Source organism: Agelaius tricolor, unplaced genomic scaffold, assembly GCF_023055355.1.
Source record: "Agelaius tricolor isolate 1412-34295 unplaced genomic scaffold, bAgeTri1.0.p SCAF_2, whole genome shotgun sequence".
NCBI classification, from domain to species: Eukaryota; Metazoa; Chordata; class Aves; order Passeriformes; family Icteridae; genus Agelaius; species Agelaius tricolor.
Window position 1 is genome coordinate 37572539 of NW_027269262.1, and position 72089 is coordinate 37644627.

The following is a 72089-nucleotide window of genomic DNA, read 5'->3' on the forward strand; positions in this document are numbered from 1 at the left end:
TTCTGAAACTGCCATCCCAGGCCTTGGCAGGAGCTCAGAGTGAACTAGGACAAGGGACATGGATGAGAAAAATAGCATCAAACTTTCTTTGCAGTATGTCAGCAGATACTGCAGCAGGTCAGTCACACAAATGGCCTGTTAATAAGCTGCTGATCAATATGAGCTAATGGCAATTTTGGGAGAGTGTTTTCTCTAAAACCCAGGGGGAAAACAGTCTGTACCTGCGAATGAAAAATGTTTAAAGTAACAGCAGTAAAAATACATGTAGGGTTTTGTAGCAAGAATGAGTTGCCCTTAATACTTTTACCTCATTTTCATACACATAAAGCATTTTTGTAAACATTTTTTACCATATCAGAAGCTGATATCCTAGATGAAACCAAGGCAAGCAGTGAGGTTGCTGACATTTGCAGAAGACAGATTCTGATGTCTGTTCCACACTGTGCATGTCCCAGAGAAGGTACAGAACAGCACTGTTGTTGTGCAGTTCCCTTCAGGTTTCTGCAGGATATCTCTCTTGCAGCCTTGGAAAATACTTATTTTACAATATTGCTGTGGCCTTTGCTATTGCAGATGATGATCTACTGATTAATTTTAAATTAGTAGAATTTAAAAGCAAGACATTCTTTCCCTATTAAACATGGTAGTTAATAATATGGTACGTGATGATAAATTTTGTAAGGGTAATTTTGGGTGAAAGATAATTCGCCTGCATTCAGAGGTGAAAGCTGTTTAACAGCTTTCCCTCTGATGATAAAAAATATTTATATTGATATATAAAATATGTATTAAGTGTGTTTCTCTGCCCTTGTTTATTAGTTTCTTCAGGAAAAAGATGATCCTGTTTTGCATCTCTGGAAATTCCCTAACGGTTGTTTATACACAATCTGCAAATATTTCACTTACAACACACTTCCCTTTCATTTATTTTCATTTACCATTTGTTTGGTATTGGTAATGGTGACTGTGGGTGTGGGATGTGTTAGCTTCAGATTACTTTCATAAGAGTAGTCTGTCTCTCCCATAACTTCTCAGGTCCAGAAGCAGTTTGCAATATAAGGATACAGGAGAAGCTGAAAGGGTGGGTGTGCATGCACTGGCTTTCCATAACAAACCTTCTGTTGTGCAAACACAGCAAAAGGTCTCTGGGTTTAAAATTCTTAGCAACCTGTGCAGCTGAATAAACACTGAAAAAGGATGTTCAGGAGAGACTGAGTAATTGCTGAGGCTGTTGCCTGCAAAGCAGAGGAGAAGTAGGGTATGGAGATGAGTATGATAACCTGATGTGTGGTGTGGGCAAGTTCACACATTTCCAGATTTTGTTTTGGGGCTACGTATCCTGGTGAGTGCACAGATGTGTTGGGAAGCTTTGCATTTGTTTCTCTGACACAGTTCTGTGGCACTGACCTTGTGCTGTCCTGTGGGTGCTTTACCCATAAATATGAGTTTAGCAAATGGAGATTTGGCACTGAGGTCAAAGGCAGTATGAACAAGAGAGCCAAAGTCAGCAATGAAACCACGACAGGTTGCAGCAGGCAATTTGAATCACAGACATTCAGGTAGTCGGCCTATGAATTTAGGAAACTGTAGGCTGTCCTCCCTGCACTGCACAAAAGTGACAGGTCCCACACAGGGTCAGCATGGGCTTTTGGGCAAAGATGAAACAAAGCTGTTAAACACAGTTTCTGTGGGTGCTGATCACTTCTTAAACTGAAGTCAATTATTTTTTTAAAGAGAGCTTTTTTCTATACAGTATGAAGAATTTGTGGGCTGAGGGAGCATGATATTTGGCCTGAGCTGGAACATGCTGCTACCAAAGTCTTAGCTATCGCAGATTCGTCCCCAGTGCCATGCTGTAAAGATATATCCTTAGTTTTTCATGCTGCCACAATAATCCTGGAAGGGTATGCCTTCAGCACATGCCTTCAGTCTTGTGTTCTTTCTAACCACCATTTGAGTGTACAGAAGTGGGGCTGACTAGTTTCAGTACCTGTTTGCTGCAACTTTCTGCATGAACATGTTTCAGTGAAACACCACTTTACATTTGCTGAACACTCTGCTCCTGTGCTCTAGTAGCAAAGCTAAGCAATTCTTACAAGTGTTTAATCATAGAGGAGTAGGATATTCCCAGGTACTACTTTTGAAAATAGACATTACACATCAGCCATAATTGTAAATAAAATATTGAAATGTATGGTATAAAACTACTTAGATGTCTGTTCAGTAATTGGTAGTGTACAGTTTTCATTTATTATTACTGCCAGGTGGAAGATGAAGTAAAAAAGTTAATCTGAGTGAGCCCCTTAGTAATGAACCCCATTACAATATTTTTTTTTAATGCTGTCACCTAGTAAGCTTCAATCTCTGTGTAGTTATACAATGCCTATTGAGATACTTAGAGGGTGAGAGGAGATTGAATTTAATCTTCTTCTGGTGGCCTGCAAGGATCCTGGACCCAGGGACAGTAAGAACAGCAGCAGGAAACCAAACACTTCACTTACCTGCACACTCCCCTTTCCCTCTGCCTTGCAGAGGCACACAGCATCACAGATAAGGGCAAGCGACTGCTGGCTGTGTGGCTTCATTGTGGAAACCAATAGCAGTAAAAGTTGTGGGTGAAGAAAAGAATTGTGTTGGTGAAAATACTCCAGCTTTAGTAAATTATTTACTAATTGAAAAGATGGATGACTGTATTTCAGGCAATTAGCAGGGGACTGTACAAGAGCTAAAATCTACTGTGATTTCCTTTAACAGTCTTAACATTTTCTCCCTACTGGTTAAGAATTGCATTAAGAACTATTGCATAGCTTGTATATTCAGTATATGGTCATTTAAACTAGTATACACTTTCATTTGAATTTTGTGATGATACACTAAAATATTTTGCAGCTACACTAGAAAAAAAGTGAGTGTCTTGAGCTAATAGGCTACTTCTGCTTTACTGGCACAACAGAGAAGGATTAAAAGTTGTTAACTCTCAATAGTTACTATGGTTTCATGTGTATGTTCTTTAGGGTTATTGTGCAATGTAACACAATTTTATTATTATGCTTCCAGTACCCAACACGTACTGCACCGCCAATGTAGCTATCATAAATTCTTCTGTGTTATTCAGGATCAGTGCCTGCAGGCTGACCTGTCAGGATGAATTCCAGGCAAGTCAGCAATTAAATATCTGGGAACATCCATCCAATCAGCAATAGCTCAGTTGATTCAGTAGGATTTTTGCCATGACCTACTGATTCTGTGGTATTACCCATAGGCTGTGAAGGACATTTTTTTCAGTTCTCAGAAACCACAAGGCATATCCAATCCAACAGCTCGTTCCTCTGCCTGCTGCAGCCACTTCATTGCTATGTTAATCTAACAAAAATTTGTGTTGAATCTGTGTCCTGCTCACACACAAAGACTTTGAGTTATTTGGCTTCAGCCAGAGTTAATATTATCCTCTTAGGGGCTATGTGGATTTGGTATGAGTCATCGTTGGTTGACATATGGCACTGGAAAAAAAATTGCTAGACATCTAGCCAAATTTGCTGGTTATCAGGGAAAGTTGGTAAACTTGTGAGCATTGTTTGGAAGTTATTCTTCCCATTTTATATTATGTCACTGAAGCTATGTAAAAAGTGATGCATGATGTACACAAGAGCACTATGAAAACTTATACTTGTTCTTTGTAAAGATCAGCTGAACAACTCAGGTTATGAATATAGGAAAAAAATGATATTGTTCAGGAAAAAAACCAAAGAAACTGCATTTCCAGCTACTTTTCATCTATTTTTCATTCAGGGTAAAATATCTGTCATTGCAACACTGCAACAATGTAGTGGGAAGCATTAGATAACCACAAAACAGTTTTGAAGCAAAGTCATAATTCACAGGACTGATTTTTATGTGGTGATCAATCCCTCTCAAAATGGAGCATCAGCAGATCTGAGGCAGCAGACATCACTGTGTAGGGTTGTTATGATCCCTTCTGCTGTCATTAAACTCAAGCCCTCTTCTGAATGTTATAAATTCTAAAGAAACAACCAAAGGGAAGAGACTTTTCCATTTCCAGTGAAGTGAGCTTAGGTTTTCTGTACTTCTATCTGAAGTAAAAAGCCTTGTTATACTTTTTTTAGGAATTGCCATACAATTTTCCAGTGTCCTCCAAGACATGCATGTTTCATGGCAAACACATGTGACTACGAACTCTTAGTGGAACCACAACAGTGAAGATTAAACAATTAAATAATACTTTCAGATGTCAATAACCCTCATCTTATCTACCAAGAGTTCTGACAGAAAAAAGACTTAAAGTATCTAATCTAGTTTTCCTCCTTTATTTTCTTGTCTACTCGAATTTGATTAGGAACAGGTAATAAAATTTTCTTTCCCTTTAGTTTATAGGCTTTTACTTGCACTGCTACTTTTTTTTTAAACAGATGCATATAAATCTTCAATTTCTAGTCAAGTGATTTATCCAAGATTCTCAGTTTATGAGTTTGTAGGCTTTGTGACTGTGTTGAAAATCAGAGCATATTGGCACGTAATTCAAAGCCTAAACAGATCAATAAGGAAAAGGATTAGAAATGTTTTTCAAGAGCCTTAAGCCATGATTAGTGAATAGGCAATGTTTGGTTGCGATACAACGAACAACCACTTCACAAAAGATGTGGCTGATAAAGCCCCATTTTCCTAAAAGTATAATGCTTTTTCAAAGTCTTAAATTCTGGGGTTCTAAAATCTAGAAATGTCCTTTGAAATGTAACACTTATTCCTTACGAAGAATCTTCCTTGTTGGAGTTTTCATTGAAAACACTGAAGACAAAAAGAGTTCTTATATGCATCATGTCTAGAAGAGTCATCAGGGACCCAGGGAAGACAGAAAGACATAGGGACACAAGGATTTTTGGAATAGGTAAGGTTGGACCTAAGAATTCTACTAACACTTTCAAAGTCTCAGGAGAGCAGATAATGAGAGATCCATTTATATTTATTAAAAAGATTACTGAATTACTGGTCTTCTAGAGTAGATAGAAAATAGAAACTTTTAGAAGTTTCGTATTTCAGTTCTTTACTAAGTTCTGAAGTGCAATCAGAGGTAATAACTTTAAAAATAATAATGTAGATATTAATAATTTTAATAGCTACTAAGAATGTTATTTACAGAAGCCTGAAAATAAGTTTCACAGGTTATGGAAGTTCAGGTAGTAGCAGAAAGACAAATAGTTGTATCACTGAAACAACTGAATGAACATATATTTTTATATATGAGTGAGCACATCAGGCGCTGAGTATTGCCATTGGTTACCCAGGCAGGGAAGGCTGGCTCTTACCAGTTCTGCATGGAAGTAGTAACAGGGCAAGTAGTAACAGAGCAGAAGACAGAGAAAAATGGGAAAACCAGTTGCTCAGGGTATGTGTTAGTCTATTTCAAATTTAGACTGAGAATGTTCACAGCCTTCAGCATTGGTGGATGAAGAATTCATTAACACATACAGCATACAACTGCTGCTGCTCATGAAGGATAAATGCTGAATATGGCAGGAGCTGTTTCCAGTAAAGCAATTAATTGTACTTCTGTTGATCACTCAATTGCAGACTGGCACCAGGAGGACCAAAAATTAACATGGCAGAATATGATAAAAATTTTATGAGATAAAATATCTTATTCTTTACTCTCAAGTAAATTCTGTCTAATACCTGTATTTGCTCATCTTGACCTAGCTTGAGTGGGGATCTTGGACATGGTGACCTCCAGAGGTCCCTTCCAACCTTAACTGTCATCTCAGAGCCTTTCCCTTCAGTGACAAGGGTCAGCAACTTCTACCCCAATGAAGCCCTTGGAAAAGCTGAGTTGGGGTGTGGATATTCTCTGTTCAGTTGAAAAAAGAACAGAGACAATTTCTCCCGGCTGGGCCCGGGAATCTTAGACAAAAGAATTCAAACAATTATGATCTCTCTTTCTGTAACCATTGTTAATAGTTATCGTTCTTTACAGTGTGCTATTCATAGCCACCAATAATGTGAGATGTTTTCTACTTTGAGACTAATCCAGTCCCACTTAGCAAGTGGGACTGGATTAGTCTCAAAGTAGAAAACTTTGAGACTAATCCAGACTTTTATAGCAAGAGACTATAAAGCTCTCTGCTTCTTGCTAATAAAGATTCTTCTTGAGCCTTCTGATCAACCTGAAGACTGAAGTCTTTCTGTCCCTGACTCAACAGCATCATTGGGGTGCTTCCTCCATTGGCACTCAGGAGCTCACCAGGGCTCTCCCACTGTAGTGTGGGGCTGCCTGTTTTCCAGGTGTCCATCTTTAGTCCACTGGTCCCATATCACACATTGACCCTGAGGTTCAAACCCACTTCCAGCACTTCCAGCTCCTCTACTCAGCTGTGCAGGGCTGTTTAGAATCCTTGGTGCCTACCCTGGGACCAGACATACCAGGAAGAGTGCCAGGGATTTCAGTAGCACTGAACATTGCCCAAATTTTCTGACACCTCCTGAAGGCATGTGCCCTGTGCTAATCCAGCCAGTGTCTGGTGAAGAGCAGGGTGCTTTGGGGGCTTGGAGGCTCCATCTCTCCTCTCAGGTGCCCCCTAGACAGCTCACCACAGTTTTCCCCTGGCATCTCACCCCAGGTGGTTTGAAAGCTGGGGAGTTGCTGAGGAGATCCATGTGGGCTTCCCCCACAGCTCTCTGGGCTTTTCTCTCCTCCTCTTTTCTCAGTACCAGAAAAGCTCCAGCACTCTGCATGGCTCTCTTGGCAGGACACAGCATTGGGCACCATTGAGCCAGACCTGCAGGAGCAAGGAACAGCAGCATGAGCCACAGGCAGGCCTGGAGGAGCCATTAATGCCCCCTCTCCCTGGAAGATGTTGAGGACAGCCTGTGTGCCCTTCTGCCTCGATGGGTTCTGCTCTGCCTGCACCCAGCACTGGGCCAGGCAGAGTGCCGTGTGCCCGCTCTGCAGGCAGCCATTCCAGCTGCTCCTGTGCTCGGTGCCAGCAGACAGCCACCATAAAGCTGTCACCATCACAGCACCACTGCCACAGCACCAGGCCCAGAGGGGAGGCACCAGGCCCAGCTGGAAGCTGCACTGGCAGAGCACATTGGCCAGCTTGGTGCTTTGCTGGCTCTTGCCCTCAATAAATATTCAAATGCTTTCCAAGGGTTGTTTTTTTATTATTTTCAACACCAGAGACCCACCACTCTAGGCAATGTTTTCCAACACTGTGTGGCAGTGAGCTGCCCCAAGCTGGGTATTTTTCAAACTGAGAATGAGCATTAGGAGCAGGGAGGTTGCTCCTCTGTCCACCACCAGTAGGCACATACTGGGGGAGAGCACACAGTGCATGTCACAGTGCATAGCTCTGACTGAACTTTTCTGGCTCCTTGAATTCTTTAAAGGTGTTATTCCCATAACTGTGGGTGCTTTGGGGCCCTCTGCATCCAAAAAGATAAAGCATTCCATTGGGCTCTTCATTTCTTTGCTGTGCTCCACTTTGGGGAATGGACTATTTTGTATCTTGCAGTATTTTTATGTTGTGTCTAATAGCTGTGGACACAGAATGCCACGGAGCTAAAACAGACACTAAGACAAGAATCAGGTTTACTCAGATATCCTAGAAACACTATGTCATTTTAATTCTATCCCTAGAACCACTCTGAAATGAATGTGTAGTCCAAAGCAATCAAATCTTTCTCCCACCACTCACCATAAGTCAGAAGATGACTATGATGCTTTTTACAGCTTGAAGGAATGACCCAAAGCCACATTTAAATTTTGTTGTGACAGACCAGGAGAGACAAAGAGCATGTCTCCAGCATCTTATTGTAACTGGCTATTCTCTGATGTCATTTTCTGACACTTGTTTTATAGTTGTTCAGCACTTTTATTGCCCTCCAATTCACAGAAAAGTTATTCCCTGCTGCTGGCTATAAATGCTGCAGGAAAGGGTGAGATGCTGGAGAAAGGCTATTTAGAAGGTTCCAGGGGATCTCCTGCTGCCCAGCAGAACATCCACACGGATATGACTCAGCAGCATGGGGAATGGTCACCCTGAGATGCTTGGGCTTGAGTGCCCCAAGGCATTTGGTAGCTGTCCTGTCCCGGGTGCAGGGGAATAACCACAGGCAGGAGACTTTGGCCTCAGTCTGTGCAAAGCAGACAAGTGCAATCATCACTTTTTTATTTATTGGAAACCTTTGCCTGGATTTTCATGGGAATAAAAGTGGAGATTTCTGCTACACAAACTTGGAGGGGGATACAGTATGGGTAAATGAAGGTGGTATAGACTATAACCTTACCCCCTAAAGAGTTGCAGCTGAGCCAATTATTAAGGATTAGGAGCAGGCCTGATTTTAACAGGCCACACCTGTAGCCAATAAGAAGAGTGTTATAAAAGAGTGGATTGGTTGGTTGAGGAGAACTGTGGTTATTTGGCTGCTGTGAGGATAAGGAAGAATCAGTGCCTAGAGGAGCTGCCTGCAAGAAACATCAAGGAGGTATGAAACCCTAGCAATACAGAACCTTGCAATATAATGATAATATCAAACTGTATGCAGGAAAGTCCAAATCCCTACTTCAAATCTGAGGTTGCTGGAGCTGGTAGAAGGTCTTGGTACTTTGCATCAGGCAGAAGAAAAACAGTGACATATTTTTTCTTCAGCCTTGGCCCCAGAAATGGGCAAACTATCTTGATTGAAGCTTTTGCAGTGTGGGGGAAAATGAACTGATAACAGATGCTCGTTGTGTAAAATTTAATTCCAAGTTGTTAAAGAACTGTAAGCACAACTTTTTCAGCTTTTATAGCTGGTGCTATCACTTTGTATTCATCAAACAATAATTGCTAATTCTGTGTGCCTTCTGTTCTCTCTGTATGCTTTTTGTTCTGTTCAAATTTCTAACAACACACAATGCCATCAAATTTGAAGTGCAGCAGCTGGAGACAAAGAGAGCATTGTTAATGGAATGATTTTCATGCAAATACTATGCTCAGGAGCTAATTGGGAAGTTCATTTACCTGAAAGATGGAAAACTGGTTGGCAAACAAATGTCTTCACCAGGCTGGTATATTTGAGGCAGACATATCTCACTGCTCTCAATAGTTTGACTTCCTCATCTGTCATTTGTGAGAAGAGATGGACTACACTGAAGAAAAGCATTAAATCAAAGTGACTCAAGTCCATAACTCCTGCTCACGGGCAGCCCACAGATCCTACTCCAGGTTCCTCTTTCGCAATACCCCAGAGTCCCCAGGTGCTGCTGTTGTGTGGCCTCTGGCACTGCCAGCAATGCTATGTGTGAAGGAAGATGGGGAGGAGGAAGAAGTACTTACTACCAGCCTGGGTGGCTGCCTACTGCACTGGCTGGGCTTGCCAGTGACTGTGACTTTTGATGGGCCACAGCTGTAAAGGGCTTTTTCATCCAGTGCCAATACCTCTGAGATACTTGCTGCCTCACTTACAGAGCTAATGTTTTACAAAGAGAAGTCAGAGTGTACCAAAATCAACTTCAGGAACTGGGGATATAAATATTATGACTGGAAAATACCATGATGCTCGAGTCCCCCCCCATGGCTTTTTTTGACTAAGTTACCTGTCCTACACTTTGGCTGGTCTGCATCTGATGCTGGAGAATCTCAGAGGGGTTTTAGAGATAATGACTGCTGTCTGAGAAGGTCTGGACAGCCAGGGAATTGCAACTAAATTACAACTAAAACCAATTTCTCTCCTGAATAGGACCTAATCTATTTATACCAGGCAAGTTTGCATAGAAATGAGTAATTCCTGAAAAGGTAAATATCATATACAGTTGAAAGAATACTCTTATATAACACATTTTCTATGCAAACTCCAGGTGCAATTACAGTAAAATTCAAATTTTAACAGAAGCATCAAAAATATGGGCTATATGAGCACACAGTTGCATGTGTTGATGCAGTTGCTTCTACTGAGTAGCAATGTCTGTGGAAATATTTGTGGACTCCATTAACTGGGACAAAAACTAATATATATATTTGTTTAGCATTGCAGACTACCGTGACATTCTTCTCAGTAATGCGTTTGGTGTTTGGCTTCTGAGGGTTGCACTGGAAAAGCACCCCCAACAAATAAAGATGTAAATTTGAAAAGTGAAGAATTAAACTGCATTAAAAAGTATTACATGGACAATCCTAGCCAGAATTTCAGTTTCCTTAATTCAATCTGCTTTAGTTCTCCTTGGAAATTAAATTAAGGCCACTTTAGGATTTCTTTAAAATTCTGAATGAGAATATCCAGATAAAAGTATAAAGAAACTAAACTAATACACCTTAAAAGACTCATTCACATGCATTTTCTTGAGTTAGCCTCCAGAAACCTTACCTGATTCACATGTGGAATTCAGGGAAGATTTTTAAAGGCTGACACCTGCAGGTCCTTTCTTAAAATTTACTTTTCTGTCTGTGTTGTTGCCCACAGTCAGCAGATATTAAATGATGGTCCATTTCTCAATGCACTGCCTTAATTAAAACTGCCATCATTTGCCACTGAGGTACTGATTTTGGGAAAGTAAGGGTATGATAGAAGGGTGGATACCTAGCAGGGAAAATGTTGCTTAATATGCAATATTGTGGGGTTTTTCTTCCCTCAAAGACACAAAAATGAGGGGTTGTTTTATATGCACAGACAAATTGCACTTGAATGATCGCATAGGCAAAGAAATGAAGGAACAAAATGCCAAAGAGGTCTCCCCAGCAATAAAAGTGTTTTCTAGTTGGTAAATAAAGTAGAGAGGGAAGCAAAGGCTTAAGAGGGGATGGAGCTTCAGCATCCAACATGGCAGTGAGCAGCTCAGCCACCAGACTGTCCTGAGAAACATGGGGAGGATGGCGATGTGTCACCCAGAATTTTGTGACCACATCTTAGGGAGCACCTCCTGGGACTTCCTCATACAGTGCTGATGGGAAGCACCAAGCCAAGCACCAAGTGCAGACCTCCAGACTGTTTTCAGGGATCATATTATGAGAATTTTCCAAAACAGGTCATGTCATGGTGGGTATTTGCAGCTTCTGGGTCACAAGATAAGGAGATCAGCCTAGAAGGGGGTTTTGCAGGGGGTTACCGTAAGGTAATTTTGTGATTAAGCTTATTCTTGGGTAGCTGATCCTGGACATATCCCATGCAAGTGAGGGCATGCTGGGGAAGACACAAAAAGAGAAAATTGAAGAATGAATTAAAAAAAAAAAATCTACATGCTTTGCATGAATTTTCTTTGAGGTATGGGTTTGTCTTTGACACCAGTGCAGGTCAGTTACCCACGTGTCTGTCGCCTTGACCATTTTTCTTACCAACTCCTTGGATTATGGAAGAAAATATTTATATTTTGGACTATGAGGCTACAGACTACTGTTGTCAATTCTGTTTTTTTTCAATGAGACATCAAAACATTCTCCTTAACAACTACTTATCATGAAGTGCAGAAAAGAGGTTGAAATTTGTTGCCTATGTATGTTGAGTGAAAGTACTATGTTCATATCAAGCATTCACAAGCTCATTTTTAAACGTTAAAATACACTATATTCAGCATAAAATACAGTTAACATTAGAAACTTCAGTTATCATTACTTGGAAACAAAAGCGATGGGCCCTGAAATTGTGACAGCACAGAGCCACAGCTAAAGGGCCATAAATGCAGTGCTACAGGGGGCATTATTCTGTGGGATGGTTTCTGAAAACTGATGAGCTGCAAAAATTGCTGAGGACAGAGAATGCTATCTGGTTAAAAAAGGTCTAGTAATTAAAACAGATAGGGAAATCACCACCTTTCTTCACACTTTCCTTTTTGTTCTAAGGCTTTCAAGCCTAATGTTCTAGCAGTGCAAAGCTGCCGTTCTCTGGTGTCTAGGAAGGTGGTGCTAAACTACAAATTATGGAAAAAGCTGCGGGAGCTGCACGCTCTGTAGCTAAAGGATTTACTGATGGCTGTTGCCGTTTCTTAAAATCCAGAAAGACTGTAAAAGGAATGCTGTAGGAAGGGAAAAAAAAAGTGCATAGGCTTAGGATACTATTATTTATCATCTCCTGATGGCATTCCCAGTTCAGTGTTAGGAAAGCTCAATCCTTTCTGCAGCATCTCTTAATTTTGTCATGCGAGAATCAAGATCTGCTCTCAGCTTTGTGGCTTTTAGGCCATTTATATTGTGGAGTGATATATGTGCTCTCACCCACAACAGAGTTTGCCTCATAAGAAAGCTGCATCCAGCTCAGAGAAATATATTTTATTCTTCATATGCATAAAAAATTTTATACTGTCCTCAAGTGATCGGCTTTGTTCTGCTGTGCATAAAATTCTTTGGTTTGCTGTTTTTTAACCTGAGTTTGAAAGTGAGCTTCTGCTTCTGATCACGTTCTTTTTCAAGTCTGAAGACTTTTTCCCTAAAACCAGAGATTAATTGCAGTGCAGGCATGTGCAGGAATACTAGGCTTGGTCTACTGGACACTTCAACTTTTTATTATCAGTGATACTAATTATCAGTCTCCTATGAAACTTTCTATAAAATAATGTATTTTTTTGAGGAATGGCCTGAGAGAAAGGTTGTAGTGTTTGTTTCCTTAATATTGTGGCATATTATCAAACAGTTTCTTTACTTATCACTTTAATAGACAGAAGTGATGAGATCTTCTTCCTGGAAAAATGGCTTCAAGTACTGACTTGAAATGTGTTTAAAAATCAAGGATTTGTGAAAATAGATTCCTCTGGTTTCCTCAAACTCATTGTTTTGTTCTGAGGGCTCCTACTCACCTGCCCAGGCTGTCTGCAGTTTCAGTTCCTTACCTGATTCTCACAACATTTGTAATACGTGATTATTATAGCAGAGAGAAATACAAAAATACTCACTCCTGGTCCACAGGAGAGGAGGGTGATAGAATCTATCATAGAATCAGTATTTTCTGAGTGCCAGCTCTGTGATCATACCTATTTTTGTGATGAAAAAAATATCTCTATCATTGCTAACACGTCCTTCTTTCTACTAAGTTAATTATTTCAGTGTCAAAGTGTGATTTGCACATAACCCTGTATGAAGCAGTGGTAATGTAATCTATAGGCGGTTCCAAAATAAATTCTCATCTTTAAAATCCTAGTGAGATCTGCACAGAGTTGCTGCAGAAATTATGGCCTGAGGGACATGTGTGGAATGCAGAGGTCTAAAAGACCAGCCTGCAGTTAGTTGGCCCCCAGCAAACGGCCTCCTATTCTCTGAGAAGAGATGAATTAGAGACAAGAACCCTCCCTGGGGCTCCAAGGCTGAGAAGAATGTATTTTTAGAAAGCCATCAGGTGTCTGCCATCTGAAAGCTGGAGACTCCCACGAGCAGGACGCCAGCTGGCACAGCAGCAGAACCCTTTATAAAAGTCATCACAATGACCTCAACAGGGATATGTATGTGCTGGCTGCTCCTGAACTCTGTGGCAAGGGACAGCAATGTGACTGCATCCAAATGGACACACAGCAGTGTATTTAATGCTCTCCCACAGCAAGACTGGTCACTGTTTACAGCTGTACCTGGCAATGTTCATAGTGTGCTAAATCTAAAAACATTGATTTCAGTCTGTGGAATACGTATTGTTTTATTGATGTTTCATTTTTAGGGTATTATTTTTCCCTTGATTTTGTGTATGCATTGATATTTATGCTGTGGTGGATAGTTATTTTGGAGATATTATGCAGGAACACTTTGTTTAGGAAGCATGGAGCTTGTCCCCCGTGAAAAGGAAGTCCCTATGTCACATCCCTTGCGTGAGTAGTACAGCATGATGGCCTAGTGGGGAGATGGGGCTGGCTGTGACATTGATGGTTGCTTTAGGATTAATACTTCCCACGTGAAAAATGCATGTTTTTACAAAAGCACGAAAACCATGTTCACATACTTCCACTTCTAATTCTATCCCACAACTTTGCTGATAACCACTAGCAAAGCAGGACTATTTTACTATTTTACATTGTAATGCAGGATGGCTTATCAAGAAGGAACTGCCATCATGATGCACTCAGTACAGAAGAGATTAGAATTGACTGGCTCTAATCTTGGCACAAGTCACATCCTTTTGCTTATCTGATTTCTTCATAATTCACCTTGAAGTATTTGCCACTGAGAGATGTCCGGAGCTTTTGTACCTGTCAGTCATCAAAGGTTTGGATGGGGTGGTGGGTATCAGTTAAAAATGAAGGTGTCAATCAGACCCACCACCCAGAATTCAAGACTTGTTTGTTCCATGTGGCTTAGGAGGACCACAGTGCTCTCAGGAACATCCCTGGAGACCAGCTCTGCAGCATGACTTGGACAGTAATGGGAGGTGTCTGCTCTGGAATAGCCCTAGAAGCTGGTTTATTTTGATGTTACCTGAAAAGCTTTCAAGATGAAGTCAAGAACACAAATATATAAATATATGTAGATAGGCAATATTTTGTCTACATAATATATATTCTATAACATATATGCTCCACATGATATATTTATAGTGGTTTTTAGGGCTATATATGTACAAGGGCAATGACGCTGATGAAGGGTCTAGAAAATTATGATGAGAAGTTGAGGGAGATTAGCTTTTATTCTGCTAAATTAAGTATAGGTAAAGAAAAGACATGCAGACACAGAAGTTAAGCACAGTATTTTGAAGGAAAAGAGAAATATATGCAGAGGCTGGCAGGACTCCCCACAAAAAAAAAGATGTTAAAAAAGAAATTCAAGGAAAATAAGGTGAAAAATACAAAAAAAAAAGTGTTTTCAGGTAAAAAGAGTTGTGACTTTTTAGGAGGCTTTTATGCTCAAGGCAGTTGATAGAAAGCTGCTGTTTTAAATCTTGATATGTCTCAGTTATTTCTTTCCACCACTATTATACTTACACCAGTGCCAGACCCTTTAGTGTGGTGGTTTTGCAGCCACACAGAGGAGGGGAGGGCATCTGTACCTCACCAGCTATGACACCAAAAAGCAACTGGTGGCATTTTGCAAATCTGCACTCCAGCAGTGGAATTTGTCTCCATTTTAATAAAACAGGGGATAACGCATGGCCCCAGACAGCGCACAAAGTAGCAATTCACTTCCAGCTCCTCTATGGAGGTTGTAGCACTAATGAAGCAAATCACATCTCAGGGAATATAGCCATGATTTAATACATGTATAACTGTAATAAAATGTTTTTATGGCAGAGATTGTTACATTTTTAATGGAAAAAAGAAGAATTAGGATTGAAATTGAAAAACAACCCAGTTCCCATAAAAAGTAAAAATGTGCTTGGATAAAAGGTTAATAGAGTTAATTGTGGGGAGTAATACAAGACAGCAACTCATGCTAGAGGAGATAATTGTGATTCTGATAAAGGGGAATTGTAATTAAATAGAGGCTGGATAAACACGATTATCCTGAAAAGGTTTCCCAGCACAGTAGCAGGAGGTTTTAAGATGTGGAGGCAGACGCCTGTACGTGATCTGGAAGTAGAGGCACCACTGCTGCCAGCCTTGCTGGGTGCTCACCACTGTGGCACACTGCCCACGCTGATGCTCGGGCCAGCCAAAGGCAATAAATTGAGCTCATTTTGAAGTTTAGTTCACCTGCAACACTAACTGGCAAGTGATCTTCCTGTCTTGCTCTTCTCATTTCTGCTGGTGCCCATTTCCACCCCTGTCCTGCTGTGGGGGGAGCAGCTCTGGGTGCTGGGCAAGGCTGATCTGCCGCAGGATGGCTGTGGGCTGGAGCAGGTGAGGGCATCCCTCCCATACAATGCTTTTTCCAGAACTGATAGAACTTGTTTACATAGATAATAAAATGAAGTGCAACATTTTGATACTGAATCCTGAGAGACAAACAGAGGCTTTCCACACTGATCTGTTTTACTGAAATGGGTACCTGTGCTTAATATTTTTATTCATTGAGTTACCAATGTTCCACAATAACCTATATGAGATGAAGGGAATCAAATACAGCATATTTCTCCCAGGACAACCAGAAGAAGTCTAAAAAGCTATTTTGTTTATGTTTCCTTTAAATTGTGAAACATTTTTGCTATATTTTCAACTTTTAACTATATATCATTAAAAATATAAATATACTGAATTGGAATACAGGATGGTATCAATTCACATTTTTCTATAATTCCTATAGATAATTTTACATAACACATACAGAATAAAAAACCCTGAGAATTTACTAAGAAAAACTATCAAATACTCCCGCTGTTCAATTATTTATAGCACTGTTTGGAATCACTGTGTATCATAATGATATACATTCCCAGATGCCTAAGGAAAATTTCTACCAGATTTCTATTATTCCCTATTCAAAGCAAGTGAACATCTCTCTAGGGACTAAGCAAATTCCCCCTCTCAAAAAAAAGGGGGAAAGATCTTTTTGCTTTCAAATTTTTGTTTTTCCAGTGCCAAGTTCCAGATCTTCAAGTAGACATCACAACCCCATATAGAGAGAGCAGTCATCAGCCTTTACTGTCACCTTTAAGCTTGCTCCTTCAAAGTGTTTTCACCTTTAATTTTATCACCAGTCTCTGTGCTTACCTTATGTACTTCTGTCAGTTTAGAAGCTGCAGTGAACCCTAAAAGTAGGCTTGGACTCAAAATGTGTCCTCAATGTTTTTTGGGCATAATCTGCAACACTTTAGGTTGCTGACAATATACATATTGGAATAATCCCGCAAGTATTAGGGTGGATAGCGTCTGCTGTGTGAATGAGACTGAGAACAAAGTGAATTGAAATTACTTGTGGAAACTCCCAGCACAGTTTCTTTGGCTTTTTATCTCTGCAGCTGGCATGTGATACAGTAATTGTCTTACTCACATTCCTGTCTTCTCTGCTTGTTAAGTGAATTTGTTGAAGTTTCTTGTACCAGACATGCATTTGTTTGCAACTATTTCTAAGATTGTGACTCTGTTGCCTAAATCAGTTGTTTAAACTTGAATTCTGTGCAGAAAATATTTAGGTATCAAGGTTATTTTTAAACTCAGTCATGCACAACACCTTTGCTTCCTTGTCTACAACTACTTTTTCTTTGCAAGAGCTTCTGTTTATTGAAGCTTATTGAAAGAGTAATGATTTCTTTTTTCTTAGTATTTTTAAAATATAAATTTTTTATTTATTTATATTTTATTTTAAAATTTAAATTTTTTCCACTGAGTTCATTTCCTGGAGGGATATTTCTTTTTGTCACTGTACAGCAAGTGTACACAGGACCTAGAATCAAACACAGAACATGACACAGTAACATTATTCCCACAAACCACCTCTAAGGATATTGGCTGTTTTGGCATCCACAAAAATTAATGTAGAGATGGGAAAGGTAAGACCAAGTTGTACACCTACCCAAAACCTCTTTTGAATAGTCTGCCACACAGTGTTTCTGGAAAAACAACCTTTCACTGGTGAGTGACATATTTTAATTTCCTAAAGGAGAGAGGGGTTTTGAGAACATATCTTTTTATTAATTCTGCAACAATCAAAACTGAACTCTGGAAAATGTGTTTAATTTCTATGAAAATGTCATTCCTCTGGCTCTGACTTGCCAGAGTGATTTTTTTCCCAACATTTTATTAACATGACACTTTTACTTGAGAAAGTAGCGGGCACGTGCTGTAAATTTTGTGTTCTCCCAGGAGAAAATGAAGCAAGAGCTTTAAAAAGGAAACAGTGAAATGGTTACTGCTTGTGTTTACCAACAACTGAAGGTGAACCTTTCAGTTATTTTGCTGTCTACCCAGCCTAACATCCTCCAGTGAGAGGATGGAACACTGAGCTCCCTGCCATGGAGAAGGATCTCTGCATGAATTACTGGTAGTGCAATGATTGAGTGAAACAGGGGCAGCTTCATAAGGAAAATTGAGGCTAACACACGTCAGAATTACAAAAAGAATTACAAAAAGGGTATTCTAAAACATCTAAAACCCTAATGCTTAAACTCAGTGAATGCAGCTGTTCCAGTGCAAACTACCACCAGGAAAGGTAATACTAGTTTGCACTGTTTGCTCCAGTGCAAACTACCACCAGGAAAGGTAATACTACACAAGAAATCAATGTTTTCTATTCCAGATGTCTTGTTCAACTAATCTTCACCTAATTTTGATTGAGATACCTCCATATGTGTTTGCATAAAACAGAATTCAAGAAAATTTTGTAAGCATGGGTGCCAGTCTAGTCCATAAAGACCACTTCAGCCTCAGGAGGAATATAGAAAGAAGTTATCAGTTCCCAAAGCTTTACTACTCCTGAAGTTTTGAGGGGCTTAAATAATCTTGCTGGTGATAGGTATCTAGCTAGTACAAAGCTGAAAAATCAAGCTATGAAGTTCTTTTCTTTTTCTTTACTGATGAGATGTTCTAGAAAAAGAATTCCAAAAAGCTTTCCTCCACTGAGATTGGAAAGCATTTGAGCATTGTATTTACCATTTGTTCAAATTAAGAACACTAGTACACCTAAGGTCAGATAAAGGTGGATTTCTTCTGCTACTTTTTGTCTTCATTTTATCAAACATATTGTCAGCTTTTTCACAACACAGGAGAAGTGATGTCCTTAGCAGCTGTGTCCCCCTTTCATGAAATATACAGAAGCATCCTGGTAAATCTTAGCTAGAAAGGTGATGCAGGCAGTAAAAGAAAATAACGTGGAACACTTCATGGACGAAAGACATGCCCTGATAACCACCACATGTGTGTTTATCACATGTAGATGCAGACAAGGTGGGAAAGAGAGAAGTTTAAATGGAATATTGTGGTTTTCTAAATATTTTAAAGGTAATGTACAACCCAAATCCCCCCTGACACAGCTTGAGGCCATGTCCTCTTGTCCTGTCACTAATTGCCTAGGATAAATGGCCAACCCCCATCTTGCTACAACCATGTGGAGCAGAATGGCAAACGCTGGAAAGAGCAGATGGCAGTGATGTTCTACTTGCTGGTAATTTATTTACAAGACACCAATATTGAAGTCTTTATCTTCAGTTGTTTGTTATGGGTGTTTGTTACATTGTACAGTTGTTTGTTATGGCCTCCACCATTCCTACCCTTACATGCCCAGATCTCTTTTGCATTGCTACCATTTTACCTTCTTACCTACAAAGGTATCCAAAATGAAAACAGTAGAGTTCTGTCTACAGTTAAACCACCCCTTTCTTTATTGCAGTGGTAGTGGGAAATCCAAGCCAAGGAAGACAAATAACTCCCCATCCAAACCTAAAACCTTGGAAAACTCAGGTTTTGGGTGTGCAGAGGTATTATCCAGCATTAAAGTGTTTATTAGGAGACATTATTTTCCTATGTCAAGAATATCTACCATGATCATTTGGCTATATTTCATTGGTTTCACTTCAAATCACATATCTGTTGTTATCAAAAGTCCTTAGTGGAGGCCCTGAGAGGCTACATCCCTTAACACAGCCCTGAAGCTGCGAGACACAATTGGCAACACCACACAATCCATATGCAGGCTGGTTACAACAACATTTTCCAATGTGAGGTAAGGCAGCAGCTTTGATCATTGGCTATCTGTTGTCCTCTATGACAATGGTTCTTCTCGGATATGTCTCAACATCCACAAATATGTACCGAACCTCGAATCTTCCTGTTTCAAGATTCTGGAAAGAAAAGAATTTCAGAGTGTTTGTTTCTCTTTGGTGGTTTAAATTCAAGACTAAGCTTGTCAGGAGTATCAAGCAATTGTACATACCTCTTTGACTTCCACATGGACTGTTCCCTGTTTCCCTGATTCAGTGCCCTCAATATAGAACTTCAAACGCATGTGTTTCAGTCCATCCTTTACGTATTCAATGTGACTAAAAACAGCAACACAAAACAAAAACCCAACCACCCAGCAAGAATACAGATTATATGCTAGTTAAGACTTCAAATTTAAACTTACTTAGAGGAGTTGCTTACTTATTTTGTAAGAAAGTGTATTCCGGTGGTGTCCTTATGCTACCTTGGCTTCCTTCTCTACTGCTCCTCTCAAGCTTTACTGTGAGTGCCTAAGGACTAGTGGAGTTAGAAGAGCTAATTAGCTGCTGAGCATTAAGAGATTAAATGCTTAAATGTCCTCACCCCAGTCCTCCCCTCAAAACTGAAAAGCAATCCACTGCTGAAGACTATGGAAATTCCTTGTATTTATTCTAAAAAAACCCTGACTTGGAGATTTGGAGCCCGACAGCTAAAAAGGGACCCCACACCACCAAGACTTCCAGAGTTTTCTTAGGCACTTAAACTAAGTCATCAAGCCAAAACATACAGAGCATGTTTTTCCAAATTAATTATCAGGTTCATTAAACCACATCAAAACAAAAAGTTTACTATGTGCTTTACTTTAGCAATAATTTTGTTCGGCTAAAATTGTGTAACTTTGGCACTGTTTGAGATCTCCAACCTAAATGCTGGAATTTAGACTGGAGTTGGGTTATGCTCATGCATTAAATAAATAGCACATCACTTTCAAAGTGACTACTTTGGGAAACTAATGATCCCATGAGAGTTCTGGTGCCAGTTTATGTTTCCTACTGAAATTAACTGCTGTTTAGCACCAATCTTTATTTCTATAAGGCATGCCCAGGTACACACTGTGAAATAAACTTCCAATACAGTTTAAAGTGACATGATGGGGTAGAGAGAACAAATATGAACAAAGAGCCTTACTGCAGTAAATTTACATTCAAGGTGTTCATACACAGAAAACCCTGTAGATTTTTGAGATAAATATTTAAAATCATTCTTATACTGCAGATGCAAACTCTACAATCTTACCTAGTTCTCAGCTCAAAAATTTATTTAAAATACAAGGCATTCAAAATTATGGAAATTAAATACTAGGAAAGCTGATTCATAGTAAATTTACTTATTTACAGACACGTGCTCAGAATGTTTGTGCACATCAATTTCATTTAGCAGCTTCACTTTAAACATTATTTCATAGAGTCTGGTGAAGAGATAAAGCTTCAACGAGTAAAAGTCACTTTCATCAGACAAAATAAAAAATCTCAATTTCATGGTTCAACCTGTGTCTGGGCTTATGTGTCTCATTCTATATGAAACCTCATTGAATATATTCCTGCCAAATAACCCAATAAAGCAGGGAGGACTTATGTTTTGTAAGAAATAATTCTGTTGTTTCTTTCAAAAGGAAAGTAATAGAGAGACTCATGAAAGGTTTAGGTGATAGATGTTCTGTTAAATACACAGTAGAGATGTTGCCTCAAGTACCAAAAAAGTTCAGTATAGTTTCAGACTGTAAACTTCTGTCAGATTACTGCTCCCCCCCATGCAAGCCTAGGCCTCTGTACTACTCTTTGCAGACTCATCCTATTTTTCGGAGAGCTCTCTGTCTACCATGATGACATTGCTTGTTTTGAGGCACTCAGAATTGGCATTTTATATTCTATGTACACTGTACTTAGTGGTGTATGGCACACAAGAGGTACTGCAAAAAACTTGTATGTTCAATCAAAAGTGACAGGATGTGTCACAAACAGTTCATCACTCTAGAACTAACTTGTAATCCAAAAATATCTTTGCTGTGCAAAAAACTGATGTCTTTATGGGGCAAACACCAAGGGGTACCTGACATGCTGTCGTCTTCCTCTTCTTGTTGCCTCTCCATAACCTTTGATAGACTCACCAAAAACACCAATTATCTACAAGAGAAAAGAGGTTTGAGCTGTCAGAAAGGATCACATAAAAACAGGTATTCCAGTATCAGCTCCTGCCTCTGCTGTGAATACATCTTCTTTTAACAAAATGCCCCTGGAGAATTTAACATGTCAAGAATAGAAGTGTTTATGAAAGAAAACAGTTTAAGGAAAACTCCTCTGTATTCCAGTCCTTTTTATTCTTTACAGTCCCGTTATTAAATGTCTAAAATAAATCCTATTGATATCCTCCATTTGTACTGTTTTCTGAGATGAAGACATGTAAACTGACATTTTGTGTAAAAAGAAAAAAAAAAGCAAAAAATATTTGCTCATTTCTCCTCCAAGAGAATATCTTTTGAAGTTTAAAATGCAAATGCACTCCCCTTCATATTATCTAAAAAGTACTACTGAATAAGAAATTTAGTAATCTTTTTTCAGATCTATAGAGTCAGAGAAGTTCAACTTAATCTTAAACTTACTTTAAATTTGGTTAGAAGGAGAGGTTAAGTTTTACTGTGTACTAGAAAGACATTTTAATTCTGCAAACTTGTTCCCAAGCAGTCTTCATTTTTATTTGAGCAACAACTTGTCACTTAATTTCTAGGTTATCCTCAAAGGCATCTGTGGCAACCTTGTTTGAAGGATGTTTTGTCTGAAGTATTTTTTTTTTAATCTAGTTTCATGTTGATTTTTGTTTACACCTAGCTATGACAACTGTGTGATCCCATGACTATTCTCCACCTGTTTTTCAGTTAGCCAAAAGAATGCTAATTGTGCTCCAAATGAAAAAATTTAAATTCCTGGTTATCAGTGCAGCACCTCACAGAATGATAGAACAATAGTGAAGTGTCATAATAGAGTAAGTGTGCAGAGAAAAGGCAGCAAGTAAGATCTACAGAGCTTAGTGGGACCAGCTGCATCTCTGACCTGCAGAATTCAAGTGCTACATTTACCAGGCACTCAGAAAAGTCCCCAAGACTTTCTGTATGGTGACACAAGCACATGCTCTGAAGGGCAGACTGTATTTCCATCAGTTTTTGGTCTGTGGCTTCTAGCAGGCTAGTTCAGACAAGCTCAATGCTTGCACTGACTTGTCCTAATGGAGGCTTGGCTCTGGAGCTGAGCCACCCCATGCCAGCTAAAAGCACTGGCAGAACTGCTCAAGCACCACGTGGGGCTTCAGGTAGCTTGTGAGATTCCTTGCACAAAGTTTTGACTTGAAGAGAGACAGTAGCTACTGAGAAACAAAAACTTCGGACTTAAGTTCAAAAACCAACCTCAGGGTGAGATCTGCATTTCTCCAAGGCATCTCCATAGATCTTATTTGGACTAGAAGAAGAGAACAGCTCTTTAAAAATCACATAGAACAAACCACCTGTAACAGAAACAACATCAGATGGAATGAAAACTTTTCAAACCAGGTGGAATTAATGAAAAGTGTGTTCTGATAAAGAATGTAATTTAAAAAAATAACCTGTAACACCAATTCCAACAAGCACCACAATAAAATAGGTAAAGTCTCTTCCAGCTTCTTTCACTGAAATTAAACAGAAAACAGCACATAAGTTACAACCTTGGATAATAACATTTGTATGACTTTCTTACATAAATGCTCTATTGTTAGTCTGTAGCTCAAATAACATTTTAGCAGAAGAAAAAATTCCAGTAACAGTTTCCTTAATGCCTCATTGATGTAAAAGAGACCATGGAACATATCTTATACTGTACAGGGCATATTTACATCTCTGTGTTAGGCCTTATTACTTTGTTTGCCAGATGTTTTCAAGATCTAAAGTAGCAATTACTGCTACTTTTTGGGTGCATGAGAGCCAGATTTTTCAGGAACTAATGAGGGATTTAGCACTGCAGTATTCATGCTACTACCTAAACCCACAACCACAACCCACAATCCTTATGCAAAGAAAAGAAGTAAAAATAAAAAAGTAAAAGCTTATAAGTTGCACACACTGAAAATAACTGATTTTATGAATTTGCAATCAATAGAAAAATAAAAAGGGGAATATTACACCAAAATAATTTTTTAACATTAACTGCTGTTTGTCTGACTAGTTTTTATCTTTCAATTTTGATCTAAAGTACAAGTGTTAGTATACACCACAAAATAAGTCATAGGAGATTCTCTGTTTCAAAATATTTGAGTACTTGGAAAGAGACTACTATCTTTTAGTGATAAAGTGTGCATTTCAGTGGAGTAAAAGTTATGGAGGAAACATTAATAACTACTTTTCCTGCAGTCTTCTAATCAGTTGAAAGTGTTTTTTGTAAGTCATTTCAAAGTACTTAGATTTTCTGAGGCTAATTATATAGTAACTACTTTTCACTGAAGTGAATGAGACCAACTAAAGTGAAGGCAATCCATAAAGAAACTACCATCACATGTAGAGCTTTGACAATTTTGTTGGAGGTGAACTTATTTCAACATCCGTACAGACAGGCCGCATATGATAGGTTTTCCTTCTGAAAAGGAAAACGAGGGGCTATTACATCTTGTGCCCGATAATTACTTAAATCAACAGGCTGTTTAGAAGAAGTCATATAATTTGGTCTGATTGTGCAATGCATACACATCTGCTCCAAACAATACGATGGGAAAAGAATCCGGCTTGGTGTGCTGAGATCGTTTTTTTTCTAGATACTTGATGTTTGGAACTACAAAACTTTGGCTGCAGAAGGAACAGCCTCCAGCCCTTCTGAGCAGCACACAGCATCCTCCGCCTTACCTTTCTGAGCCGCCGACACCAGCGTTTCCTCGTTCAGCGCCCTTTGCACGGACACATCCTTGCTATTATCTCCAGGTTTTGCAGCTTTCAGCCCTCCCGCCCGCGTCCCGAAGCTCCGACGGGCGGCCCCGAGCAGCAGCGGGGGCTGGTGCCGCCACCGCGGGCAGGAGCAGGACGGGGTGCCGGCCCCCAGGAGCGCCCACCCGCGAGTGGCGAGCAGCCAGCGGCCCAGGCAGCCCCGCCCGAGGGCGGCGGGCAGCGTCCGGGGCAGCACGCCGGGCATGGCCCCCGCCGCCCTCACAGGGGCACGGCAGCGCAGGCCAGCCGAACGGAGACTTTGTGCCGCTCGCCACCGGGGAGCCCTCAGGGAAGTGCCCGGGCAGCCTCCCGCCCCGATGACCGCTGCTCCAGCTCAGGAGCCCACCTGAACCTTTATCGCCGCCCGCCGCCGCTGGCCGCTGCCCCGGCGGAAATGTTTGGGACGGCGGAGCAGCGAGCGGCGGCGCGGGCCCTGGGAGTGGTAGTTTGAGCGGGCTCCCTCTCCCGCCCGCCGCCGGGAGCGACTTCCAGCGAGGTCACTACAGCGCCCGCCATGCCAAGCGCCGCCACCGCCGCTGCCGCCGCCACAGCCCGCCTTCCGCGGGCGGGGGGCTCCGGCTCCATTCAGGGGTGGGAAGGCGGGGGGCTGCTCGCCGCGCATGCGGTGCCGGTGCCTTGTAAAGCTGTGTTTTCATACACGTTTTTCTTGGTCTTGCACGCATATATGTGTTAAAACGATGCAGTTGAGGTTTCCGCGGATGGAGACGGCTAGAGGGATCTGGACAGGCTAAATCAATGGGCTGAGATGGACGGCATGAGGTTCAACAAGGCCAAGTGTCGGGTCCTGCTCACAGCAACCGCAGGCAGCGCTGGGGACAGAGTGGCTGGAAAAGTGCTGGTGGAAAAGGATATGAGCCAGTGTGTGCCCAGGTAGCCAAGGAGGCCAATGGCTTCCTGGCCTGTATCAAAACCAGTATTGTGAGCAGGACTAGGGAGGAGATTGTCCCACTGTACTTGGCACTGTTGAGGCCACACCTTGAGTTGAGTTTTGAAGCCCTCGATTTAAGAAGGACATTGAGCTGCTGGAGTAGGTCCAGAGAAGGGCAATGGAACTGGTGAAGCTGGAGCACAAGTTTTATGAGGAGTGGCTGAGGGAGCTGGGGATGTTTAACTTGAAGAAAGGGAGGCTCAGGGGGACTTTATCACTCTACAAATCCCTGGAAGGAGGCTGTGGCCAGGTGGGAGATGGCCTGCTCTCCGAGAAGAGGAAATGGCCTCAAGTTGTTCCAGGGGAGGTTTAGGTTGGACATTAGAAAGAATTTCTTCACAGAAAAGACGATTAGGCATTGGGATGGGCTGCTCAGGGAGGTGGTGGAACCACCAACCCTGGAGATGTTTAAGGAAAAACTGGTATTGGCGCATAGTGGAATTGACATAGTGCTATGGTGTAATTGACATGGTGGTGCTCGGTCATAGGCTGGACTAAGTAATCTCAGAGGCATTTTCCAACCTAATCAGTTCTGTGATTCTGAGACCCGAGAACACAGTGCCCGAGAGCTCCGAGCTCCCTGTGGTGCGGGGGAGGCGCCAGGATGCTCACGGCGACAGCACTGCCGTTCCCCGGGCGTTAACGCTCCCCGAGTCCCCGCACGGCCGTGCTCCCGCCCCGCCTTCCCCAGCCCGCTCTCCGGGCACCGCCTCCCTCGGGCTGCCGCCGTCCCACCCCGCCCCAGGGCGTACCACGGGAAGTGGCAGCGCTTGTTCCTCGCCTGCCCTCCCCGCTGGGGGTGCGAGGCCGCCGCTGTCCCGCGGCGCAGCGGCCATGGCGACGGGCCGTGGCAGGTAACCGCGGGCGCGCCGAGCGGGGCTCTGCCGGCCCGGGGCTGCCTGCTCGGCCTTCTTCACCTTTTCCGGGGAGGGTGCTTTGCTGTTTTCCCTCACTCCCATTGCTTCTCTAGGAAAGTTAGTTCACCTGCTTCACGGCTCTGGTTTCTAGCTCTTTACTCTTCACGGCCAGGGCTGGGGGCGTAGTGCTCTGCTCTCCCTTCCCCTGGCCCTACGGACACCTTGCAGTGGGAAAAACGCTGGTGTTGCAGGTGCACGGAGGCCTGGGTTTAACACTTTTTTCTCTGCCTGGGAAGGGGAGCTTAAACTTCGGTATGTCCTTCAGCTTGGAGGAGATGCTATAGTGAGAATCCACAAAGTTAGTTTAATGTCTACCTTATGTGGTTAGGCCTCTGTAATAAATAAGAGGATTCCACTGTGGAAGGTGTGATTACCTAAATTCTTACAGTACAGGTTTAGCTTTCAAAATTTTAAAGCATCAGTCTGAGAGGCAAAGCTGAGAAAGCAGATTTTTCTGCTAACCCATTTCTTCAATCTTGAGTTTCAGAGCAGTTTCATTTCCCTGCTGTTTTTGGTTGTTTGTTGGTGGTTTTTTTTTTTTTTTTTTTTAATCTGCAAATGGGTTGGGGTAATACCCACCTTTAAAAAGACTGAAATTGTTGGCTGAGGGAACAAAACCCAACCAACCCATGTCAAAACGTTATTGTTATTTTTGTTTATCCCCAGATACACTTTAACAGGTAGCGGTGTTATCACTACTTAAAACTTTGTTTTGTTATTTGAAATGTTACTTGAAAGACAGTTGTTTGCTGACCATCAAAAAACCAAGACACACTGCAACTATTGAGTGTGAAAGTGAAAATACTGGTACAAAACTGAGCCACATAGGTTGAAAGCTAATGAAAAAGCAATTGAAGTTGTTGTGATTCTTACATAAGATCATCTCAGTGGTTCTAGAAGTTTCTGAAGAGGGGGTGTAACAGCTGTCATTGATTTTATCTTAGGCTTGTCTGCTCAAGCTGTGTCAATGCAATGTAAAAGCATTCTGTTAATGCTAATTTAAAATCTTAGCACCCACAGTACTTGAAAAGTAATTTATGGATTGGGTTTGCTGTTTGTTTCTTCACACCTTGAGAATATTTTTGTTTTGGAAGATGCAAAAGTTCTGCATTTTTTTTTAAATTGAAGTTTACAAAAACAATAGCTGTTACATTAAACTTTTCAAGGCATGTGTGGGCAAAATGTTTCTTTCCTCAGATATCTCTCTGTGGGGTGAAGAAAGGGGAGGCGGTTTAAATGAGCAAGAAGGACTGAATACAGGCTATGCAGGTTATGCTTGTCCAAGGTAGTGTGTTTTAAAATCCAGAATCCAGTTTCTTATCTGAATTAGTCCCATGGCTGGAGTCCGTGAAGTTGTGTCCCTATAGAGTATGCCCAAACTCTGCTTTCAGCATGGATTCAGGACAGACCAGCCTGGGATGTGCTGCCCTGAAACATACAGAAGTGATAGTGCTGCTGCTGTTGATCACAACTTGTGTTTCTAAATCCCTTTATTGGCAGTTTGTTAGTGCCTCATCCTCTAGGAGTTCTTGATAATGATACATGAGTAAAACCCTTGTTTGATCTCCAGGTTCTATTATCTTTATTATAAGACTACTTTTTTGTAGTTGTTAATTTGGTTGGTCTATCAGTGATTGGCACCCAGGCTGAAATATGCATTTCTTTTTGTTACGCTTATAACAATTCTCAGTAAAATGTCTTGGATTGTTTTTTTTTTTACATAGTGCAGTTGACAATGTAGACCAGAGTTGTTAATTTCTTTTTATTTTTCTTTGAGCATAAATCAATCTTAAATCAAAGTCAGCTACTACTACCATATATACATGTATATGGTAGCCATATAGTTTAAAAATAGCTATTCCCCCCCCCCAATATGGATTGGTTACCTAGAAACCCAGAGCTGTTTTGGCCAGGTGTTGGAAATCTGCTGGCAATTTAAAATATCAATAATGCAGTGAATGGGGAGTTGTGGCCACTTAGTGTATTTGGTTTAAGATTGAAACTCTGTCTCCGTATTTCTCTGTGGGTTAATGATAGTATTTGCTTGCAATTATAACTTATGAAGTCCTTCTTATCAGAAAACTTGGAGAAATGTATGAGCGGTTGGATTACAAGAATTTGTGTTAGAAATTTGCAAAGTTCCTTTCTTTTCTATCCAAATTGTGATCTGGAAGTGTTGCCAAAATAGGTTCTTTCACTGTGATGTGCAAGAGGCCAATCCAGACACAGGGTTGAGGTTTTTGATGTCTTTACAGTTCTGCACAGAAGGGGATGCTGGGTGGTGAATCCACAAAGCTGACACACCAACTATCAATACGGTTTACTATTTTATACATTTTAGCTAAGGAAGGAATTAGTTTTCACTGGTTACAAGTTACATAATTCTCTTATTAATAAGTTTTCTATCTTCTATTGGATAATGATTCTCTTGCTTTTCATGCTAATTTGCATGCTCAGTCTTTATCTTTTTTGAGCCAGTGAGTTTCTTGGGTCAGTGATCATGATCTCACATTTCTGGAAGCTGGAGCTAATTTCAGCACAATTACTGAGTTGGCTTTAATAGTTTCTTCGTTATCTTGGGAGTTGTTCCAGGTATCCTTGTGGCCTGTGAATTCTGCATTCTTTGTGTCCGCTAGCAATGGCCATCCTTCTTCCCAAGCTTTGTTAACCTCCCCCTAGGTCTGAAATCAGTGAAGCATGTCAAGCTCTAAACCTTAACAAAGCAATTCTACCAACAAGTAATTTGTCTGTCTAACATCTGGACATCCCTGAGAGCTTGTTATCTGCTCTCTGTTTCATGGGTTAAATCTCCTTTCTTGCTGTTCATGCAAGTAAAGAGCATGGTAGAGTATAAAAGTATACGAATTCTTTTTGAACCATAACAGTTTCTGAGAAGTTTCAAGGTATTGTTTTTATCTGGTATCTTTTAATAACTTAGAAGAGTTGGGTGGCTCAAAAATATCTCTGGAGTAATGTTGTGAAACAGAAGATTAATCAGTGAGTTTGACTCACTGCAGGGGCCTCAGTGGGAGCTTGGTTGTGGTGGCCAAGCGGTGGTGCTGCTGTCTAAGGATAATAGATCTCCACTGCATTCAAACTGATTTGGGGGAACACTGTTATTCCCTTTGGCTGCTGTGAGAGATGTATCACAGGATTGACAGCTGTGAGTTTAAATCTGAATCTTCCTCATGCCAGGTATTTTAACTTGGGTGTAATTGTTCAAGTAATAATGGTTGTCATGTGATGTATTCCCTGCATCCTGCATTGGTTGAAATATTGTGTCTAAGTGTGCACAGTATGTGTATTTCTTCATTTTGTGAATATGTGACTCTTAACAGCTTTTCCTTCTTACAAGTAGGTTAAGAACCTTTGCTACAAGGCCTGGGGAATGTTCTGAAACTGTAAATGCTGGAATTAAAAGTTTGCACTTGACACCTCCCATAAAACGGAAACCAAATGTGCGCATTGAGAGGTGAGTATGGCTTTATGTTAGGAGTAAGAGTGGAAGTCCCCCTGTAAGCTGTCTTTTGACTGCTTGCAGTAATTATTTTCATATCTTAGAGATTTCTAGGTCAGATACACTGAGTTGAAAAGATTTTCTTTCCTGGCCTACTTTAGGATCCTGTGTCCAACTTCTAATGTTTTCTGGCATGGTTTTCTTTTGTGTTCTTTTCTAAATTCATGAGAAGTATGTACGTTTTCCAAGCCATGTGAAGCCTTCAGCAACTCCTTTGCAAGTCATGGGCAATATTGTTCCTTGAGAATAAAAATTGTTATTTTATTCCTTCAATGAAAGCCAGTTCAGAATTCAACTGCTTCTGTGTCTCTTGGTTATTGGTAGTCATCAAGTGGATCTTAGTGTATAGAGAGGCCTGAGAATGGTGGATTGGGATGAGGGGGAGGAATAAGTGGCTGCTGCATATTTGCTACAAGGTAAATGTTTCTCTTCTTATTTGACAGTGAAAAGGCACTTTCAGTATAATTGTGAGTTTTCTTTTTGAAAATTAGTTACATTTTTACACAAAAAATTTCTAAGAATATGTTACCTGAGAAAGTAATTAGTTTTCCTTGTTTTATACATTTGATATTGTGAGGGTGTTCACAGGGGTCAGAGGATGAGGGAAGAGACGAGGACCTGACTCCATGTTTCAGAAGGCTTGATTTATTATTTTATGATATATATTATATTAAAACTATACTAAAAGAATAGAAGAAAGGATTTCATCAGAAGGCTAGCTAGGAATAGAAAAAGAACGAATGATAACAAATGCTTGTGTCTCGGACAGAGTCTGAGCCAGCTGACTGTGATTGGCCATTAATTAGAAACAACCACATGAGACCAATCACAGATCTACCCGTTGCATTCCACAGCAGCAGATAACCATTGTTTACATTTTGTTCCTGAGGCCTCTCAGCTTCTCAGGAGAAAAAATCCTAAGGAAAGGATTTTTCAGAAAATAAAATGGCTACATGATAGCTTCCTGTGTATTGATTTCTCTGTTTTGCATTGGATGGCCAGTTTAGTATTTCAGTGCTGTCAGATGGGTGTAATGGTGAGAGAAAAAAGAAAAAAAAATCCCTTCAGCTTCCTCCAAAAGAAAAAGAATATGGTTGAAAATTCTGGATCAAGTGTATTATTTTAGCTAATCTGCAGCCTTTTAAGGTATCACTTCTAAATTATCTCTGGAATGAGTGCACTAACTGCTTTGGGCTTACAGTGTATAAGTTATTTCACATAATAACAGTGCCAGTTTTGGCATGTTGCTTCTATGTCAATGCAACTAAGATTCTGAGTTTAATACAAACACTGACATATTGGCATTATCATGCTACCCTTTAAAGCTCTCTGCTTCTGAAATAGTGTTATTAATCAACAAGTGTTGCAAATAACCCAGTAGTAAAAGGACAAGAGGCACAGCTGGAGTATTGACTTTCAAAGCACCTTTTATTTTCAGTGGTGATTTTGATGTGGCCATACTCAATGCTCAAGGAAATTAGAGTATAAAATGCATGTATTTGAAACTCTTTGCAGTTATGAGGTACTGCTCAAATGGTATGAGGTTCCTGTCTGTTAATGCAGAAATCACATTGGCTCATCTCCAGGGTATGTTCTGCTTGCCATGCTTAGACTGGCACCTGCATTTCAGGCAGCCTTCCAGATGCACAGAGACATTGGCATTTTTAAGATATCACTTGGCTCTTACTTTCAAGTTCACATCTTTCTGTTGACATAAATAAAAACTGCACAAGACACCTGAGCATGTACAGTTTGAAGATTATGATGAGGTAGAGCATGATCTTGCTGTTAGACCAGGACATTTCTGTCCTGGTGCTTCCTGACACCTGACACAGCAGTCAAAAGGGAGCATCTGCAGTTTTGCAAATGCTGGTTATGGAAAAAATGTTAAAATCATGGCACAAGCAGTAAGAAACTGCTTGTGAAGCAAAACAAGGTGGTTTCATGTTAAACATAGTTAAAGTTAACAAAGTTTATTGAAAGTACAAATCCATACCTTTTCAGGTAATTGTGCTGTGCCACTTGAATAAGTTGTCATGAATTATTTTAGGCAAATGCCACATACCAGAGAATGAAATTAGAACTCAAACTCCACAGTTTAACTCTTCAGGTGATTTTTGATTCATCTGTTTACAACCTGCTGGTTTTCACCTCTTTTGTTTTTGTCTGGTTTGAAATTAAAATTCTCTGCCATTGTCATTTCTGGAGTTTGCAGGCATGTCTAACAGTATTCATTTTTCTTTTCTTTTCCAGCATGCCATCAGAAATGCTGCTAAAGATATTTTCCTATTTGGATGCTGTGTCCCTATTGGCTGTTGGTTGTGTGAATAAGCGCTTCCATGAGCTGGCCAATGATAAGTAAGGAAGAGGGAACGTCTCAGCTGTGCAGTAGATGTGTTTGCCTGAATTATGAGTCCTTCTAATTTAGTTTCTCTGATGCCAGAGCACTGATGCATGCACCTATGGGCAGTTACTCTGCTGAAATTGCCCTGCACAGCCCACAGCATGTGTTGCATGGAATTCTAGCTTTGTAGGGCCTGTTGTTTAGTGGGAGTTATGAGGCAAAAACTAAATCCAGTACTTTGAAATGTTGCTGTTGGCACTTTTTTTGTTTTAAAATTTCTGTTTGTATTCACATGGACCTGCACAAACTTCTCAGTTCAGGTGATCCTTAATGGTCTGTCTCCAGCAGCTTTATGAAATTGTCATAGCTTTCACAATTTTGCTGTCCTACTTACTTAATTCTTTCATCAGTTTTTTGCAGAGGGATTGATTCAATCAAGTGATCCACTAGTGGTTTTTATCTGTTGCTCTGTTTGTGAAATGTTGGTGATTTCTAATGCGAACAAAAGAGACAAAGATAAATACCAACACATTTTTTTAATAAGGATTGCTTATTCAGAGTTTATAAATTGCTCCAATATGATGATAATTTTGTCAAAGGGTAAAGAGGAGACACCCTGGTTGGTATGTCATAACTAGGATGTGGGCATCCTTTTCTTTCTAGGATTCTACTGCATTAGTATTGTTTGAATGAGAAAATGCCTTCCTCTATAGGAAGTTGCTGTACCTGGTATTAATCTATTTCTCCCTTATTTACTGAAACTTGTATGGTGAATCAACTGGTTTACCTTGGCATTGATACCTTTAGAACTGATGAATTTAAAGGGAAGATCTGTAATCCAGATTTAGGTTTTGAGGCTATCAGCAGGTAAGGGTAGATAAAAATTGCATAGTTGACACAAATTACCAGTCTTGGCATGTGTTTTCCACTTCAGGTGGTAAGGCAGGATAAAATCACTGTGGCTGTCCAGGGGAAGATGATTCATCTGTCTCCATCTCGACGATCTCTGTTTCCATTTTCTAATCTCAACAGAGATTAGTGTAAGTGCACAAATGGGACTTGGGGAAGAGTTGCTTTCCCTTATCTAGGAGCCTGACTTGTTCAGTGGGCCCAGGTCATTTCTTCCTGATGGATTTTAATGGACCTTCTTAAGACCCTGAGTCTTGTAGTATATGAACAGAAGTTTTAGTTGAAGTCCCTGCATACTTCTGTGACAAATCTGACCTTGGTTTTTAGATGGAGTATCTTTTTTAGGATACTTCTGCTGTCCTTGATGTACAGGGTGCTGTCCTTGATGCAACAGGAACATCAGTCTTTCATTGTGGTATGTCTTTGCTGCTTAATGCAGTGATTTGTCTTTTGGCTGTTCATATAATGAGTGTGCTTGAGCAGTTCTTGGCACTGATGTCTCCAATATAGCTGTTGAAGACAAGAAAATGTTTATGACCCCCCCCATCCCTTTCTGCACCCTCCGTGCCCCAGCATGGGGCATTCCAACCTCCCTATCATGCAGTGTGGGAGGTCCACAGATATGGTCTGCCTGCAAAAACTTGAGGATTCTGATCACCAGAAGAACATGCCTGTGTGAGAGGAAGTGAGAGCACAGGGTCTTTTGGGCATTGTCATGGCTGATGATGATGTGCCTGATTCTGGCATTTGAATTAGAGTAAAAGGCTTGTCGTAGGAATGTCCAGTAAGAGGCCTTGAGATGAGTATTAATAATTTGAGGCAAAAAGAGCATGTATTCTGTTGTGAAAGAGGCAAGCTTGTGCTTCCCTGTTGGATGCCTTTTTGATTTATCTGTCCTGAATTCTTCAGAAGTTGAGGATAAAGGGGCAGTGATACCTTCCTAAACACTTGTGATTCCAAGTCTTCCTTCATCTTCTTCTCTGTCACCCTGCCCTAGCTGAATTTTTGAGTTTCTTGAACTAATTTCTTTGCTTGCACAACACTGTTTTGGGAAAGGAAGAAGCAATATGTTACTGAGAGTGAGGATGAGGATGGTAGGTATTTGTCATTAGTCCATCTTCAGTCAAATAAATTGCTTGAGTCTGCAACTTCAAAATGCAGGAAATGCCTACTACTAGAGAGGGCTCTGTCTTTTCAGCATCATACAGTAAGATGCAGAGTATCTCCCTCCATCAAAGGATGTCTGTCTTGGGAAGGGGTGTCTAGTTAACAGGAGAGTTCTATAGGAGGTTATTTTTTCCTGGACTTTTTAGGCTGATGAAGACCAATTGGATGATACACAGCTCAAATTCCCCTGGTGATGTGTTAAGGACATCTCTCCTTTTTTTCATCACTGGACAATTCTAAACAGCTTTGTTGTTAAAAAAGAATTTTCCTTCTCCATCAGAAATGTTTTATATTATCTGGTAACTTGGCTGCCTTTTATGATCTTAAAATAGAGGTATCTTAAAAATCTGTTTCAGTTATGGGATTGTCCTTTATGTTACCCTTCCCACCCTGCTTTTGGTGAAAGGAAGGTTGAAAACTCATGTTGACTGTGACCCACTTTTACAAGTCACAGTAGCTTACTGGTCTGTGTGTTTTAGACACTTTTGTCTCAAAAAATGGCAGTGGGGAATTCTGTATATATCTGCAGAGCAGCAGGCTGGAAGGTTTTTGCAAAATCCCTGAATAGGTTTGCATCAATAAGCAGAGCCTGGCTCTCAGCATGTGGGGGCTTATTCTCAGTGGCTGATGAATTGAGAATAGTTTTGATGGGTAGGAGGCAGTGTGGGATGGATCTAGTCCTTGGATGCTTTGAGGAGAGGGGAAGATGCCATACAATACTCACTAGTGTAAGTTTGCCTGAGGATAAGTGAGAACTGGTAAAGGTAATCTTGCTGATAAGTGATAGAAAATGTCTTAAGAAAAAAATTTGTTGCCCTTGCTATTCATTTTTTTTTTTTTAGTGCAGTTATGTACACTATGTGTCTAGCACTTCAGAATGAGAAAACTTACTGGCAACCTGTATTCACAAGATTATTCTTTGAGTTCTTGTAGGTTCCTGTACTCAATATTCTGTGAACTGTCCTAGAGATACTGGGGTATGAGAGGCTGAAATGTGACCTCATAGTTTCCCTGGTGTGAAAGAGATGAGCCCATCATTACAGTCACATTTCTTTGACTTCAGAAAGTAATGTCTTCTCTGGGCTTTCCCAAAGAGAGTGCAGAAGAGATCAACATGACATTGATACCACCAAACAAAGGTGATTCTAAATTGTCCTCCTCCACACCACTTTCAGCTGGATCTGTGAAACTTGAAGTGTACAGATTATCTTTGTTGAATAGGAGGTATTAAACCACTTTTCCCACTAGCTGATTTTCTATGAGGAGGACAAATCATTGTTTTGGGGTAGAATTTTCAAAATTTTCTGCTTAACCTTTGTCAGTTTTCACTTACTTTGCTGACTATGACTGTGCTATCACAGAGCTTCATCCTGGCTCCCATATCTTTGGGAAGACAGATGAGACTTGTTTTGTGCTAACACTATGCTCAGTGGTAGCTGAGATGTGCATATAAAAAATGAAGTGACTATTCTTGAAATTTATTCCTCTTTATTCTGTTTTTATTTTCAGTGGAATTTGGCTGAAACTCTATTCCAGCTCTTTGCACCCAAAATGGACAATTTGGAAAATGAAGTCTAAACAAACAGAAACTGTTTCTTTGGGCTGTGCTGCTTTACACGATAAAGAGCCTGGGTACTGGAAGAAAGAATACATCTTCAAAAAAACATCTGCCTTCAAAACTAGAGTAATGCGGCTCGTTAAATTTCTGGATCCTTATACAGGTCTTCCATGTAAAAACAAAGAAGCTATGAAGTAAGCAATGCCTTGTCACAAAGATTTACTTGAGAACAATGTACAAAATATTAATGACTCAGGGGGATATAGAATTAGAGCTAAAAAATGTATATGATAATGGGAAGATACAATGATAATTAAAAATGACTGAAACTGAGGAACATAAGTAGCAGCTAGTAGAAATTTAAAAATTCTGTTGAAAGCATAGTTTAAGTTTTATCACTTTGGGAATTTGTTTTTAAACACCCCTCTCCCCTCTCAATTCCTAAATAACAGAGTCTCTGGGTTGAGTTGGATAATTGTCTTAAAGGACAAAAATGGAAAAGAGCATGTAGTAGAGAAGCCAAACCTATCATTTAAGGACACGTCTCTTACTGTACTTTGGCATGGTACAGACTGGCCATGCTTAGACATCCTGTCAACCCTGAAACTATTTGGAGTTACACCGTTGCTTCCTGACCAAAGCATACCTCCCAACAAGAATGGGTGAGTTTTGACATAGGATTTTGAGGATTTTTTTGGGTGCAACTGGTTGATAATGTGTCTGTATGAGCTATCTGACATTTGTTTGACTCAAGAAGTTAACTCTTCATTCAAAAGCCTCCCTGCAATTTTCTTTCTATGTTCTTCTCTTCTTTGGTAGAGCTTTTCAGCAAGAAATAGTACAATCCAGCAAGCTATGGAATTAATTCATAGGTTAATGTAGCTATTGGCATGTGATATGCAGACTGATAGGTCGTGACTTGGAAAGCTGAATCTGAGGTATAGACACAAATGAGTATGAAAGAAAAATGTAAATCTAGGAGAATTTATTGAGAGAAATTTAGCTTGGAAAAGTTCATTAGTATTTATGTGGCTACAATCAGGTAATCTATGTTGTTAAAATTTATTTTCTGTCTGGTAGGAGTGTGTGTGAATTTAGAGAACTTGGTGTTTAACTACACATGCAATCTTCAGCATATGCATATAAAGTCACACAGTCCACAGCCTGTCCCTTGTTTTTTAACTTAAATGTGTACAATGGTTTTTCACATTATAGTCTAAGAATATATTTAAATGAAAAGTGTCTATTTGAGGTATTTGTTTGCTGTCAAGGAGCTTAGCACAGGTCTGGGCCTATGTATATAGAGGTGCAGTGTCAGCTACATGCTTCTTACACAAAGCCCCTAGCCATAGAGCTCTGAAAAGAGAGAGAGTTATTCACCTACAAAACAGTGGGTTCCTCAACCGGAAGAAAAGTATTTACTTAAATAAATCAAGAGAAGCTTTTGTATAAAGTTAGCTGACCAAGTCTTGCAGTCAAATTATATAGGAAATGTAGTTGTTTTACCAAGATGTAAAGATTCATATGTAGAAAAATAAAAAAAGAAAACTTGCAGGTGATCGATGTACTTATTTCACAGAGTTACAGGTTTTTACAAATTGTGACTATAGATGAAGGCAGTGGATTCACCAATTTCAGTATTGGTCATTGTTAAAACTGTAAGTGCGGGGACAGGCCTGATGACTGTGAAGACTGTAAGTGCAGGGAAAGGGTTGATGTTGATTAGGATGAAATTTTTTACTGTGAGGGTGGTGGGACACTGGAGCAGGTTGTCCAGGAAGGTTGTGGATGCCCCATCCCAGGCAGTGTTCAGTGTGTAGTTGTAGGTGATACTACAGTGATACCAGTGGAAATCTAGGAACTGTTTTGAATATAATAAGAGCCTAAGTCTGAAAAGGATTTTAGAAAGACTTCTTTCTTCATTCTGAATAGGTAATGCAAACTCTACTTTCTGCTCTTTTTTAAATGTGTCATTAGTTAATAAGGGTGTCCATGAACTTATATTTAAGAGTGTTTTGGAGCTAAATGGCTTTAATTATAGGTAAAATATTAAAAAAAATCTAAAAAAGGAAAGCTTCCAATAACACAAACTTTAAATTCATTATATATACAATTTGATTCTTACCTTTGACTTTTGCTTCACAGTGATAAATGTTCAGTGATTCCATATAGTATCAATAAAGTATCAAAAACAAATTGTAAAGTAATTCTGTATTTTGAAAAGTTGGGCAAGCACATATGTTCTTTTTTAAAAGAGTATTTTAGAAGATCATATAGTGTTTTTTGTTTCTTATCTTGTTAAGGGTTCAGATTCTCATGTATAGTTTATGACTCTGCATGCTAAATGCTTTCAAAACCATTTTCATAATGTGCTGCTGGTCAGACTTCAGAGTTAAAAATGTAATCAGGCTGAACTTTTACATGAATAAGGAGACATAAACTTGTGCTACATTCTGTATGTTCTTTTCAAAGACCTCGTCGATTTTCCTTGATTGCTGAATACCATCTTGCTAACCTGACTGAAAATAGTGTAGTGGTTGGTGCTGATGAGCTTGTCCAGCTTTTCAGTCTGAGTCCAGGACTGTTAGTAGGAATGTGGAAGGTAAGATAACATTTTGTTTCAGTATTTTATTATTATCTGAAAGAAAAGAGGTTGTTGTTTTTTTTTTTCTTTTTTTTTTGGCTTGTAGTTTGGGTTTGGGGAGGGTTTTTTAAAAAAATCTTTCTTTGTTTTTCTCATTGGATTTTGAAAGATGTTGTCTAAAGCAGTAACCATGAAACACATGTAGGGACAATAAGTGGATGATTTATTGTATCCTAAAGAGCTGTCACTGGAGTATATATACATTAAAGAAAACCACTTCTAATTAGAAGATCAGTTATGCATCATTCTGTGTTTGATACTGTGTTTAATTTCATTTATTTTGTAGTCTTCACATGCACAAGTTTGATATCCTAGAGTAATTTTCAATAGAATGGTTTGAGAAGTGCTTCTTCCTGTGATTCATGCCATTGCCTGTCCATATCACTCTAAGTGATGAGTTCCTACGTAGCAACTTAGCTTTAATCTGTACCACCAGGTAGCTGTATCCTGCTTCAGCAGTAGGCATGCTGTAAATCATGCCCTTTTGGAGGTATCAAATTCTTGGTATTAAGAGTCTAAGTTAAGCAGTTAGCCTCTGGAGGGTGGATGTAGATATGAGTGTCTTTAGAGGGCAGTGCAGAACATCTAAAGTAGACTTCTACACTAAAGGGGTCTGCATCTTTGCATGGAATGCACTGGGACCTCTGTGTCTGCCTGTTGCTATGCAGGGCTGGGTGCTATGGAAGCCTATCTCAGGTGTTCTGCTCTTGATCTCAATTCAGAGGTGGCAGCTCTTTTTTCCTCCCCTCAGTCATGCTGTTGACATCGACTTAGGTTATTTGGCACTGGCAAGGAACTTTCCATGGGGAGGCTGTGAACAATTCCCGGAAGTTGTCTAATTTCCAGCTGCAAACATGGTGCCTCAAATGTGCACAATCACCAGAGGCAATGTTGGAAACTGCTGAAGGACTATTTCTTTCACTCTTAAAGATAAGAGTGAAAGTCTACTTCCTAGAAAACTTGAGACTGCCTGACCAGCACAAACCTGTTACAGGTTGTTTCAGTCTATGAAAAACTGTGCTAAATGAACAACCATTTCTCTCGTATCTTCGGAAGTTTTGTAGACTGGTGTCCCTGTATTGTTGGCTCTGTGGTCTTGCTTATGCATTGGCCCCATCCATGCTTGGAAAGAGAGCTCTTTCAGCACCTGAAAATGGTTCAATCATAACCAAGTTCCACATAGTTGTTAAAAATTGAGTGCCTCAATCTAGCATACAGTCCCTGCTTCTTTTTCTGAACAGCAGTTCTTACTCTCTGTGTAGGCAGAGTAATATGAGGTAGTTAAGTGTCAGTGGGTGTAATAATTGTAAATGCCACACATCTTGTTTTTTAGTACATAGCTGCATAACAGAAACCAAGGGCAGGTTATGTGGGCCTCCTGGTATTTGGATAGAGAAAGGCTGAGAAATTATGTGATTGATAGATCTCCCTAGTTAAATACTTTATAGCAGTAATTTTGTACTATGAAAATACAGGAGTAGTTAAAAAGCCACAAGTTTGAATAGAGGATGTAATTTTCTGGTAACCCAGAGAGATGAAAACAGTAGTTGCCCATATTTCAGAAAAGTATGGCAGTGAATAATTTTCCTATTGACTTGGGTGTTTGTAAATGTAGGATTTAAATAATGCATTTAAAGAAAAAAAACTGAGATCCTAGCATTCTGTGTTGTTGAAGTAAATACGTACCTCTGTCTCTATTTAGTTTTCACATAGATGTTTTCTTTGACTATAGAGGGTTATGTTTTTAATGTTTTCCCAGGAGTAAATAATCTGGTGAAGACACAATTTTTACTTTGAAATTCGCAATTTCTATTGAATAATTCTGTATGCCTCGCTGATGTTAGCCCTCTTTGGAAATAGCTCCTCACACATGAAAATAAACTCGATGCTTCAGTAGTTGGGAATAAGTGCTGTTTGATTCTGTTTAGGTATCTTTTTTAAAGTGGTAAGTAGAAGCTAGGGAAGTACAATTCTTGGATTGCTCTCATAATTTTTGCCTTGGCATAGCTGGCTTCTCTTTCTTTCCCCATATTACAAAAGTGTTGCAGTCTTTTATAACCATTCTGTACTCTTGTGAAAAGACAGTAAAGGTTTTAGGAATCCAAGTGTTAAAGCAAGCCATTACTAACATTATTATAGTAATTGACAGAGTAATAAGCAGCAGCATTTATCTATGAATTTTAATGCTCAGAAAGACCTTGTGAAAAAAAGAATTTCCAGATGAAAATACATCTACTTTAATTAACTTTTCAGGGGAAAAATGAAATTGCTTTTGTTATGGCGAGTCTTCATTATAATCAACTTCTTGAGAGAAGCATTTTGGGTTCTTCTACTGTGTAAGTTTGGTTTTCCTTTGTGAGTAATAAAGATAACCTTTTGAATAAAGCTTTGAATTTTACAGTTAAAATTGGCTGCTGGTAAGAGGTTTATATTTAGGCAGTAATTAACTATTCTTGTTTAATATAAACAGCAGTTACAGCAACTAAGTAAAAAACTGTAGAAGCATTTTCATACTAAAATATGGCCATTGTTATGCTATTAAGAAGATAATTTAGTTATACAAGTGTACTGGTACTTGCCATATTGAGAAAGATAGAAATACACTGCACATACTTTCTCCCTTTCCACAAGCAGTCTTCTTATTTCCTCTTTCTATCTGAAACAGAAAGAAAAGAGAGAGACATTTCAGGAAGTAGGGAAGTATTCTTTGGCTGTGTAAGAGGGGGGAAACTCTGGTAAACTGGTGAGGCGCCTGCATTAATCTTTTAATCCTTTTGAGAAAGTAGCTGGGTTTCCTATGAAGTGTTTGTATGATTTTTTAGCTTTAGAACAGTATTTGGGGAATTTATTTCCCACTCAGCTTTCTGGTCAGATACTGTTGTATCTACCAGTAGTCTTAAATGCCCACTATAACTTAGTGTGGCTCTTCTCACACAGAATGTAAGATTTAACACCATCTCCCTTAATACTAAATTGAGTCCTATGTAGAAGTTGCTCAGTTGCCTCTGGCATGTGGTCTCTTTAGGTCACTTGTGTGCAGTACTTATTTAGTTAGCCACAGACAAAATTATTTCAATATTAGCTATTTCAGAGAAGTCTCTAGAGCTAGTGGACTTTTATATTTGTAGTTGAGCTGATGCTTTTTTCTTTTTTGTAGACAAGTCCATGTTTTGAAGTTTAACAGATGTACCTTTTAAAGTTGACTGCTGTATTTTCTGCCCTTGGGTAGGCTGAACAGCTGATCAGCAATATTAGATACTGTAGTGTCTTAAAAGAAGCATAATGAACTAGAGGTGTTTGATTTTGAAACTGTCTTAAGATGACAGTCTCAATGTTGGCCTATGTGTTATGTCTTTACTAAGTCATCTCCCCTTGCTAAATTCTTTTTTTTTTTTTTTCAAGTCAATATTCTCCTCCACCTAATAAACCTTTACTGGATGATATTGACTCAGAATATGGACTACATGACTACAGGCTGCATCTTGATCTGCATGGCAGAAACTGCATGTACCTGTGTGGATCCTTCAAGTGCCTCTTCTGCAGAAAACGTAAAGTTGATGGAGCAATAATGTCTGTTTTAAAAATGATCCCTGCTGTTGCATCTTTCCTTCTTATATCCAGTTTCTCTGTTTTAAGGTGTGAAACTGCAATGGAATTTTAAGAGTCAGCTATCTTTCTGTTTGTGGTGTGATTTCTTTATATCTGCATGGTGCTTTGTGTGGCATCCTAAGCCTGCTCTGTAAGAAGACTGCCTGCTGTTAATTGACACTGTCAGCCTGGCACACAAATTCTGCAGATTTTCTATGTCTTGTCTTTTAGTTACGTGCTACATTAATAATACACTGGCACAGTTCTTGATGCAGGTTGATGTTTCTTTCACGTGTATTTTATAAAGGAGAGAGCGATACATATTGGAATCTTGTTTCTGTAGAATTCTCCTCAAGTATACTTTGGGTGAACAGACGGATTAAATGTTTAGGTACATTTGTACAAGTTACTGTGAACTTTAAATCTTGAAGTTTCTATTTTGGTGAGCTTAAGGTTGCCTGTTTTGACATCCTTTCATTGTGTGGAAAACAGTTTCAGTCTTCTTCTGCTGCTTCATTCGGTTTTAAGCACTTCTTTCCATGAGACATGGTTGCCCATCCCTGTTCTTCTCAGCCCAAATTCATAATTGTACTGGGGTTTTGAAAAATACATGGGTGATCTCTCTTTTGACTTAACTTCAGCATAACTTCCTAAGCTACACAGCTGTCTTTCTGTAATCAGAGATAGATTAAAATATTAAAATTGAACACTGTCATTAATTTAATTTAGAATTAAGTATTGTAAATTAATTATTGCTCCCCAGTATTTTTATTTGATGCCAGCACTCCTGAGCGGTGTGGATTTCGGACCATATTGTTTTTCTGTCAGTAGAGGGCGCTGTTGTCAGGCGTGAATTCTTTTACAGGGCTGCGGAATTTCCCCGTGATTTGGTTTGGTTTTTCTCGTTTGTGTTTGGTGATTCCAAGAACTGTGCTTTAGATTGCAGCCTTATGCGGTGTAGAGTGTTGTTGTCCTTGAACCTGAAATATACATGTTTTCAGATTTTAGAAAAGCGCCAAGCTTGAATTAAAGCAAGACTTCTAAGGATAAAATTACAGTGAAAGCCTATGCATGTAGCAAGAAATCTTTCTTGAAGTGTTATGTAGTACAAGAGTTCTCTTTATGTTCTCAGAAAAAAAATCTTCTCAAAATTGGCCAGAGGCGTGGGTTTTTGGGATTGTGTTGGTTTTTCTTGTTTAGCTGAATATCACGATTTCTAAAATGAAAATGTTATACTTCTAGCAATGCAGTTGCACAAGAAAAAGTATTATGTGGCATACTTCCTTTCTTGGTATCACATTCTTGCTGCTTAGAAGCTACTTCCACAAAAGATTAAGCTGATGTTTATGCAAATTGAAGCAAGTGTCCATGAGCTACAGTTGTGATGCCATCTCACTTAGCAAGTTACAGAATCTGTTTTATGTTCACAAGTGTTTTCTGAATTGCTTTGGTTTTGTGACCTTCAGCAGTGTGACAGCCATCAGATTCTGGTCTCAAAGGACATCAGACAGCTGAAGCCATGGTTCTGCAGACAATAAACTCATTTGTCATCTAATCCCTTCCATGTGCTTGCACAATAATTCCTTTTGGAAAATGCTTGACTTCCTCCAAAAAGGTGTAGTGAGGCAGCATATGGCTGTCTGCTGTCACATTTTTCATTGTGATTTGTTATTAATTTTTCTCATTCTGGTGAACATGGTGTTGCTGAATGTGGCCAGGTTTATCCAAACTGGTTGTGTTGGATGATTTGTGTTTTGTTTTAAGGGTCCATTTTAATAATACACTCTATCCCATCCTCTGGGAGGACTCTGAAGCATGGAAGTCCTGCAACATACTGGGAAGTCTTGCTATTTCTGAAAATTCTCTACCCAGTCCAGTTTTATTTTAAATTATAGATGCAACCCACCCATGACAGTTTCCCTAACTTGAGGCACATACCAGTTGTGAGCTAGTTCTGTTGTTTTACTTATTTATTGGTTTTCACTAAGAAGCTTTAGGCATTCCTAGGTTACCAGAGAATGCCCACTTGTGTTTTTCAGAATAACTGATTTGTTCAAGATTAATTTTTGTCTGCTTTTTGTTAGTATATATTAATATTGTGCTGCACTTTGCTACTCCATTTTCAATTCATTTTGCTGAATTCTTAATATTAAATTAAAAAAGGTTATGTCACACTGAATTGGACCAAGCAGACGGAATGTGTATGGCTACTGATTTTTTTCCTGTTATTATACTTGCATTGCAGTAACTAGCTGTTTTTGCACTGTTTTGGTTGGGGTTTAGCATTTTATTTTATGCTTCTTTTCATGTAAGCAGAATTCATAGTATGGTCTCTTTGACAGGTACTGTAGGGTGAATATGTTAAATATGTTGTAACTGAATTGAAAATATTTAGAAAACTTTCCTTTTTTTCAGGAAGAGTTATGAGAGGCTTTTCATATGACTCCCAGAAGCCATGGATCTGACTTCTTCATAAATATTTTTGAAATGTATTTACCTAGGTTTTCAACTTTTTAAGCACAGCTTTGTAGCCACGTGGTAGTTTAAGCTTTTGCTTTTCAATGTCAATTCTTGTTGATGTAAAATGGTGTGTTGTGCTTGCAAAATGTAAGGATTGATTTTGGTGTATTTAGAGAACTTTTAGGCTTTGTTTGTAAAATTTCACATCAGACATTTGAAATGTTTTGCTTGACCTTGAAGATTGATTTGCAAGTTTAAATAATGATTTTAGTGTGGTAAGACTGGTTGTTGGCACCCAAATTACTGTTAAGCATAGCTTTTCCTCTGAAAATACCAATCAAATGACAACTTGCAACAAAGGCTTGGTTAGCAAAACAAACTTCTTGGCTTTTAGCTAAAATAAGTGCTTTGGAACTATTGGTCTATTTGTTTCTTTCCCCTGAGGTTTGTCTACATGATATATGTTCTCTTTGCTGGTATTACCTTTATTTGGAAATATTTGTTCCCTATAATTTACTCTGCTGCTTTGCTTGCAGTTGCTATGCGTGTCTTGCATGAATCAAGGACTAGAGATGTTATAAGGGGACAATGAAACAAAGTCTGGTTCAGCCTGAAGAAAGCCCTGTCCAATTTGCTTCCTCTATGTTTCTCTTTGTATGTTTAACATAGCTTATCCTGCCCTTTAATTTCATGTTCTCATCTGACTGGGGTGAGGAAGGGGAGATTTCATTACTTAGCCTTCAGTTTCTTGCTTGTTTCTAGGCAGGCTTTTCCTTCCTCCTGAATGTGAGGACTGAAATAGAGCTTTTATATTAAAAAAAACCATATATAAAATCTGGATTAACCAACCCATTAAGAATTAGCCTTCAGATTCCTGATCTGTTGCCTGTTTCCATTCTGGCTAAAGTTAAGAAGTAACTGCAACACATCATAGCCAGATGATCTATCTAGCAATGTGTATTAATGCCATGCAATAGTAGTGATGTCCTGGGCTTCATTAATTTATTAGCAGAAGAATGCTTTTTTCAATCCTTTTTTATTCCATTCAAACTTCATTTGATCTGAATGAGTAAGAGAAATGGACACTTCCATTCAGATTGGAATTGTGCATAACCAAGTAGTCCTTTTGGAAAAAATGCTTGTTGACTGGTGTTTTCAAGCTTCTTGTATAAAAGCTCAACTTTAAATGTGGACTTTCAGTGGTTAGTCAGTAAACTATTTCAATAAGATATTTTTACCTTGAATGAAATTTTGTCATTGAATTTGATTTACTGAGGTTTTGGAACTGGACCATTTGGACAGGTGGCAACTTATGGCCTTTTTCTACTTTGAGCCGGATCCTGGAAATGAATTCTGCTTACATTTTCCTCACTGACTTCTTTTGCACTTCACTGAAAGTGGGTATCACAGTTTGGAGGATTGCATTTTCCTTCAACTATAACAAAGTATTTCCTACAAAATATTTCCTGGGCATAGTCATGTTGGTTTCACTGTATTCACACTCCTATTCCAAACAGTGTCTGTACTGAAAAACCTGCAGCTGTTGTTCTCTGTTATGTGCTGGCTGCTTCCTTTCCATAAGTGTTCTTTGGACTCCCCACTGGTGAGTGATGCCTTTCCAGCATTGGTTTGTGGCCAGCTCTATCTTGGGAGTTGCTTGGCTCTACAGTACCAATTCAGAGAAGTTTTTGGCCTCTGTGTTCAAGTGTGGGCTTTCTTTCTCCATCACTGATTCCAGCTATCTGCTTCAAGTAGCCACCAAGCAGAGGTTTTGCTGACCTTCTGCAGTGTGACACCTCTGAGTTCAGTGGATGCAGCCACTGAACTCACAGCCAGTCTTCCTGATGTCGCTGCTTCTGTCTGTAGCCTCATGCTGCTACTTGGGCTTGATTGAAGGAGAATCACAGGCAAAACACTTCTGCCTTTTTTTACTTCTGTCACTTGCATCTTAAATCTCTGCAAGTCCCTTCACTTGTTACCTTACCATCCAGGACCTACTACTGGATCCTGACAAGCATTATGTTCCTGGGAATTCTTCTCTCCCTTCGTATGTGTCTCCTGCATGTGCTAGATACTTTCTTTTTTCTACTGAGGTCTCTAGTGCTTTTGTTTTGCTCTTTTGAGAGAGTATCTCTTGTTCAAGGAAACTTGTTTAAGGGATGTCCTACCAAGAAATCTGCTTATGTCATGATGTGATGCTTTTATTTTCATTTTTCTTTGTAGTCAGATCATGTTCACTATGATGTACCCCAAGTTATAATTAGACTGTTGGATTCCCTTGTTAACTTTCCTTCTCTGATAGCAAAGGAAAAAAAAATTGAAAAAAAAATGCCAATCTCTTTTGAGATGAGAGGAAGAGATTCCAAAGAAATATGGTTATATGTAGTAATAAAAAAATCACAAATCATAGTAATTCTGCCAAAAAAACCCCAGGGGCCTTGGAGAGCTATTTAAAAAATGAAAAAATCTGTAATTTAAAAACTTGATTCAAATCAAATCATACTTCATGTCAATTTAAATGATGCATTATCCTTTCTAAGGAGGAATAGTTATCTGTGTACCCTTTGTATTGGCTTATTTGAGTTTCCAGTCAGAGATAAGAGATTTAAATAACTTGAAAAAAAAAGGTTGGGGAGGTATCTCATTGTTTTATTTTGTGTGTTAGTGTTGAGCTTGACTTCTGGGGAATGGGAAGTTACGGAGGCACTGGTGGCATGAAATTGAAATGCTGAGTGTGAAATTTACTCCTTGCATCCTTGTGTAAGTTCTTTAGGTGGCATTCCTATTTTTGTACTAAAAAATACAAAAGATTTTTTTATCTGCAGTTTCTACTGTGGATCACAGAATCAAAGCTCCAAACTGCAACTTAATTCCTCTATAAAGTGCTTGATATTTGGCTATTGGTGTATGCCAGGGTTTCTTATTGGTGAGTGGGAAGAAAAAGACATGGAAAGGAGATAAGAGAACATTTACAGTGTACTTGGGCTCAATTTGATTTATACTGGTGTAATGTTGTATATTGTTTATATTTTCAGGTGACATTGAAAATGGATACGTGAGGCTCGTAGTTGTAAACTTAAAGGATAATAGGAAGCACTTGCCTATTATTGGGACACTTGGCATATGCTGGGAAACAGATGTGTTTAAAGGCAATGTAAAGGTCAGAAATATTCTTTATTTCTGGAAATGCTTACCTCAAAACAGAATTATGTTTGTGCAGCCTAAATAGGCTAATTTTTAAACAACCTTTTGATTTGTAGAAGCTGTCTGTAACTGGACAAAACTCTATTCCAATATTCAAAAAAAAAAAAGTGAATTTTGAGGAAAAGAGTTCTCTCCTTTCTCTCATAGAGTCTGGATTGCATGATAGACCCATTATCTGTGTGTAGTTGCTCCAGTGCTTTCCTCTCAGCAAAGATGCTGTGACTGACCAGCCCACTTGGAAATGTTGGACAAAACAATTTACTGCAGATGTACTTTTTGTGAGGATTTTTTTTAATTTGGTGTGAGAGTGTTATTTTTTGTTTTGTGTTTTTTATTTCTTTTGGTTTGGTTTTTTTGGTTGGTTGATTGGGGTTTTTTTGTGAGCAATAAGCCTTGAACCTCTGGGGAAATACTCTGCAGTTTGGTGCTGTATGTGCAGTGAAAGTTAGGAACTGCTGGGGAATATTACAATGCCAGTGGACACAGGAAACTACAGTCCACATCCACACAGTCAGCACCTAGCTCCAGTCAGGTACATCAGTCAGCTAGATTAACTCTTTATTTTTAGAGGAATGCTCACACATTCTGTTGGATAAAATTCCTAAAAGAATTATTTCAAACAAAGTTTCAGAGTGGTTCTGTAGCTTTTGCAAAAGTGGTGAGGGCAAATATTTTTAAATATACTTTTATCAGCATGAATATTTCAGAAGTTGTGAAGATTCTGATAAATATATTTAGGCACTACTGAAAAATCATCTAGTTCAACATTTGATTTCAATTTCAGCGCTTCTTTTGGAAAAACCCGTCAGAATTAATAAAACTGTTGTTTCTGCCAATCCTGTATAAATTTAGAATGGAATACTCTTTGATGACAGTTTGTTTACCAAGGCATGTAGTGACAAAACCAGGAACAATGTCTTTAAACTGAAAGAGGGTAGGTTTAAACTGGGCACTCCATGCTGAGCATGGTGAGGCAGGAGAGTTGGAATTAGATGACTTATAAAGGTCCTTTCTAACCCAAATCATTCTATGATTTTATAGGATTAACAGCTGCTTGGCAGAGTCTTTTTTTTTTTTTAATAAAAAAAATCCTGAGTAGTACATAAGCATTTATGAAGTTATCTGTCAGAGGAAACAGAGAGCTATGGCTGTAGTCTTTAGGTTTTTCAGTTTTAATCATTCTCCCATGTGCTTACAGCATAAATTAAATTTAATATTTGTTTCTAGCACAAAATAAAGAGTACACTATTTTTTTTAAACCTCATTTTGTGATGAGAGATGGAACATGTCAGCATATAGCTGTGGGTTGAATTCAGCGTGATTTTTACCATAAATCTCTAAAATTCTTAAAGCATGTGAAGGCCAGATAATATCAGCCACAGAAGCAGGACATTCCATTACTTTGAATTTATTTGACTTTTAGCTAATACTTTAAATAAACAAAAAAACCCCTAAAAACTTCCTTGGCACTTCTGGGTTTTTTAATGAAAAATTAATTGCTGAAGTACACATAGTTGGAAATTGTCATGGCTTAGGAATGGTATTCTCCAATTTAGTATTCTTACTGTAACCACTCCAAATCACACTCCACTGGCTTGCTTTCCCCTTCCTCTCCCCTGTGTTGGGCTGGAGAGGAGAGGTGGAGGCGCAAAAGGTAAAGATCAAGGTTGAGATAGGAGCAGGAATGAGATAAGAAAACAGAGAGTAGCAGCAATAATATTAACAACAAGAATGTACAAGAGAGGGGAGTGATTCGCATGCAAGTGCTCACCATGGAGCGCAACCTGACCATGGTGCAATACCCCTAAGGAGAAGAAAGCCCTTTCCTAGGCCCTGGAAATGAGGTGAGCTGGTGTAGAAAAATCAGCATCTTAGCCATGCTCTCTCCTGGCTGCTGCAGAAATTAACCTGATCCTGACCAGAACCAGGACAGAAATGTGTGGGAAGACCCCACCATCCTAACGCCACCCCACACCACCCCACTTTACTATTTATAATTGGCTTATTATATGCAAGCTGTCAGACCAGAAAATAGTGATTCTTTCTTGTTTCCAGTGATTCTGTAGCTCATATAAGTTTATTACACCATCATTAGGTTCCGTTTGAATTTTGTATTTTCAGCATAGTCTACAGTAAAAAGCTTAGGGAAACTGTGTGTATCATATTGCCTCATGTTTGTGCCATCTGCCCTTGTGTTGTTTGATTGAAGTAAAGTAATAGTGAAAGCAATGTTAGAGCAACAGAAGCACAACTATGTAGTACAGAGAAATAAAGCATTCCAAATGAATTTTTTTGGCAAGGAATATGTGGTGTTGGTTTGTATATGCTTTTGGAGCACAGATACCACATAATTAAGATAATTTGATTAATTTAATGATTCAGAACTCATGAGAGTAAGGAACAGCTGATACTAACAATGACACATGACTCCTATGCTTCCAAGGGATATGTGAAACTATCAGTTTGCCAAGACCAAGGAAGTGGCATTAACATTTTTAAATTATCTAGTTGTGTAATCTTGCAAAGAAATATTTTCAAGAATTTGTAAGCGGAGGAATTACATCAAGATTATTAATATTACCTTTTTGGGAACTGAAGCTGTGAGCCTTTCAATGAGTACTGTATACAGCTGGCTTGGAAGGGTAATTGTGTGTGCACTGCCTTGGGGGTGGTCCCTGAGTATCTTTGCAAACATTGCTGCATTCACACAAGTTTAGCAGCTGACTTTGAACTTAGGTTACTTTCTCATATTGAAGGGACCATCATTATTTGAATGGTAAAGTAACTAATAGTTGAGAAAAACAGGTGTTAAAGGCTTAAAAATGTTCAAGAAGTAATGTCTGATTTGGTTTGGCAGTGGTACTTTCTGTAGCACAGCATTTGATGTGTGTAGGCTGCAGTTTCGATTTCTGTAGGAAATCTCTAAGTATTTGTTGCAGTAGGTCAGTGAAGCACTATCAATTTTATTTTGAGGTTTTAGCCTTTGTACAAAACTCTCTGAACCATTGATATGTCTTCTAATCTACTTACTGTGCCATGACATAGGGAAATAATCTCTTCTGCTTGTGTTTGTAGGACTGCTTTGTGATGGATCTGACTCTCTTGGATGAAACTGGAATGCCCTTCTGGTGTTTTAGTGCTCCAGTCCACATGGAATTGTCTACCAAGTCATCCGGCCTTTATGACTACATGGGTCATATCTATACTGCAGACTATGCAGATTCAGAGGGTAAAGTCTGTGTTGAGTTTGTATGGTTGGAAGAAACCAAGGAATATATTATAGTCAGTTTGGTGCTTTATGTAAGCACCAAAAAGGTCAATAGCTGGTATGGAACAAACTACTGACTTAATTAGGTCACTAATTTCCTTGTTTTGATAACCAAACAAACAACCCTGCTACAACAAAAACCACAATAAACTGGTGATGCTTAAGATTGACACCAACAAGCGAGACTCTTCCTGCAAGTTTTCCAGTAACAAGTGCAATTGCCTAAATTTTTTTAATAGGCAATTGAGGAATCAAAGAGACATATTAAGTGAGAGGTTTTCTTCTCTGTTGAACATTATGTGGTTAGTCTGTTTCTCACTGGCAATATTGAAATTATTTTTAGGAACACTTTTCTTTATAGGCATTTGTTACTATGGTTAAGGAATTGCTTCTTTTGAGAGCCGTGCTGTAAAGATGCCTTACCTTACATAAGCTACACTGGTTTTGAGAACATTGACTTTTATGCTTAGTAATAAAACAGCATGTGTGCTGTTCCCTCCAGGTTTGTTGGAGTGTAATTGGTAAATGAGAAGTTTTGTTAAACACATTTTGTTAAACGCTTTTTCCAGAAAAACTTCACTGAAATATATTTTAGTAAAAGATTGAAAGGCTAGATGGGAAGCCAGATCTGAAAAATGTGTCAGTCAAGGCATTTGTTAAGAAAGTAATGTAAAATCTGTTTATGATGTTTCTTTAAATTCTTGTTTGTTTTGTTTTCCCATGTTCTCACCTTGTCTGATTGAGAGTAGATACTTGCCTCACATGTTGGCCTATGAATAAGTATCCCAATTATCAGCCAACCTGAGCTGATGTCTGCTCTTACAGAATGTATGGAACATTCAGTTGTTTTGGAAACAATGCATATCTGATGCTGTTTATCTAACAGTATGAATCCATATAAAAATTGAATATATGTGTCTAGTATTTCCAGTTCCATGGAGCAACTTTAGAATCAAATTTTCTACTTTCTATGTTAATTTTTTTTTTTTAATTACATGATATTGTGAGTCCAGTGTCATTACCTAGCAAGGACAATTATATTGTTGCCTGCTCTGACTTTATTATGGTAGTGATTTCCTTAAAAATAAATTCTCTCTTTATTTGTTTATATACATTAATTGGTTTGTGCAAACAATGTTCATATGCAAGCACTTGTCTTCTGTGCTACAGAGGTAGATAGATATTACAGCCATAAAGTTTTTTCTTAATTTAAATTTCAAAGACAGTAAGCTGAGGCTGACACAGTTCTAGTTCACCTTGTTAACCTTACCTAAAGAAGCAGTGGAAATGTTTCTGCATTTGGTCGTTAGGCAGACTAACAAGAGTGATCAGCTGCATTTTGTCTCTTTTCTTACTGACTGCTGATGGGGACAGGGATCCCTAGAAGTGATATAAAGCTTTTAACATGTTGACTGGGTGTGATGAATGCCAGAACGACAGACACTGAAAGTGATCTGTGCAGACAAGTGGCCAGTCTAGATTTTTGTTTTTGCCCAGATTTAGCTTTTGAATTACTAGCTTTAGCAAGGAAATAGTAGCTCAGTCCCAAAGTTTTCTTAGTCATTGGCCTTACTGCTAAGCTTGTAAACAAAAATGTAGAATTATTCGGGATACATTGTTCCTTTGAAATGTGCAAGTATGTTCTCTTCCGTGCTGTGAAGCTACCAAAGACAATGGGCACCCAGCAGCCATCAAATGGTCAAAGGTCTGTCACTGTTCATTCCAGCTGAATTTTTATTGTATTTCCAATATTTCTGGGTTTGGTGTTTTTTAATAAAAGTAAAATACTTCCTTTAATAAGCAATTCCAATTTCTAATTAATTTGATTATTTTCTACAATTGAATGCTTTATAGAAAATGCTGGCATCACTGTTGGAAGTGGAACAAGAGAGTATGCTGTCCCTACCCCTGACAAGCTAATCTAGTAGCCTGAAAGTTTACTGACTGAATTGATTAGGATGAGAGTAACTCTTTAGCAGCACTGTCAACCTAAAAGGTGATACAAGGCAGAGCGGTTTTGTCAGGTTATTGCAGCTTCTGCTGTGCATAAACATGCGTATTCAGCAAACCCAAGCAAACTGTTACAAGATCTTAAAAAATGGACCCAACTGTTGCAGAACTGTTCTCCTGTATCTTCACTGGCTATAATTGTGTCTTTTCTGAAGATGTGAAGGATTTGTCCTGAAACAGGCCTCAGATGGACCTAAATTTGATCTCATACTTATGCCACTCCTTTGATTTTAGCTGACAGTTGCTTTTAACTTGCACAGCAGAAGTGAATTCAGTAGCTACCAGCTGTATGATCAAACCTGGTAAGTTACACATGCCTTAACTCAAGCTTCCATTTCTTCAACTCTGATCTTCTTTTCTTTTATATAAGTAAGGACATAGACTGAACTTCCAGGAAGGAAAGGGTTTACGCTAGGTAAACTGCACTGGTCTATTTCATGAAAGAACCCATCTGTTCCAAAAACTGATGCTTTGATAAAATCATCTCCTAGTCTTCTAAGTCCCCTTCTATATACCTGGTGCAAAAAGTGGTAGAGTGAGTTGCATGTACCATTCTACAGTAAAAGATTCTTGTTATATAAAAGACAATTATTAGAACAAACAGGAAAGATGGAGATACCATGAAATCTTGTCATGTCACAACTGGTTGTGACAATAAGCCTTACCAGCACATTTTTCTTTTAATGCCTCAAGATTTTTCTTGCAGCTGTTTTAAATAATTTTGTGTTTCATGCTGAAGATAGAACAATGTGTTTGTTGTAATTTTATGCTTTATACAAGTTGTAAGACAGTTTCTCTGAGAAGTATAAACATATAAAGTATAAATCTTGGAAGTTAAAGATTTTACTTGTGCACTTCAGGTACCAACTCATCCAATTAAAAATAGAGCAGCCCCTACCAACTTCTAAATGTGTATGTTTAAGTACTCTGTAACAGACAGAACTGTGGTATTTTTAGAGGGTGATTTACATGGTAGGCAAGCATAAAAACAGTACTTATGTTTATTTTAGTGCAGATATAATAGTACTCATTTAACATAATGAGTTTAAATAGCATTGAAAAGGAATCAGTGTGAAAGTGATTTAGTGAAAGGGCTTTCATGAGATTGTTGTAGCAGTAGAGGAGTTGTCATCTAATAGAACTACATCTAAATGTTAATCCTGCCATTTATCCTTGTTTTGCTAGATGTCTGCTGTGTACCTAAATGTTTCTGTATTCTGTCTTCTTTATTTAAAAAAAAAATATTTTTAGGAGGTATTTCTAAAGGGAAAATATCTTCACTGAGCAATTAATTAATATTTCTGGGTATTTAATGTGATCTTCCATTGGTACAAGCTGGTAGTGTTGGTTTATATAATCTGAACAATTGTCTTTAATTTAAACAGGGCCACTATGGAATCATAGCTCTTTACTGCAGTTGGCTTACTATAGCGGGAAGCTAATAGCAGCTGTAGATTCTGAAATCTTTGTAGCACAGGCAAGTAATCGCAGTCTTTTTCTTCCAACTGGCCTGTCAATTGCTTTGGCTTTTCTTCCCTTCTTTTTGCAATTGCTTTTATAATACATTTCAGTTCCAATGTGCTTTTTGGTATCTCTAATTCAATATGGAAAGCAATTGTATGCTTTCCATATGTATGTGAATGACTCATTGACTTTGCTCTTCTCTGTCTGGCCTCTTTCCCTGTTTAGCAAATATGTTTTGATTTGTATTCATCCACTAGGTGTTTAGGTATGGTTTTGGTTTTGTTGAAACTGTTCTCATTGTCATGTACTTGCTTTTAGAAACAAGGACTATCTTCCTTTTTTTTTTCCTTATTTCCCACCCCCCAGGTACATAGCTACCTGATACTAGGGATTGAGTGCTTAGCAGAAGTATTTGAATAGCATACCATCAGCTAAAATGGATTAATTCTGTTTCAGATTAAGAATCTAGGCAAGTGGTCAAGTTTTATATGTTAGGTATATCTGAAGGATTTACTGCCTGGAAACAGTTACATAGTAGCCTATGTTGAATTTACCAGACTGTGCAATGTATTCAAACAATTAGAAGGAGATTTAGGTACAAGCATTTGCTTTTCTGTCTTTGTTGTGTACTACTATGGCTCAGCTGATCTGCTGTGTCTAAGTTAGTTGTGATAACTGAAATTGAGCTCAAACATAATTGCATTAGAAAGTGTACAGAAAAAAAGGTGTTTCAAGAAGTTAAAATGAGAACAAGTGATGGGTTTTATACTCTGTTTGTGTGTAGTGAGTTGGAAGGATGTTAGTATGAAAAGTTAAAGCCTGTCTCTTGCAAGCATCATAAATCAGAGGGGGAAATGGTGGCAACAGGGATAACTAGAGTGTGGTGAGGAATTTATCATTCTGAATGTCAAAGCAGTTCTTATTCTATTATTTCTGACTCTTAAATGGTTTAAAATTTTTTCTCATGCTGTGCCTCTAAAAATGCTAGTGAAAAAGGAATAATGATACTTTGTGTTAATGCACTTCAGTTGTGGAAGGTTTATAATGAAGTTGAAAACTAAGGCTTTTAAATTATTGAAAAAACTAAAATGGGAGTTATTCTTTCTGGGTTTAAGTTACTGATCTCCTTTTGAAGAACGATGAACCTTTTGAAGGGAAATGTGCTTCTGAGTCAGACACTGATTGTCTTTTGGTAAGTAGAAGTACTTCTGTTCTGCATGTAGGCCACTTAGAATATATGTTAACAGTTATTTCTGTCCTGAATCAGTCATAAAGTTAAATTCAGCTGTCTTGATGAAATGTTATCCAAAAAATGCAAGGTAGAGAAAAATGTGTAATAGCTCTGTTATGCCCTGTTTATTCACTGAAATACTACAAAGCAGTTTAATCTGCAGGGGTTAGAAACTATTTAACCATTGAACAAAAAATACCACCACCAAACCCCTCAAGCTAATGCAAATACTTAGCATATCAGAGCTCAGAATCATCAATATCCCTTCTGTATCAAACAATGTATTTAGAAATACGGCAGAAAACCCCTTGTTTAGAAGAATCTGTAAATAAAGATTATAGATTTAAAAAAACCCTAACAAAACCCTAAACCCTTAGAAAGTATACTGAACACTCTCCAGGTTTGGAAAAATCTGGAAAGAATGAATAAAGCTATTCTTACTTGTGATTATCAGTGGTTCTTTGTTCATTGTTTTCTCATTTGTTTTTAACACCTTGATTTGCAACTTCACCTTTTCTGACAGCACTGTGCAAAGACAGGTACACTTGTGTACCTAGTGAAAACATTTAACAAAAACCTTGAAAGAGAAGTAAGGTGCTCTGTAACTAAATAATTTTATTCTGGGTTTGCTACCTGGATGAGATAGTAAATAAAACAATATTTTTGAGAAAAACCCCTCATCATAGTAACTATACCACAAATCCACCATGTTTTGTTCTAATGACACATGTATATAAGGATCTTAAAATTTCAGTTTTAATTCTACTGTAGAGTAATGAATGGAATATTTGTGTGTGAGGAAAGACAAAACTTTGTAAGACTAGTGTTCATCCATCCTGAAGAGACATTTAATGAACAAGTAATGGTATAATAGAATTACTTCGTAATTTTTTAAGTTGAAGTTTTGCACCTGCTTTCACATATTGTAGGACACTTTGTAAAGACTGAACTGGAAATAACACTGTCTTTAGGAAGTAGTAGAAGTAATTGATAGCATGCTCTTTTTTAGAAACTCAGCATTTCATGTTTACAACTTATATATTCAAAGCATGAGCCAAAGGCAGTTATTTTGGCTTTCAGTTTTCACTATTTTTTGTAACTATGTAAGAATTTGTGGAGCATGAGGATTCTTGCTCATATTCTTCAGTTTTTCTGTAGGATCATAACGGGAGTCCCAGTTGTAAGGATTGGTACTCTACTTTGATGCAGCTGGAGACCTCTGTCTGTGGGTTTAGGGTATTCTTTTGCATGGAAGTTGTAGTTAAACTGTTGGTTGTTGAACAGTAAATGAAAAAGTTTGCATTGTTTTATGCAGCTCTGTTAAGAGCCAACTTGCAGTGAATTCTTTCTAAAAAACATGAATTCCAAATCTATCCATTACTGATAAATACACTGTCTAATTCTCCTTAGCCAGCAAGCAGAACTGGAAAAAAACTGCCACAGAGTTTATTACTTTTGAGAGACAGAGGCTTTTTTCTGGCATCTCCCCACAATCACTGTTTGCAAGTACAGCATAATTGCTAATGTACATGGGGCCTTCCATTTCAGCTGCTTGGTGCACGTATATGTGGAATTTAAATTTACTGTCACAGAGCTCTCCTTGATTTCTTTTGCTATGCCTTGGTCCCTCATTTTGCACCTGCAGTAATTTTGTGGAAATTGTGTACTATAACATTACAGTGCAAAGAGGAAAATGTCTGCAAATTTTGAAATCCAAAGAGAGCCCCATCTGCAAATCAGACTGCACATCCCTATTTGTGTTACATGGGACATTTATTCCAGGATTTATTAAAACTGGGGTTGTGATTGGAGCTTTAGCTCAGCTCTTTATGTTTATTCCTACTAATCCAGCAGTAAGGATTTCCAGGGTAGATGTCCTTTATAAAGTCCTGTCTCTGTGAGAGCTCAAATAAATTGTCTTGCAGTGAAACTGGACAGAATTACATTCAGTAAAAAGAAGAAGAAGCTTTAAATTTTTGATTTGTGTTGATAGTTTTGTCTTGACTGTTGAAAATTCTATTTAAGCAAATGGCTTGTTTCCAACTAATACTTGGATAGTCACATAAAAACTGTCTTGATTCTTGCATTTTTTGGCCAAAATCTCTGTAGAAACTTACCAGACTACCTCAAATTTATGACTTAGTCAACTGAAAGCATTGCGTACCATCCAAATGTTGTAGCAGCTACTATGGCTTTCTCTGAGATTCCTGTTTTAAAGAAAAGAATAACAGAAGTTGATTTACCCCTAATTTTTAATCAGGCTCTAAACTTAGATTGTCATAGTGTAGACATTCTTACCTAGGGAGAGCATATGTGTGTATCTGTTTTTGAAAACTGATGAACAGGTAATTATAGCATTTTCTATCTCTAAATAATTTGCTGCCTCCTTTAAATCTGCAATTCAAATCTTTTTCCAAGGACTGAGTTTTTGGAAGTAGTTTTTTTCAAGACCCCAATGTGATTTTAAACTACAAGATGTCTATGTCTTCTACCTACCATCCCCCCCTCCATTTTTTCTCTCTTTTTTTTTTTTTGTTTTGTTTTGTTTTGTTTGCTTGTTTGGGCTTTGTTTTGTTTTTTTTTCTCTCTCTAGAGGCCTATGCCACATCATTGTAACAAATAATTCTTGTTTTATTACCTTAATGATTTTTTCTTCTAGTCTTGCAGAAGCACCAAGCATTAGACATTCCCAGCATGTCTTGTGTAGAGCAGTCTAATTCTTTCATTCCCTTTTTCTTGTTTCAATGTTATGTGTAACATACACTAATGTGCACACCAAGCCTTGGTCATAGAGAATGGCCCATGACATTCACTCTTTCTGTGCAAGGTCACCTGCAGTTTAATAATTCATTTTTTCTACTGCTAGGGTGCTTTGTAAGACTCCCAAATAACTGGTCTAAGATAAGATGGTCGGGCCATCTTTGTAATCTCTTTCCATTGAATAACTTTGTCTTGCAGATGCTTGCCTGCTACTTTAATTTCTTGTTATTTCCTGTAATGGTGTTGGTATGAGAAAGCAAAGACCTTTGTTATTACGAAGGGGTTATAGTGTAGGCAAAACCTAATAACTTTTAGGTACAGGTTGCTACCAGTGTTTCCCATGTGGCATGCCAAGACTTCATCTGAAGAGCTCAAGTTCCAAGGTTCTGCTCTCTTGGAGGAAAATGAATGCTTCCCCCTCCTTGTCTTCCTTCAGGTACCTCCTTCTTACCTCTTTTGATACCATGAAGGTAGCAAACCACTGTAGTAACAGGGAATTCACTAAGGTTCATGGAAACAAGGTGAGAGAAATCTAAGGCCTTGGAGCCTTAGACATGAACTTACTTGAACCAAGGTAGAGTAAAGAGCTTGTCATAGGACAAGTCCCAAAAGAGTGATGGAGTTCCAGTAGAAGCAGAAAGTCATTTGGATAGCCTGTGGAACCCATTGGTCTGTTGTAATCCTTATGGAGAGGTGAATTTCTTTTATTTCCAGCATATCTCTCAGAATGCAAAGTTTGCCCATGAGCAGTTTACTGAGCAGTAATTTGCTGGAGTTTTTTGACAAGCCTTTCTATGATTTGTGTTACTACCGACCTGCCTCCTTTGCTGTGGGCCTCTGTTAAGGATTCAGGGAATGTGGTGTAGGACTGGTACAACAAATGTAGCCAGCATATGTTACTCTTTGCAGCTTGGGAACTGCAGCAGGAATCTGCAAGATACGGGTCACCATGTGTAACAACATGGATAAGGGCTGCAGCTGAAAGTGGAAAAAAGTTTTGTACTTCAATCTTTACCTCTTTTCTCTTTTATTCTACTGCTTTTGCTACTTTACCTGTTTCTTCCCACACTTTCGTCAACTTCTGCCTTGGTCATATCATAATCCTAGTGATATTCATAGAGGGATCATAGAAGGATTCATTTATCTGCTGAATTATTTGGCAGGTTTGCTGCTGGGAGCTCCCTTATCTTTTTTAGCCTCATCAGTGTCAGGCAAATTGTCTTGCCACATAGTGACTACCATAAATCTTGTTTGATCTCTTCCCACAAGCATGGGACTATCTTAAGCAGTCATGGGGGCAGTTCCTGATGTCCTTGATGAAAACAACGGTAGCTGTCCAGTGGATTGCAGCAACTGAGAGACAGAAGATTGCAGTGTAATATAAACTTATAAAACAGTAAAGTTTATACTGAGTATGTCACTTGGGTAGCATATTTTTACTACTGGCAGAATTGGACAGGTTATAGAACAGATTTCATCCATTTGTAAGGAATATGTGAACTGAAGCATTAATTTAATATGTAGCTGCAATCTGGCAACAGGGACATAGTGAACTTTCTAGTCATCTGTTCTCTAAAGGACATAAATCATAAATCAGAACTTCCCCATTGAAACTTACACTAATGCTCATTTTGACATTGTGGTCCCTAACTTTGAGAGGCAGCAAGAGAAGTCACCCAGGCATGTGAGAATTATCTCATCTAGAAGAACAGGATATAAAATAGGGAGGGAAGAAAAGATGGGGCGCTTTTGTGAAGAAGTTCAATTTAACTTCTGTGGCACTGATTGCCATGGAGGTACACAAAAGCAACAACACCCCCCCGCCCTTCACCAAGCCCTTCTCACTTGGGGGGTGCCTGGGTTTGCTTTGCCCAAAGGGTCACTAAAGGGTATCCAGTAGAAAAATCACTCCTACAAGAGAAGTGTTGAAGGCACTCAGTCCTAGGAGGTGTCCTTGCCTGGCATGGCAGTGTCAAGGGAAGGGCTTCCCCTCAGAGACCCACTACTCCCAGGAAAACCCCACTGTAGGAAGGTTTCTGGCAGGGTGTGTATAACTTAGTCAGGTTGGGCTTTGGTCATGCAGGGTAACAGTCAATAAACTTCTCTAAGCCTGTGTGTGTGTCTGTGTTCTGTCACTAAAGAACGTTAGCATGAAGGGGAATTTAATGAGAGCGTGTAAATGAGTTTAATGAGTTAGCTTAAAAGGAATTTTGTAATTGACACTGAAATTGGTTAATTTTATGCATTAGATTTAGAAAACTCCTGTTGATGTTATAGGTAATGTTTTTCCTAGTTTGCATTTTAAGAGAGTGTAAGGCTGTGGGAAGTGCTTCCTTTAGGCAGAGATATTCTAAGTAGGTCAAGAATGGTGCAGGGTGCATCATCAACTTCACCCTGGGAATGTCACTTTCAGACATAGGCAAGTAGCTCCCCAGTCATGTCCTTTCAGCTTTCCTTCTTCCAGAGATAGTAAGGATGATGCAGCAAGTTAGCATCATCATCATCATCCAGATTCTACTCCACAGTAGTAGAAACCTGCAGTTTCATTACTTTCACATTTCTTCAGGTAACTGTGGGGAGAAATTGGTTTTGACATGCAAGCAGTTCATGCCTGCGTTGCCTGCTTTTCAGTTATGTGGCTGTCTTACTCTGCTGCCTTGAAGTTTATAAGGTAGCATATCTTATCTGATAATGAAAGAAATCTGTGTTGAATTTCTTTGACTGAATTTTAACCAGTGACTTGAAAGGTGCTTTCCACAAAATATCTTTGAGTATCTACGCATATATCTTGTGTAGATTTTTATGAATGAATTCACCATCTGCTTTTCCCCCAGGTCCTGGTTTTTTTTTTTTTCAGTGAGAATATTGACAGAAGAATATCTGTGGAAAAGGCTTTGATCCCAGCAGGACTTAAGTGATAAGCATAGTTAAACATGTAAGCATACACTTGAAATGTCTGAAGTTCACTCAGTACATAATTTACATTCTGTGTTCACATTTCCCTCATTGATTTTTGAGAAAGTGTATCCTTGTGTTTGTTGGAAAATTTCTTTATCTTTGTAGCATTACATAGGAAGCATTGCAATCATGTATTATATTGAATGGTAAAATGCATCTCCTTGTAATGGTTCACAATCAGATTATTGTGAGAGGGTAATGTTATGAGGTCTCTCTGAAAAACACTTTTTTTTTTCTGAGAAATGAAGTTTAATGATTGGAAATGGATGCTGAGAGGAATTCTAAAAGTAGCTGAACTGCTGCTCCAATTTGGCTGGGTTAGCTGAGCAAAGCGAAGCATTCATGTCCTTTTCCATTTTCCTTTTTCCAGTCAATGCATCCTGAAACTGCAGCAGTAAACCCAGGGTTAGTCAGGCAAATGTCCTTTCTGGGTATCTGCTCTCCCCATGTGGTTACATAACTGCTCTCCCCATAGGGTAGCACTGATGAACAGTCTTTAGTTTGTAGGTCAGGATTATTTGGTGATATGTGTTTGGTTATCACTGCCCTAGAGCAGTGATAACCTTCACTCCTTGAAGAGCCAGTTACTGAGTGTGCAGTTCTAGTTCAGTCATTGTTGACCCTGGGGATTCTGCATTTTTGTCTTGAATAATGTGTTCACAGATTTCACAGAATATTCCAAGTTAGAAGGGACTCACATAGATCATCAAGTCCAACTTTTAAGTGAATGGCCTGTACAGGGATTGAACCTGTGACCTTGGTGTTACTTCGTACCATGCTCTAAACAGCTTTTTCAACAGCAATCCATCTACCCTCTAGCAGCTCCTATCTCCTCAGTGAATTCTATTCCAGGCTCCTTATTTTCATTATATCTGAGCCAATCCCAGTGTTTCTATATCCTGCTGCATTAATTTTTACAGGATATATAAAGAAGCTTTCTTTGGGCGGAAGAGTCAGGGTGGTTCCACTGTAAAATGTTTAAGTGGGGTCAGAGTTGAACTTTGCTTCTAAGGATTGCATAGAAAGTGGTTTGTATTTCGCTTCCTGTTGTTCCCTTACTATGGCTGGAACAATTGCTCGGCTAATTTGAAGCAAGAGATCGCTTTGAAGTGTTTCTTTTGCCAGGAGATGTTCATCAATCACCCAACAATTTGTATAGATTTTAAAACTCTTCATTTTCCCTGCTCTGCAAATGACTTAGATATTTGTCTTTGGTATCATAACAATGTTTTTGTCTAGTTCTCCCTTAGAACTGCTCCCTTTTCTGTACCACATGAAGCTGGATAGATTCAGAAAATGTTCTGCTTCACTTAAAAACCTCAAAAAGGCAAAGTCTTGGGGGAGTAATCCCAAATATTATTTTTATTATAGGGTTTAGAAAATCTCATAATTTGTATTAAGATTTTGGCAGTGCAACCTTTGGCAAAGTGGCTCCTTAGTGTAGATTTGTAGAACTGTGTGTAGGCTCGAGGAAAAGTATAACTATGGCAACACAGAGCTAATGTGTTTGCATAGGACTCTGTTGGTACAATTTAGGTAGGAACTGGAAGCAAGGTGTTAGCTTGGGTGTGCTTCTAACTATTCTGCACAGCACACAATGAAATGTTAAATAATTTGATTAAAAAAATAGCCCCAAGGCTGAAAAATTGCAAGCATTCTGAGTTATTAGAAAGTCCTCCTCCAGAATTAAAAAAAAAAAAGAATTAAATCTACAAGCTACACTGATTCTGAAATTGATGTGCTGCATCTGAAGGTAGCCAAGGGACAATCTGTTATGTATGTGATGAGGTTAAATGAAGCACAACTGTAATATGACAGAATTATACATTATTTCTTATACATGATAGACAAGAATAGTCTAGTTTATGTTGAAGCCCAGTAATGTGGCATAATGGATGTAACCTGCAGTAAGTAGATTAACCTTAAGTAGTATGCAATGCCAGTGATAACTTAAAGATGATTCTGGCAGGTAGTAGGAAATAAATGATTTTCTGAAATTAAACCAAGATGTACATTTCAGCAGCAAATTTCTGATAAGATAGAAAAATTGATAAATCAATATGGTGCTAGAGAAAATGCTTTGAAGAATAGATTATAATAAATATTATTGTAAATAGTAGTAGTATTACTAAATTACAATAGCTGTTTGGCTGCACTGCTTCTGAAAAATGGCACACTCAGTGTTCTAGTGTTGGGGAGTCATTGCATGCTGTATACTTCACTCAATCAGACATTTGCATGGCTTGATTTGTTTCAGATATTCTCTGTTGTGCATATGAGAGTAATTTATTTTGGCAGCTGGAAAATACACTTAAATCTGTGGTATACATTGATTTGTAATTTTCTGTTTTCTTGCATGCTGATGGCATTTAAAGACTTTGAATTGTTCACAGCAGTAGGTGTTTATTCTAGGGGAGGTATAATAACATTCTTACACACTCAGTTGGATCTTGTTAGTGCACCCTACTGGTTTTGGTATGTGTTGGAATAAATGGATAGATATGGGCAACACAGACTCGTGCAAACGCATAATTATCTGCACTACATGAAATGTTTTAAACAATATTGTCTCAAAACCCCATTGTCAGGCACTGCAGGGAATGAAGATAAAACTGCAGCACAAAACAGACTGCCTTTGGCCAGCGGGGAAGAGGTGTATTTGTAGAGAACAAAAAACTGCATCAGAGTTAAGGGGATGACTCAATGAAAATACAGTCATCTGTCAGCCAAAAATTACTGCTCTAAAGGAGATAATCTAATCATGTAAGTCTCCTATGCAGTCATCACGTTTTAGAATGTGACTTTGTAGTACATCTTTGTCAGTGTACTTTGTAGTCTTTTTCCTATCTGGAAAAATCTAGAGAGGGGAAGAGGAACTGCCTTCTCATTTTACACTAATAATATCCCATTACCACTTTCTGGAAAGCTTTATTTGCCTAGGTAGCTGTTTACCTCTAAAAGCATAGTGAATATGCTGTTATGTCATGCATTAAGTATAGATAATTATTTTGCCACTTCCTGAGGTATATCTGTTCTGGGATCCACGGGAGGAAATCATCCCTTTAAGAGGAATGATGAAACTGTCGGTGACTAGAAATTTTTTGAATTTGTTCACACAATTTGAATTGTTTGAATTGGTTGAAATTTATAAAAACTAATCTGAAGTTAACTCCTAAGAAAGTTGTTACCCATGGTTGTAGATGGCAACTGATTCAAGGCTGTGATAACTGCAGTGCTTACATCCAGTTAATCTATCAAGTGGCCAGGCTCTATTGGAAGCTAACTTTTGCTGTGTCACTGCTTCTGGTGCTGATGCCTTCAAGATGTTATGGTGTCCTCACAGGAAATACTTGAGTTATACCAAGTCAGCTAATAGGTAGCTGTGTAAGGAGTAGTTGGGGGTGATGGTTGTCACTTAAACTTTGTTTTCTGAAATGTCAAGACAGAATTTTATATTACTGTGTTTCATTTAACCTTTTTCAAGCTGGCTTTTTGTTTTTGCAAGGTACTACTTTACAATAAAGTGACTAACGTAATTGCTCCTTTGCCCATCCAAAAATAAAAAGCCATTATCATGCAGGTTCTTCTTGACATTTAAAAAATATGGGTGGTCAGAATGAAAAAATACTTCAATGTATGTAGATCAACTTAATTAAACCTGTTCAGCTATTAAAATCTGCCTTGTTAAGATAAATAGATTCTAAGGAGCCTGACTTGGAGGAGAAAAAAAAAGATATTGATGTCTAGTACAATGTACATGACATCAGTGCAGCTGATCTTTTCTTAGTGCTTGTATTTGTGACCCTCTATTTGCATTGCCAACAGTTCTCTTCAATTAAAAATAAGTATTTTAGCATGGGCAGGGAATAAAATCTTTGTATTGAGGTAGATTCTTGTAATGCTTTATACCTTGTGGTTTTAGAACCTAATTGCAGAAGTGGTGCATTGACAGGCAGGTGACAGATTTATTCTTCTGTTTGTCATTCCTGTGTTATAATAGTTGAGGAAAAATGGTGAACTTGTGGAAATGCTCAATGATAACAGGTACATATTTTAGTCCAGTATTTTGTGCAGTGCCTTTTAGAATGCAAATATATTAAAAGTAGTTGCAATGATTAAAAATGGCTGTGCCAATCTTCCTCTTTATGCCAATTACTCACATTTTCAGAATGACTTCCGTGACTTTCACCTCAGCATTAATACTTTAGCTGGGGGATATTTTATACTACATTTCCCAGAACACTTATGTTGCTCACATCTGAATATTCTCCAAATAAATCATAATCTCTCATTTTGATGCCAGATTGATGGTTTATGACTTTCTCATGTAGTGTCATGATCAATTCTTCTACAAAGTGCCTTATTGTACTGCATAATAATGTATAAAACTGTGTATTATTTATTATTTCCATTCTGAGGCCCTATTATTTCATTAACTCTCTGACCTTTCCTCTCAGATCTTATTGTTTCAGCAGAATTAGAATTTTGATCTCAATATTGATATGTGTTCCTGCATTATCTTATTTATATGCAAATGGAGTTTCTTTAGTGTTTTTAGTAAGAACTACTTTTTTTTGCAATTCTTTCAATTTCTGGTAGTATTCCCTTGCTCACACCACCAAGACTGACAGAATGTTTGATGTTTAACCAACAAAAGTTCTTGCTAAGTATGAGAAGGAAGTGAAGGTCTGCCTAAAGTTTGTCTTGAACAAGACAAGCAAACTAAAATTTTTGTAGTTTAGGACTCAAAATCTTCCAGTGCAAACCAGGATTTTAGTCTCAAAAAATGCTGTGCTAATTCAAGAAGTTGTGATTTCTGAGCAGGTTCATCATTTAGGCATCATGACCTTTTCCTTCAAAAATTCTTAGTTTATACTAAAAATACAGTAATTAGTTCATAAATGTTTTAAGGTGGCACAGATATTTTCAATTAAAACTTTGAGTGTTGAAACCAGTCCTGTTTCCCAATATCCCCTTCTTCCCTCGTCTCCTTCCCAACTAAAACACTGCATTAGAAAAGAAGATTGCTGCCCTTTCTAATTTGGTGTTTATTACTTCTAATCTGTGGTTATAGCGCATTTCAAAGGTCTCTTGTGGTGAGAGCTGCTGCTTCCACAGTCTTGCTTTTTCACTTGGTTGCTAATACAACATATTTGATCTCACTTGAAGGATGATTTTGCAGTTTGCAGAAGAGCTGATGTGAAATCTCACAAATAAGACTTACCCGGGCTTTAACAAAAAAAGCTGTACTGCAACCAGGCTCTGCAGTGCCATGGTAATTGCAACATTCCTACTGCATCAGGTTCTATAGACAACAGTTTATATAATAAGTTCTATCAGTCACAGCTGATAATAGAGAAGCTACAGTTGCTTACTTTGGCCTTATTAGATATGGTTCATTAACAAAGTTGGGCTGGGAAATAAACACCAAGTGTCCTCAGGAAAATACTAAACTTTACTCTGAGGAAAGTGGTAAGAACTTTGATTTTTAAATGAGAACATTAGCAGAGCTAGGCTTTCTTACAGACTTCCTGTTTTATACAAAGTTTTGCTCAAAACAATATACTATAGCTGCCATTTAACTATTTGTACTTTGATTGTAATCTCATACTTTATAATGAGAGCATGAGAAGCTTTGTCTTTTCCTTGGTGATCACAGAATCAAAGAGTGAACTAGGTTGCAAGAGACCTTTGAGATCATCAAATCCCACCTATGACGTAGCACCTCCTCATGAACTAAACCATGGCACTGAGTGCCATGTCTAGTCTTGTTCTAAACATGTCCAAGGATGGTGACTCCACCAACTCCCTGGGTAGGTGATTCCAGTGCCCAATCACTCGTTCAGTGAGGAATTTTTCCTGATGTCTAATCTAAACTTTCCCTGGCACAGCTTAAAACTGTATCCTCTCATTGTGTCAGTGGTTGCTTGAGAGAAGAGACCAACCCCCCCCCCCCCCCCCCCCCCGACTACATCCACCTTTCAGACAGTTGTAGAGAGCAATAAAGTCACCTCTGAATCTCCTTTTCTCCAGGCTAAACACCCCCAGCTCCCTCAGCCATTCCTCACAGGACTTGTGTTCCAAGCCCCTCCCCAACCTAGCTGCCCTCCTTTGGATGCGCTCAAGCGTCTCAATGTCCTTCCCAAACTGAGGGGCCCAGAACTGAACACAGCAGTCAAGGTGTGGCCTCACCAGTGCCGAGTACAGGGGAAGGATGACCTTGCTGCTCCTGCTGGCCACACCGTTCCTGATACAGGATGCCCTTGGCCTTCTTGGCCGCCAGGGCACACTGCTGGCTCATGTTCAGCTGGCTGTGGACCAGCACCCCCAGGTCCCTTTCTGCCTGGGCACTGTCCAGCCATACTGTCCCACTGCAAGGGGTTGTTGTGGCCAAGGTGGAGGAATCAGCACTTGGACTTGTTAAACTTTGTGGTGTTGGACTCTGCCCATTCGTCCAACCATTACAGGTCCCTTTGCAGAGCCCTCCTACCTTCCAACAGATCAACACATCCCCAACTTGGTGTCATCTGCAAATTTACTGATGGTGAACTCAATCCTCTCATCCAGATCATCAATGAAGATATTGAACAGAGCTGGTCCCAGCACAGACCCCTGAGGGACACCACTGGTGACTGGCCCCCAGCTGGATGCAGCACTGTTCACCACCCCTCTCTGGGCCCTGCCATCCAGCCAGTTCTGAACCCCGCAAAGAGTGCTCCTGTCCAAGCTGTGGGCTGCCAGGCTTTTCCAGGAGTGTGCTGTGGGAGACAGTGTCAAAGGTTTTGCTGGAGTCAAGTGGACAACATCCAAAGTATTTCCCACATCCACCAGAAGGATCACCTGGTCATAAAAGGAGATCAGGTTGCACAACCTGCCCCTCCTAAACCCATGCTGGCTGGGATTGATTCCCTGGTGTAAGAGAGTGAAATAGTTAATGCCTTAAACATTGATACAAAATTTTGCTCATTATAGAAAATACTGTATAAAGAAGCTACAACCACAGAAACCTTGAAGAACTCTGGACTATTAAGTCAAACTGCTGAGATTAGATAAAGAGAAACTCATTCATCAACAATCTCAGGCCTGGGGAGAAGCCAAGAAGGCTGAGGGAAAGGAATGCATCCACAAGAGAGCTAAACACTACAGGAACTCTCACCTGTCTGGGTTTGGGGTGGGGGAGACCACAGCCCACAGAATGCAGGTTTACACAGCCTCCCACTGAAACAGGGATGGGAGGAGGAGGTTTCAGGTGTAACCTCTGGTTAGAGGCAGTGACCCATCCTCCCTTACGCAAACTGGCCCAGCTGTGAATCCCCAGGAAGGCCACATCCATGGGACATTCATGTGAGAGGAGGCTGAGGGGGTGTTACAATCTGTCAAAGGCCCCTAAAATGCCCCCCCACCCCAAGTCATTCCTGAAGCCTTGCACCACAGGACTGCACGTGATGCAGCAAACCCAGTCTGTTGTAAGAGACAAGGGCAAACTCCCTCTGCCCAGGGAGGTGCTGGATTTTCCTACCTAGCCTTAATGAATATTAACCATCGGATTCTCTGCTTTCTGGGGTACCTTGACCACCAAGAAGACCAGCTGGAGAGGGTCAACAGAACATTGTTGGGATCCATGGAGTGGCGATATTTTCCTTGCTCTGTGTCACCCTCTTTCTGTCTTCCTGACCTCTCTTCTGTTTGTTCCTCTTGCTTCTTCTCTCTTTCTCTTGTTTTTCTATCAAATAAAATCCATACTCTTGCCATTGGTCTATGGTTTTATTTGCACCTTAATTCAGGCAGAGGCATTTCTAATAACTAGATGACGCCTGGCCATCCTGTAGGTGTTGTTGTTCTATTTCTCTAGAGTCTGATACTGCTGTTATCAGATTTCTAAAGTCTATACCTCCTTGGTGTGTTCTCATGGCTGCAGATCTTCACAGCACAGACTCCTTCTTCTGCATCTTGTTCTCTCTCAGTTCAGGGCTCCTCCAAGGCTCTCCCCGACTGTACAGCTGCAGCCCATCAAGGACAACCAGGACCTCTGGGGCAAAGCCTCTATACAGATATTCAAGTACAGTACATTTCCTCTACTATATTTCCCCCTTTTCTTTTACATACAGAACTAGGTTTTACATACAATGCTTCAGGTACAATACACACATATTTCCCCATGACTCAAAGGCCATACTCTTTCACAGCTCCTTGACCCAAAGGCTATGTTCTTTTGCAGCTCCTGGCTGTCTCATCTTCTACCAAATATCACTGCAGCTCTTGGCTGCCACAGCTCCTGGCTGTCTTATCTTCTACCAAATATCACTGCAGCTCTTGGCTGCCACATCTTCTACTAACTATCACGTCGAGGTCACTAATTGTTGTTGTTCTATTTCTAGAGTCCATATTGTTGTTATTGGATTTCTAAAGTCCATACCTCCTTGGTGTGTTCTCATGGCTGCAGATCTTCACAGCACAGACTCCTTCTGCATCTTGTTCTCTCTCAGTTCAAGGCTCCTCCAAGGCTCTCCCTGATTGGCTAACCCGCCCCCTTTTATCACAGTTATCTTCATTGGTTACAGCTGCAGCGCAATTAAGGATATCACAGCTGCAGCCCATCAAGGACAGCCGGGACCTCCCAGGGCAGAGCCTATATACAGATATTCAAGTACAGTACATTTCCTCTACATATTTCCCCTTTTTACTTACAGAACTAGGTTTTACATACAATACTTCAAGTACAATACACACATATTCCCTTATGACTCAAAGGCCATGTACAACACATATTTCTTCATGACTCAAAAGCTATGTACAACCCACATAGCTCCTTGCTCAAAGGCCATACTCTTTTACAGCTCCTTGACCTAAAGGCTATGTTCTTTCGCAGCTCTTTGCTGTCTTCTACCAAATATCACTGCATCTCTTGGCTGTCTCATCTTCTGCTAACTATCATGTCGGGGTCACTAATTGTTGTTGTTCTGTTTCTCTAGAGTCGCATACTGCTGTTGTTATCAGATTTCTAAAGTCTGTACCTCCTTGGTGTGTTCTCATGGCTGCAGATCTTCACAGCACAGACTCCTTCTTCTGCATCTTGTTCTCTCTCAGTCCAGAGCTCCTCCAAGGCTCTTCCTGACTGGCTAACCCACCCCCTTTTATCCCAGTTATCTTCATTGGTTACAGCTGCAGCCCAATTAAGGACATCGCAGCTGCAGCCCATCAAGGACAACCGGGACCTCCCGGGGCAAAGCCCATATACAGATATTCAAATACAGAAATTCAAGTACAATACATTTCCTCTACTATATGTAGGTGTCGTGTGATGGCACTCAAGATGATGTGTTCCATAATCTTGCTGAGGTCAGGCTGACAGGCCTGTAGTTTCCTCGATCCTCCTTCTGGCCCTTCTTATGGCTGGGTGTGACACTGGCCAGCCTGACAGTCATCTGGGACCTCCCTGGTGAGCCAGGACTGCTGGTAAATGATGGAGAGAGGCTTTGCAAGCTCATCTGCCAGCTCCCTCATCACACTAGGATGGATCCCATCTGATCCCATAGATTAGTGAGCACGTAAGTGGCTCAGCAGATCTCTGACTGCTTCCTCCTGGATAACAGGGAGGCTATTCTGCTCCCTGACACTATCTAACTGGACAGTTGGTCTGAGGACAACCTGTCTTTCTTATGAAAATTGAGGCAAAGAAGGTGTTAAGTACCTCTGCCTTTTCCTCATCTTTAGTTACTAAATTCCCTCTTGTATCTGTTAAAAAATGGAGATTGTCCTTGCCCTTTTGCCATTAATGTATTTATAAAAATATTTTTTATTGTCCTCCACAGAAGTGGCCAGATTGAGTTCTAACTAGGCTTTTGACTCTCTTAATTTTTTTCCAACATGCCCTAGCAACTCCCTTAAGCATTTCCTGATATACCTGACCCTCCTTCCAAAGGTGATACACCCTCTTTCTTTTCTTTAGCTCCTTCAGAAGCTCCTTGCCCAAACAGGCCAGTTGTTTTCCTCATCAGCTCATCTTTCAGCACATAGGGACAGTCTCTTGCTGTGCCTTTAAGACTTCTGTTTTGAAGCACACCCATCCTTCCTGCACTCCTTTTGTTTTGAGGGCTGCTTCCCAAGGTACTCTCCAAATAAGTCTCCTGAATAGGCCAAAGTCTGTCCTCTGGAAAGCCAGATGGCCTCCAACCACCACATTTCCCACCAGCCCAACTCTGTTTGCAAACAGCAGGTCTGGTATAGTCCCTCCCCTGGTGGACTCGCTCACCGGCTGTGACAAGAAGCTCTCCTCCATATACTCTACCCAGCTCCTAGAGTGGCTCTTCTCTGTTGTGTTGAGTTCCTATCATATATTTGGCAAGTTAAAGTCACCTACAAGAACAAGGGCTGGTGATCCTGAAATATCCTCCAGCTGCTTGTAGAATAAGTTATCCATCTCTTCTTCCTGCCTGGTGGTCTATAAGAGACTCCAACCAGGATGTCAGCCTTGTTGGCCTTCCACCTGATTCTTACCCAAAGGCACTCAACACTAATCTCAATTTCTATGAGAAATATGGCATTGAGAGTCTTCCTAATATAAAGAGCCACCTCTCCACCTTTTCTCCTTGCCTTCTCTCCTTTTCACCTTGCCTCTCTGTCATGATCCGTCCTTACGAATGGGTTTCGTGATGTTTCGTGGATTGATCTCAG

General features: G+C 39.3%; 2 protein-coding genes across 2 annotated transcripts; one reads left to right on the top strand and one right to left on the bottom strand.

Moving 5' to 3' along the window:
- Positions 1-18918: 18918 nt before the first annotated feature.
- Positions 18919-25007, bottom strand: TIMM21 (translocase of inner mitochondrial membrane 21). The gene is made up of 6 exons (XM_071456451.1): positions 24390-25007; positions 23123-23185; positions 22926-23023; positions 21578-21651; positions 19701-19806; positions 18919-19608 (listed from the first exon to the last, which is right to left on the bottom strand). The coding sequence occupies exons 1-6, from the start codon at positions 24670-24672 to the stop codon at positions 19516-19518; spliced, it is 717 nt and encodes a 238-aa protein (XP_071312552.1). The 5' UTR covers positions 24673-25007; the 3' UTR covers positions 18919-19515.
- A 914-nt stretch (positions 25008-25921) lies between these two features.
- On the top strand, positions 25922-51922 carry FBXO15 (F-box protein 15). Its single transcript, XM_071456445.1, has 10 exons — positions 25922-26270; positions 29692-29805; positions 32104-32208; positions 35780-36022; positions 36281-36490; positions 38301-38430; positions 40726-40808; positions 41875-42020; positions 47556-47680; positions 50800-51922. The coding sequence occupies exons 1-10, from the start codon at positions 26251-26253 to the stop codon at positions 51067-51069; spliced, it is 1446 nt and encodes a 481-aa protein (XP_071312546.1). The 5' UTR covers positions 25922-26250; the 3' UTR covers positions 51070-51922.
- The last annotated feature ends 20167 nt before the right edge of the window (positions 51923-72089 follow it).

Bases quoted from the DNA above. Each gene is read 5' to 3' on its own strand.
- TIMM21 (XM_071456451.1), bottom strand. From the start codon at position 24,672: ATGCCCGGCGTGCTGCCCCGGACGCTGCCCGCCGCCCTCGGGCGGGGC. The intron at 23,186-24,389 runs GTAAGGCGGAGG...GTTTAATTTCAG, and splicing joins GGTGTCGGCGGCTCAGAAAG to TGAAAGAAGCTGGAAGAGAC. The intron at 21,652-22,925 runs GTTGGTTTTTGA...TTTCTCTTGTAG, and splicing joins AATGCAGATCTCACCCTGAG to ATAATTGGTGTTTTTGGTGA.
- FBXO15 (XM_071456445.1), top strand. From the start codon at position 26,251: ATGGCGACGGGCCGTGGCAG. The intron at 36,023-36,280 runs GTAAGCAATGCC...CCTAAATAACAG, and splicing joins AAAAACAAAGAAGCTATGAA to AGTCTCTGGGTTGAGTTGGA. The intron at 36,491-38,300 runs GTGAGTTTTGAC...TTCTTTTCAAAG, and splicing joins ATACCTCCCAACAAGAATGG to ACCTCGTCGATTTTCCTTGA.